The 72,089-nt window shown below is 43.0% G+C and overlaps 1 protein-coding gene and 2 long non-coding RNA genes across 5 annotated transcripts; 2 read left to right on the top strand and 1 right to left on the bottom strand.

Annotated features, from left to right (window-relative positions):
- Positions 1-228: 228 nt before the first annotated feature.
- On the bottom strand, positions 229-1,773 carry LOC130162702 (uncharacterized). Its single transcript, XR_008826300.1, has 2 exons — positions 1,455-1,773; positions 229-655 (listed from the first exon to the last, which is right to left on the bottom strand). It is a non-coding gene; the product is annotated as an uncharacterized LOC130162702 (long non-coding RNA).
- A 691-nt stretch (positions 1,774-2,464) lies between these two features.
- Positions 2,465-8,193, top strand: LOC130162045 (uncharacterized). Its single transcript, XR_008826217.1, has 3 exons — positions 2,465-2,598; positions 3,457-3,533; positions 7,936-8,193. It is a non-coding gene; the product is annotated as an uncharacterized LOC130162045 (long non-coding RNA).
- Positions 8,194-22,629: 14,436 nt separating this feature from the next.
- fam20cb (FAM20C golgi associated secretory pathway kinase b) lies at positions 22,630-70,874 on the top strand. Of its 3 annotated transcripts, none has more exons than XM_056366095.1 (12): positions 22,630-23,066; positions 23,215-24,232; positions 24,536-24,711; positions 28,774-28,852; positions 62,000-62,092; positions 65,640-65,755; positions 66,400-66,580; positions 66,988-67,097; positions 67,276-67,357; positions 67,981-68,040; positions 68,286-68,436; positions 69,021-70,874. In XM_056366095.1, the coding sequence occupies exons 2-12, from the start codon at positions 23,721-23,723 to the stop codon at positions 69,135-69,137; spliced, it is 1,677 nt and encodes a 558-aa protein (XP_056222070.1). In that variant the 5' UTR covers positions 22,630-23,066; positions 23,215-23,720; the 3' UTR covers positions 69,138-70,874. The 3 variants fall into 3 exon arrangements, with proteins under 3 accessions (XP_056222070.1, XP_056222069.1, XP_056222068.1); XM_056366094.1 differs by having other exon boundaries at positions 22,630-23,072; XM_056366093.1 differs by having other exon boundaries at positions 22,630-24,232.
- Positions 70,875-72,089: the final 1,215 nt, after the last annotated feature.

Below are 72,089 nucleotides of genomic sequence, written 5' to 3'. Positions count from 1 at the left end.
AATGGCAAAGGTTTCAGGAAGAGAGAAATTGGACATCAGGCACTCGTCCTTCTCCCCATTCTTTCCTTATCATCCTCTCCCCTATCACCCTATCCTTCTCCTTTATGTAAGACCTTGACAGCTGTCCTCATAGAGAGACCAGCAGCGCAGTCTGGGACAAATACAGATTCTGTCTCATCCCATGATGCCTTTTGTAGCTAAGACATACTACACAGGAGACCAGAGAAATTATCACTCTATTTGAGTTTATTTTCAGGCTCTTGTGTTGATTTGCTGCCTGTGTCTGCTTTGGAGATTTCAGCAAGAACTGGCTACCGGAGTTACTAGTAAAATTAACATATCCACCATTACGTTCATGCATAAAAGCTAATCCTTAGCAGTATAATCAATATTTTTATATTAGCAATGGATCACATGACTAATGGCATGTGAAAGGAGTCCCCTGTGGTGATGAATGCATACCTGAGAGAGTTATCACCTCATTGCAGCAGATCTCAGCAGCTCTCATAATGTTACTTTGGGGCTCTAAATGCTCTGTACACTACCTGCTCAGGTAGAGTTGGCCACTGACCCTCGGGATATGGTGGAGACCAAAAACAGAGCTAAAAGAGTGAATATTGGACTTATAGTCTTCAGGTGGACAGAAACATGACTCCTGTAAGTGGAAAAAGGCAATTGTTTACTTTAATTACACAATTATCAGCTTAAATAATGAAATATATAATGTGAGTGTTGTGGCAACAGCTTGTTTCTGTTGTCCAGAAATAGCCAAAAAGAAAAGAAGTTATACTACCTTTAAGGAAGTTTGAAATTGTGGGAAATGTTTATTTGCTGTTTTGCTGAGAGATTGATACCACTCTCATGTGTCTGCATTAACTGTGGAGCTAAAGCTGGCAGGCGATTAGCTTAGATTAACGTAAATCACTCAATTAGACCCCGATCATAGATATCAATATAACGTCTCTTCATCCTCAAGACGTTTTGATAATCTTTTTGGTTTTCTCTAGACAGCGTCACAGTCAAAAAAATACAAAAATAGACACCATGCAGACACAGTGTCAGAGCAAATGTGATCTGGGGGCATTATGGCAACCGCAGGGGGCCACAAACTGCTGTTCGAATACTCACTCTATGATGTAAATGCCTGATAATAAGAGCCATCAAGAACCAACCCAGTTCCACTTCAAAGCATGCTGCAAAGTCTCTCTTTCACACACACATACACCGTGCAATATATATCTTACATGCAAGCCACATCTCTCTCTCTCTCACACACACATACACACACACACACACACACACATTACACTGTCATTAGAAGATCATTTGAAATAGACCACATACTCCACTCTTACCGAATAAATTCAGGTAGACCCAAAAATCATTCAACATTTAGCGTAATCATCATGAAAGCCAAGGCTGGCATCATAAAGTTAATTAAACGCATGGCTCACCTTTAGAAGAGTAGCAAGCAGAGAGTGTTGGTGCTGAACCTGAAGAATGGTGTCCTCCCTCTCCCATGTGCATTTGCGGGTTAAGTCCCTCTCAAGCGCTCGCTGAACCAACAGAGCTTTTCTATTGTGGAGTATTGTGCTTGAGTGGAGAATGAATTCTCGCACATTGCTGTGGAGGCGCCAAATGTTAAGGCACGTTTGAAAGCTTTCAGTAACACTGGGCTTTGCGATCAGACCACTCCTATACACCCACAGTGTGTAGCAAGAGATATGCTCCTTTTGAAGATTTGTGTTTATGAAAACCCCATCTTTCTCCACAGCAATTTTTTCAGTTATGAAAGCACACACTCACAAAGGCATCCAGTGTCTGAGACCTCCGGCTGGTGCTAAACAGCCGACAGCAAAAACAAAATGCTGTGTCGGCCGGGACACTGTATTCAGGCAAGTCTCAGTCTCAGTGGTACCAAGTGGAGACGAATGAAACTTTCCTACCACTGAAAATGTTGGCAGGGTGCTGTTGTCACTCAGTTTGGTTGGGCTGGTCTGTCCCGAGGTCATCTATGAGTTGTCTTCCACAGCTGGCACGTAGGCTAGCAGGTGCATCATGGGTAATCACAGAAGGCTCTTCAGAGCAAGGTTTTCACTGTTAATATGATTAATTAATTAATAAAAACAAATGTTTGGCACAGAAGACTTGCCCTGTGAGTTGGTGGGGTGTGGGGTAACTCATTTGGGGGCAAGGCCCACGAATGTCTCCCCATAACGGCTGACCCTGATGACATGACAGCTCCCCAAAAGTTAAGCCACAATATTTTTGATTGAGCCTTGGTGTTAGTGGATGGGACATGGACCATACAAAAAAAAAAATCAAATATCTTCGAATTACGGGGAGGGGTTGACGCCCCGATTAAGACATTGACTCCCCCAAAAGGAGGTAAAAACAACACTTTTCCTACCTGTATTTACAACTATTACACTATATTTCCCATATTAATGCTTGGAAGAATCTTGTGATAGGATTTCAGACACCCCTAAAGTGGACCGTACCATTTCCTGACCCTGACGTTAAGTCTTGTTTACCTTCCTTACTCGCGTCAGTGGCTCGCGCTGCGTCTCTGCCCCCGATGCGACAATGATGGTAAATGTAAGTATCAGTAACAAACTATCCAGCTGGTTTAATACACTTTACTGTCTTACCCACACAGTTTCTGAATTAGATCGTGTGAAGTATCTACAGATGAACGCTGACGTTATCTTGTTTGTAACTTCTGCCTCAAGTTACAGTTTAGCTAATTAATGTTAGCTATCTGATAGCGCCCATTCATTTCCAATGTTAGCTTGTCATTTCATTACCAATATTTAATGTTGGCAAACACTGGTGCAGACATGAGCAGTGAGACAGTGGGGGATTAGTTGTTGTAGAGATAAGTTTTGACATCAATATAGAGTTTATTATTCATTTTAATAAGTCTTTTGTGTGGCTGTGGTGGCTTAGTTAGTCTTTTACATTTTTGGTATTAAGTTTTTAAGAAACACTTTCTTTGTTTTCACTCAGGAATTCAGGAGTTTTATCTGGTTTGGTAATTGAACAATATTAAAATGCATGTGTGATGAAGGCTAGGTAATTGTATTAGCAATGGTGGAAAGTAATCAAGCACATTTTCACTTTTTTGGTTTCTTACATCTTACAAAAAGCAAATTTAATCAGTGTCACATTTCAGATGTCTGAGTTGGTAACAGTTCACCAAATAATTTTTCCTTCTAAACGTCTGACAGGGTTTCATTCTCAAAAATGTTGAAATGATCAAATAAATTAAAAAATGTAATACTTTAACTACGTTTTGCTGCTAATACTCTTAATACGCTTACTTAAGTAGGATTTAGGATTTTTCATGCAGGACTTTTACTTGTTATCGATTATTTTCAAGACTAAATTGAAACTTGTAAGATTTAGGTCTTAGTGATGATAATGCAATGTGTATCATCTGTCATTGTAATGCAGGCTTTATACTGAGCAGGGAGCAGAGGGACGTCATACGCCCAGGAGGATCAACCCAAACCTCTGGTCAGTTTTTTAAGGTAAGACTAATTTGATAGAATTTGCATTATGCTCCTTTAAGGACAGAAACATTACCCTAGCTACTCCTTAAAGGCATAGATCACACAAAAATCTTAACTTTATTACACTAGTCAAATAGAAAAAATGAATTCATACTCTACAGAACCTTTTCCATAGAATTAATATGTTTCTCACTTATGAGCCAATAGACTGAGTCCTATCTGTCTGTACTGGTATCAGACTCTAGCTCCAGATGACGTCACTGGCACAAGATGGCGGTGCCCGTGTCCAGGACATTTTGGCTTCAGTTTCATACAGTGAGAGGAAGTGGAGAAACATGGTCCATCTTTATATACAGTCATTGGTTACAGTCAAAGGAGGTTTATAGGTCACAATATTTCTTAAATGGAATGCACCAGCAGTCAATCAATCAACAAATTAATCATTTATTGAATTAATGAACATATAAATTCCCTAATGTGTGAAGCAAATGAATCCAAAAAATGAGAAAACAAATGATTAATGTCAAAACAAATTAATGAATTAAATATTAGATCAACAAACCAATCATCCAAAAATGTGTAATTAGACGGTACTGATCACTAAAAAGCACAGGCCCTGGCTTCCGTAATTAGATTATGTAACAGCCCTCATTCCACCCACCCAGACCTGTCAATTTCCTTTACTGTATATTAGAAACACTTAGTGAAATGAGGATTAACTAATGAAACTAAAATTATGGAAAATCTGTAGCAGCAGCCTTCACAAAGTCAATTGTTTATCCACCAGGGCTGAGATTACATTTAAATGGGTAAAGTGGTTTAAATACAGCTAATGGAGGTACTTTTAGTGAAATTAAAAACAGCCCTTATTAGACTTTAATTTATAGTGAGTTTTTTTCCTCCCTCTACCCCTAGCGCTAATCCAGGCCCAGTGGTCCTCATCCTGACAGCCAATGAAATCAAGCCTGGCACACATGGCCCAACATCATTAGCAAATGCACAAGAAACTCTGCTTTTGCCTGCTGGGTCTGTCTCTCCCTCCATCTTAACTCTCACTCAACACACCAGGGCTACAATTCCCACTGACAGGTTGCCAGCGCCTCTGTGTGTGTGTGTGTGTGTGTGTGTGTGTGTGTGTGTGTGTGTGTGTGTGTGTGTGTGTGTCTGTGTGGAGGAGGGTCTGGGTGTCATGTGTGCCATGATAGTCTTGCTACAGAGCAGCTCTTTTGCTAATTGCAGCTATTAGGCCTCCAGAAACCGTCGCAGAGTCTAGCATGGTTAATGAGGAGAGCACAGTGAGATAAATGAGACATTGTGTATCTCATGTTGGAACAATGATTGAGTGATGTTAGATGTGCAGCAGAGGGTCACTTGGAGCAGTTATGTTCCTCATGACCCTCGTTCTGTGCTGCAGAGGTGTCACTTAAAAATGATTTTCGAATGGCAATAATTAAGGTTATTATTTCTTTTTTGGGTGCTGATTACATCTTTGTTCTAGATTGCTCATAGCCTACTATGATGTGTACTGTTTTCTTCTTCTTTCACTGCTGCATTTCCATCTAGACCTATGATTTCATGAGAAATGAAAAACTAAAAATAGTTCAGTTGACAGGGTTACACAAGCCAGGGGCTGTATGAAATTTTGAACCCACGGGTGTGGAGTCCTTCAATTAATGATATAATATTGTTGAGTGAAAAGAAATCCTGCAGCTCTAAAATTTTCTTATTCAAGCAGTAGAAATAATAGGTAATGAAATAGGTGAGACATTTTTTTTAATTCATTTGATCAAGTTTGAAGTAGTTGTTAATCCCATGATTTCAAAGAATTATGATCCATCCCGAATGATCCTTCGGCTTAATTGAAAACCTGCTGTACAGCGACTCAAGATTTTCACCCAGCAGCAATAATGAGCACCACTGAATGACTGCGAAAGGGATCTTCATTTATGAATTCATCTCAGTACAGTATATTATAAGCTCGGTGTAGCTCTACAGGACATGAATATACTTGGAGTGACAAGGTGACCATGTTGCTGACTGAGTGAACATGTGGTAGAACTATGTATAGGTGCATTGTGTTGGCGTAGTGTCGGTGTGGACGAGTATAGATCTAATAAGCAGGGACTGCGGCGGCTCTGGAGTAGCAGAATGTACAGTTGCACCCTCGGGGGCTCTTGTTGCTTTAATTCAATGTTACACGGTGCCAGTTTGAGACCTGTGACATGTCTACCTCATCCTTGAATCCAACATCCAAACCCTGTTTCTAAATACAGCAGGAGCACGTAAATAACCTGTGTCCTGTGTAGTGGTCTACACTGTGAAAGCTTAACATGTTTTTATAAAGTATAATGTACAATGATACCGCAGCTACATCAAAGGTTGATATGAGCAGATGTACAGTATGTACACAGAAACTCTACGACTAAATTTACAATAATTTAACTTACCATCAAATAAAGAATAAACTTTTTTTGTTCTTTTTATTTCTGAAAACATCATCACAACTCGTGAAGACGAAAAATTGTGAGGGCATCGCTCATACGGACTTCTCCCGTTAACACGGTAAACACAACCCCGTTTGAAGGCAGAATAAGCAACAGCTAACGAAAATACTATAATAATAATTTCAGATGGGAAAAATTCATTCTAAGAAGACCTTTTTTTTCATGTCAAGGAAAAAAACGTGTTTATGCCGTCGCCTTGCTATTTGATATTCTTTTAAATCCAAGGACAGATCGTGTAAACGGTGTTGTCCCTCTGTCACAGTAATTCATACATTCCTGTCAGCACAATATTTGCCATGGGTAAGATGGGAGGAGATGAGAGATTGTTTTTTAAAGGAGGCAGATGTGAGAGACCTAGTGATTCGCAGATGAAAAAGACACAACCTGTTAAGTGAAGGATGGCAGCATATACTGTAAAGCATGTGTATACATCAGGGACTGTAAATGAAACGCACTGTGCTTGAGGACATATATACATATATGTATACACATTGTTTGATCTATAGAAGATATACAAAATGCTTAAACAGGATTTCTCGAAATGTCTGACAAATTACTCCCAGGGGACCAATTTGCAATCAGCACTGGTGTTAACACTGTGTAATGGATGCTCTCAGTGATCGTTTCAGTGACGACGATAGCCACATAGTGAGACATGCTAGATCCATTCATCCCCGTCTCTTTGTCAGTCATAAAGATGTTACACTCTTCATTGTGAGCGCGGAGATTGAGAAACATCAAAGATCTGTTCTTTGTTCCTTTCTCAACTCCGGATGAATATATTCACTCCTTCCTTCTCGGTCTTCTCAGTCTCTTCCTTTTCTCTCTCTTGGCAGTTCCTCTCTGCTCTGCTTCTCTTTCAGGCTTAAATCTCTTTGCTGTCGCTCTCTGCTTCCCGATGATGCCAGTTTTCTTCTCTGAAACTCATCTCCATTTGGGATTTCTCATACAAATCCCTCTCCCCCCCTCAAAGACCTTCTTCTCCTTCTTCTGTCCTTCTTTTCAAGACTAAATCAATACCTGGATATAGCAGGAGGTGAGGAACCAACCATTGACAACTACAGACAGAATTATTTGTATCTCTTAATTCGAGTGGGAGGTCAGCGGACTGGAGGCTGGATTTTTCATCCTCTGGACAAACAAACCGAACAGTTTAAAGGCTAGCTTGACAGACAGGGGTGCTGTTGATCAAAAGGCCTCATTAACATTTCAATCTGCCACTGGCCAGATAACACAACAACAGCCATTTTGAGATGGGCCGTCTGTCAGATATGCTGGGTGGCCAATAATGATGGTGATATTTCATGTATGTTATCACAATCTCCATGTGTCTATCTTTGAAATGACAGATGCCACAGGCTTAATGTGTCTACCTTCCCTTTTAATGAAAACATTGTTTACCGCAGGTCTTGTGATTCACAAACATTTCATTCGCAAATCCAGAAGATAAATTGATGTATCGCTACTTTGATGGATTTGAGAAACATAAATAAATTTATCAATGGATGTCAGCTTTGTGGACTCTTAGTCTGAGGTTCAATAATTCACATCTTGAGGAAAACCGTCACACCGACTTCTTCAATGACGAAGCTTTTAAAAATCTACTTTACATCACCCAGAGAAAACACAACCTCAAAGTTTAATTCAAGTTTTATTCAAAACCACTGAAAAATTAATGATTTGATTATTTGAGTGTATGAAACCCTTGTTTTTCTATCTGGTTGGTCCTGTAAATGTCATTCATTGTCATTTACACAAGACATCACTTCAATTTCTTTTTATTCAGAGGCATACGAAAAGAAGGCACGTTCATGTACAGTATCTCTCCACCCACCCACCCACCCACCCAGCAGCTGGAAAACATGTTGACAGTCAGATGAAATAAGTTATTGAGTCTCTTTCCCTTTCAACATCAGATCACGCCCTCATAATAGCGGGGACGGAGAAGAGGCATGTCATAAACGGCAACCAGAGAGGGAGGGGCACGATGTGGAGGAGGAGAAGAGAGGACAGAAGATGTCAGGCAGAGACTGTGAGTAAAAACTGAAAGACAAAAGAGAAATAAAAGGAGAGGAGATTAAAAAAAGGACCCAAAAAACATCTGAATGTGCTGGGCTGGACTAAATAAATCCCAACAACCGAGCCCCGTGAGTAATATAGAAAGGATTTCAGCAACATGTCAACCAGGTGAATTATGATTGCTTTTTTTGTCAAGACCTGTGTGTGTGTGTGTGTGTGTGTGTGTGTGTGTGTGTGTGCGTGCGTGCGTGCGTGTGCCCAAGTTTGACTGGTGCTGCCTGGCTGTCGTTCAACTGAAGTGAACAAGACTGAGAGTCTGAGTCTCACTAAACACAACAAGAGCAGACTGAGGAGGCTGCACATGCACTGGGAATGTAATTGCAGCTGAACTGGGCCGACTGTTCAGTCTCACCTTCCCTGTACACAATACCGAACAGGAAATCGGGACTCTGGCAGCTCTGCTATGGTGTTGGATGTTTTCCCGGCATCATTTAGCTCTACTTAAAAGGACCAACAAGTAAGACTTCTATTGCCCTATAGAACAAAATGTTCAGATGGGGGTCGATAAGGGTTGTTGATCAATACCTGTGACTCAGTGACTGCTCAACCATGAAGGCTAAAAAGCTCTTTTCTCCAGCCAGAAAGCAAAGCCGAGCGATGTTAATGTGCCCGTATTGTGCATGGTGATATATCAGCCCCATAACTAAAGGTTTCTGTTGTATTTCAGCTCTAATAATCTCACCTCTGTCTTCTGTGAAGCCTCTGTCGATTTGGTTGTAATCCCTGCTGGTGACGGATAAAGTTTGCAGGGAACATGGCAATAAATGTATGTCGCATGTCTGTGGGTTGCCAGGGAAATGACAGCCATCCAACTATAATGGGTGTTAATGGGATGGTGCAGCCATTATGAGCCTTCAGACCAGTTTTGGCATCAATTCTACAATTATCTTGAACCTCACTGAAATGATTCTGGATTGTTCCTCCATATTACTGTAAATCCCATGGTGTCAGTCTGTTAACAGTTTTGATGACAGAGGAAAATACAGTCTTAGGCACCATTCAAGCTGTCCACTGTGATTATCCGTTCAGGTTGAATTCGATTCACTTTTGCCAACTTTCAGTGGATTCATTTCTGCCTTTGTCACGCACCTTTTTAAGGTGTCTGCTGCATATGTGTTATATCATCAAAGATGTTCGATGAAGAAGATTTAATTGGGTTAATTTGGATGGGTAAATTTTAAGTTATCGCAATTTTTTTTTTTTTTTAAAACATCTAACTGCAACCCAAATCCAGTAAACACATAAAACCTGGATTTGGTCTTGATTGCCCACCTCACTACACAATCACTGAAATCAGTCCAATCAGGCCAGTGTGCAGGAAAGCCTGCATTTAGTGGGTTTCTCTCATTTGAATTATAGGAGCTGCTGTTACTCTAGTGATGTGAAGTCTTTGCCATCAAATTCATTCAATATAAGTCATTTTCAGGTGTGTGTGCGTGTGTGTGTGGGGGTGCATTGCTGCAGCTTTCTAAAATTGCATCCGTGTATCATACTGCTATTTTCAGCAGACAAACTCGGTGAGATGCTAAGAAAACGACGCATATTTCAGAATGTGACTGGGGGTAAACTGGGTAGCGGAGTGGTGATATCCGTGTCTCACTAGAGACGGTGGTATCGGTAGGGAGCAGTAGTTACAGCTCAGGGGAACATCAGGATTATTTACCTTCCAATGTTCGTTAGATGTTCTATCGCTCACAAGTTCAGCTTTTTATTTTTAGCATGTTAACATTGTGAGCATTGTTATTTGATAATAACGTAATGATGCTATGTGTGTGTGTGTGTGTGTGTGTGTGTGTGTGTGTGTTTCGGGGGTGAATAAAGTGTTTGTAGAACTTTGAGGTGATTGGATGCATCAACTAAATCAGCTTCTGTCTGTCCCATTTTCCCAATCAATCCCACTTTGGATACTGCAGCAGCCCTTCAGATATTTCCTCTGGCTGGGGATCAATAATAGGATTGAATGATTGAAGACTACTAATCCAATTGACTACCCCCACCCCCACCCCACCCCCCCACCCTTCCCCATTTGACCGAGATCTAGTCAGAGGCCCTGAATTGTTTTCCCTTGCTTTCCTTAATTTAAAGTGGGCTAAATGATGGATAGAGACGGAGGGTATTCGTGTCTTTGGGCTTGATTGTGATCACCGGCCACAGAGTACATCTACGCTTGGTTTGAGTTTGTCATTGTCCACAGACTCGGCTTTTCAGTGGTAGTGAGTGGTATCCATTTAGGTGAGTGCTGTTACGAATCATCTGGCTTTCCACCGTATTTACCTTGGCACAGCAATCCATTGCTCTGAAATACACTGAACGCTGTAGACTCTTTCTTTGAATTCAAGCCCCTTTGAAAGCCTGAGACATACAACACAACAGGTCCCCGACTCTATTATGTTCAACAAACAAGCAGCAAATATGAGCCTTGTCGAGAACACCCCCCCCCCACTGATTGCTAGAGTCGTCCATATCTGTGCTAATGGAGAACAAGGAGCTCTGTGGCCATTGTTGTGTGCTACCATTCATATTTAGATGGATGCACAATCATCCAATCAGTCAGAAAGACCTTGGTCTCACTTTGCTGTCTTCCTCGAACACTTCGGGTTTAAAAGACCGTGTTACAACCTTTTTCAGACGCAGCACCGTGGCTTGCCACCAGCTAAAGCACAAACAAGTTTCCAACATAAAAATAAACAACAAAAATGTATATATATATATCTATATATAATATATCGTATCGTCACCCCTCCCCCCCCGTATCGCCAGATTCTTGCCAAATATACAGCCTATCCTTTTAGTGTTCAGGTCGGTCGGCAAAGGACCTTCAGTGGAAGGAAATGAGATGCGGCAGGAGGCCTGAAAGAAAGCCTTTTACCAGTTTAAGATCAGCCACAGGTATTAAGCTGCTCTCGGGGCCGAACAAAGCTCCAGCAAAAAGCCCAGGCAGACAAGTGGGAGCTCAGACAACAGGGAATCAGATAGAAGGAAATCACTGTGATACACCGAGGCGCAGTAATCTGGGGAAAATGGAAAACTGAGGCTTCAGTGTTTGTTTAGTGTTCAGAGGAAAATCAGCTCCGCAATATGTTACCATTTGATGTTGGAATAAAAGATCAGGAAATGCTGATACTGAATTCATTTTTATTTTTTTTATTTTTTCTTACCTTCATGTTCTGTCAAGCTCACACATACCTGACATCATGTTTATTGTAACTTCATCTGGCTCTATTCTCAGTCTGCGCCTTTAATTCCCTCCCTCATACCTTTCAGTATCTGATACACTTCAGAGTTTTTTTTCCCCTTTTTACTTATTTTTTTTGTGGTAAACCACTGGCAGGTGGCAAGAAACAGACCCGCTGCCTTTTTCCTCTCCTTTGGCGTTTCAAGTGCGTCATCAGTCTAATGCAATCAAGGCCAGCCACCTGCCGTGGCCACCGCAAACCACCACCTATTACAACAGAGCTGTTGTCTTTACGCACAAAGACACAAGGCCTCTTATTTCCTGGGATCAAGAGGTGAAATGAAGCAATGAGAGATGGAAGAAAAGGTGGAGAGAGAGAAACTGAATGAACAGCCTTTATATGTAATTAAATGGGATCAATATAACACACATTAAAAAAAACAATAAGCAAAACTAATTCACAAGTGTTTCATTTCAAAGCCCTTTTACATTTTATTGTTGTTATGTGAAAACCCTTCTTATGTTTTAAATTCTATTGAAGGATTACATGGGTCTTTAAGGGTTTAGAGGATTCAACACCCTCCAGCACATGAAACAATTTCAAAGAGCAAAGAATCATGCAGAGAAATATATATATATATCTTTTTTATATGTGAGAATTTCATCAGATAGATGACGTGTCCTGTGGGTTACAATGTTAAGTAGAGGAAGCTAAAGGTATGTTGCAGCGCGGTGTTGATCTATTAAGGGTAACAGTTCAATATCTACCAACATAGGCACAAGGGGCTTTAGTCACCACAGTCTTAAGGGAAATAAGACGAGAACGGTTTTGTGTAAAGCTAAATCAATATGTCCTTTGAATGGCAAACACACAGACGGCAGAGGTCTTGCATGCGCTGATATGTTTTATGAGGCACTAATGCTTCAAGGTTTGATCATCCTTTATTGCAGCAAGTATCGCCAAGTAAAATCCTGTAAGCCGAGGTGTAAAATCACAAAAACAATAAAAGTATGTATGCGCAAAGTGCAGACATAAAGGCATGCAGGTTTCAAGGCTCATATCACCCAGCATTAGGGAGTACACTGGCACATGTCCCTTACCCTGAATGGTTTCAATTTTTAATACACTTTCCGTCCCTAATGCATTTGCATGGTGAGAACTATTTCTGTAAAAGAGAAGAAAAAAAAAAATCGGTTTGCTCTCCAAGGTTGAGAAATGGATGAGGGTTAGACTTTATCGCAATTTTGCCTGACATTCGATAGGGAAAGTGGAGAAGAGACAGCCGCCCTCCCTTTTCTCTCGCTACCCCGTTCAATAAAGCTTCCATTGAGGGGAAGAAAACAGCAGACGCGCCTTTTCTTTTTACCCTGAGGGGAAAGTACCTCACATTGAGGCTATCACTGAAAGGTCAAGCTGCACCGAATCTCATGGAAACTTCATTCAGGATACACACTTCCTGTGCCATGCTGGGCTCCGTCCAACTATCATCTCTGTTACAATAACATTTCCACGACCCACGGGGGGGGGGGGGGTTATGAGCTCCAGAGGTGTAGAGAATGTCAGGACAACGCTTTGACCTTTTGATCGTCGTGAATATAGATGGGCATCTAACACTCTGTTGATATCAGAAATGCAACTTGTGTTCTTTCGCATTTACAATGCCCTTTCAATCTGCCACTGCTCTGTGTGTCTTTCTTTAACACACCCATTTTTAATACTTAAGTATTCTTTTATATTGCACCTACAAAAATGGGAATACAAAGTGCCTCACCAGACAAAAGGAGCCGGATGACCACAGCAATTGTTTCGTCCAGTGTTTAGCCATGACGCACTAGGGGTGGCATCAGTCAGTGCACCACTTTGGTCCAGACTGACATATTTCATCAACTATTGAATGGATTTCCTGATATTTTGGACAGGTGATTCATGGTCCCCAGTGGACATCTACTAATGACTTTGGTGAACCCCTGACTTTTCCTCAAGTGCCACCATGAAGTTGACATTTGTATCAACAATTTTGAGTGAAATATCGTGCCAACCATTGTACAGATTGCCACGAAGTTTGGTATGGACTTAAATGTTCCCTCAGGATCAATTGTAAAACTGTTGGTGATGACCACTGACTTTTCCTCTAGCGCCATCATTAGGTTAAAATTTGTATTTGTCCAAAACTTTGGCCCCAGGTCTACTTACTAATTAGCAAACGTTAGCATGCTGACACATTGAACTAAGAAGGTTAAGATGATAAACATTATACCTGCTGTCCCCTAGCATTGTCATCTTGAGCATACAGATGTGCGCTATGCCTCAGTGCAGCAACACAGAGCTGCTAGCATGACTGTAGTAACCAATGTGTAAAAATGTAACTTATTTAGATAGACAGAAGAGACAGAAGAGACACAGGCAACGACATAAGAGGAAAGCTAGCACATTCAAATACATATTGGGACAGACACACATTGCAGCTGTTCAAACTCAGAGCTGAAGGACCTGCAAATGCACACCCTCAGGGGCAAGTTACTCTTGAAAAGAATTAGTTTGTAGGATGTGTTGTCTGACATTGGAAGGCAAATGTATTTACACCTTATCCGTGAGGCCACACTCGGAGGCAGGGGTGAAAAACTGGTCGTCATAGAGAGAGAGAGAGAGAGAGAGAGAGAGAGAGAGAGAGAGAGAGAGAGAGAGAGAGAGAGAGAGAGAGAGAGAGAGAGAGAGAGAAGATCTGGTATCATTTAAATATGAGGATAACCTTGCACATTTTCAGACAGTCTTTCCTTGAAGGCATTTATAGTGTCTCTATAAACAATTGTGTTGAGAATTTAAAAAAAATAATAAAGAGAGCTAGAAAGACAAGTTCAAATGGCTCCTTTCTCACCTCCGCACAGCTGGCCGATCACGGTGTGAAGTAGTGAAGTAGGTATGAATGTCAGGTAGTCGGTATCACAAAGTTATTGCAATGGTTTTGACGCAGCCTCCCCCAATCTGACGTCGGGTAAATGTGTGTTGGGGAGGGGGTTTCTGAAGCTGCACTGGCAGTTTTACACCTGATTGTTGGACTGAAGTCAGATTTGTTGCTAGATCACTCCCCACTTACACCACTGGTCTGCTGGCCTTGTGTGAATTACTGTAACAGAGAAGGTAAATCTCCCTTTACTTACATACTAGACTTTTCCTGCAACAAGGTATTCTTAACACAAAGTTTGTGTTGATACAAATGCACGCCAGCCAGTACTCAGAGACAAATGTTGGCAGTAAAACAGACCCTTGAATGAATGGTGCGTTGTTGATCAATTCATCATTGATTATACACTCGCACAAGTAGGCCCATAAAACGGATCATAAAAGGGGCTAAGAATATAAAATTTTGTTAAGTGTTTTTGTATGGCTTCATGGCCGGGGAGCACAATAACTCCATGAAACAATATCCTCAAAATACATTTTATCCACCAAAATCCCCTTAACTGCAGTTTTGTGGCTTTGTGGTTCCACACTGTGTGTGTGAGTCTAAAGCCAGACTTGTACCTCCAGCAGAAAAACAAAGACAAGTGCCTTTTTCACTGTGTCACCATGAGTGGTTATCCTCCCACACAGCCATACACATGAGTGCGCGTGCACACACACACACACACACACACACACACACACACACACACACACACACACTCAGAAGCCAGGACAGCATTGCCAAGTAGAAGCTGCTACCTGTGATGGGACTTTGCTGACACGCCACAGCGGCAATGAAGAGACGAGTGAAAGGAAGAGAAAAGCAGGGATGAAGAAAAATATGAGGAAAAGGGAAAAGAAAAAATAAGATGCGCATTAATGAGAGGAGAGGAAGCGAGGCCCGTGACAGGTCCTGCAGTTGGGAGTGAGTTGAAATAAAAGGGAGGAAAAGACGAAGAGGTGGAGATACCAAGATACTAAAACTAAGAAGATGGAGGCGTGAGTTGCAAAGTCAGCAGTCAGTAGACAGGTGTGTGTGTGTGTGTGTGTGTGTGTGTGTGTGTGTGTGTGTATATGTGTGTGTGTGTGTGTGTGCGCCTGCGTTCCTGGGTGAGCTGCTGATGGTATTTGCGAGTTAGTTAGTTAACTCTGTGTGTGTGTGTGTGTGTGTGTGTGTGTGTGTGTGTATTGTCCACTATGAGTAAAGATCCCGGATGGAATAGGTTCATATATCATTCTCATAATGGTGTTGGCCCTGAGTCAAATCTTTGAGATATCTCTCCTTCTCTCTCATTATGACTTAACGACTTCAGGATCCGTCTCCCATTTAGCTCCATTTTAGCTCGGCTGTCATAACTGTTGAGATTTACCGGAGTGTGATTCCCCCACTCCCACTGCATTTAGCAACCCAAACATGTCTCTGCCGGGCAGACGGCTGGATTAATAGTAAGATTTCTGTGTTTTCAAGCCATCCGGGTGTTTATATCCTTTTCAGGTCCCAACATGAGGCAATGGCTCTTGCAGCACACACTCTCCTTGTGAAGGCGGTCTGCACTAAACCCATAAAATGTTCTAATATAAATGTTGATTTTGCGAGATGGTATCTGTAAAAGAGGTCACGTAAAAGCATAGAGGGAGCAAAAATTTGTTTAGCAAAAGGAGCATGTCAAAAGATAAGAATGTTTTTTTTACACAAATGGTGGTTACAGTGATTAATTCAAATATTTGCATGAAATTGAATATGTGGGCATGTGGGGAAAATAACATTCAGAATGAAAGGTACAGACTTTAGAGTGAGAGTAAAACAGTTTAGCAGGGAATGAAAAAGTACAATATTGAAGTGAAGAAATAGTAGAAATACTCATCAGTTTGTGAAACTTTAAATTAAATTTGAAATTAAACTTAGAAAAAATGGGGCAAAAATCTAAAAGTAAAAGTAAGAAAATCCTAATTTAAAATGTACGTATGTGAAACAATATGAGAAAATTCTATTCAAAGTAAATTAGAAGTAGATAAAGTGAAATACTTTCAATTAATGCAGTTTCATTAGTTCCAGTTCTTCAGTGAAACTGATTACTGAAAATCAGGCTACAACTAATGATTTCTTTTCATTAATAATTAATTGCTTATCATATAAAATGAGAAAAATTGTGAAATTGGCCCATTACATGACATACTCCATCAATTTGCTTGTTATTCCTAAATCCAAAATCCTCAAGGTATTCGGCTTACAATGACATTTTTGGAACTGGAACCAAGACATGTTTGCCGTTTTTTTGCTTAATAAACTGTTTTAACGATTAATCAATTATCAAAATTGTGAGTTTGTTTTTTGTCAATTAACATTGCTTGATCAACAAATTGTTTTTGCTATAATATGTAACTTTTCCACATTATAATTTCTAAAAATGACTAGACCTGTCACATTTATTCTTGAGTTGTGTACTTACATAATCCCAAAGTTTTGATTTTCCTGGAGTCTGAATTTACTCGAGTCTAGCTGAGCTGACCGACTCCTAACTAGCTTCATATTTAGCGTAGAGTGGTGCGGAGCTTCAAATGTGAACCTACGGGTCAAAGAGCATTTCAGGAAATAAGAGTAAAAGTTAAACAAACAAATTCACCACAAATGACAGGGACTGGGGAGGGTGCTGAGGGTGCTGAGGGTCGCTCCTATATCTGTGCCTGAGCAGTGAGCGCCATGCTGGGGAGGCCTGGCGGTCAACAGAGCCACACTCTAAAATAAACACACGCTTGTGCTGAAATGATCCAAACAGGAACACTCATCCATCCAAGCCAGCCTTCATTAAAGTGGTCCGCCCAAGCTCTAATTATAGGATTACAGGGCAGCCAGGAGGACAAACACAGCAAGGGCCTCTGGTTGGATGCAGCCGCCCCAAAACACACTGATCACTGTACCTAGTGACCCAGGTATCCACCCACAAACACACACACACACACACACTCCTGCACCAACCCCAAAACACTCATTTACACAGTGCTCGTCTTTCTCTCCCTCTCCGCGGGATGCTGTACACACTTCGCAGGGTTTGAACTAACACAGTGACACACACACACACACTCACACACACAAGCCAAACAAGACATATACCTGGGTAAGTATAGTGCAGACCGTGTGCCTCCCAAACAGACTTAAAAATAACCCCAAGGTGGAGCAGCAAGGAGAGTCAGTCCCACAGTCTGATAGCAGAAGGAGGCAGACAGGGTCAGGAGAACTTTTCTCAATAACATCTTATTATAGCTACAGACAGTCTGGGCTTTTAAGATGTTTTAAGAGATGACCCCGGGGAACCTGTATCACCACTTAAGAGTCCTGATACGAGGAGTAACATGTTTCCTTTCCTCCCTTTTCTTCTCTCTAGCTATCTGGTATACCGCAGGCAGCATCAGCGCACACAACCTCCTCCTCATTTAGTTCCTTCATTCTTTATAGTCCTTCATTCATTACCTCTGGGGTTAGATCAGTGGTTCACTAAAGGTCTGCAGAGCTGGAAGTCCAACTCCGAGGAACTGTTTCCTTCATTTGAATTCTGTGTGTTTTCAGCCGCACTAGCAGCAGAAATCTTCCACCAACTATTGAATGTCATTTTGTAGATATTTGTGGTCCCCAGAGAATAAATCCTACACACTTTGGTGATCCCCGCACTTTTAACAAAATCCAATAGAAATGACCGTATCACACCTGTTATAGCCTCCGTGCACTGACTCCCTGTATGTTTTAGAATTCATTTTAAGATCTTACTGATACCCTTACTGACTTTAAAGGGTTTTCATGGTCTCTCTCCATGATATATGTCTGACCTGTTATGTCGGTAACACTCTGCCTGCTTTTTGAGTGTGTGACGGCTGCTTCGCTGAACTGCTGCATCTCGCACGCGAGACAGCGGCTTCTTGTCTGCTGCTTCGTTTGTACATCCTGTTGTTGCCGGTCCTCCGCTGCTCTTGGTCCTTGTGGATTTCTGCAACACTAGTACTTTGTTGGACCTTTCCTCTCCTTCGCAGCAGGGAAGAAGCTTGATGGCCTTCTTCAGCAGAGTGACGTCTTCCTTCTGCAGTTTTACACTGAAAGTCTGGACCTTCTCGTGCTGCTCTTGTTCACCGTCCTCATTGTTCACGCTGGTCTGGAGTTTGGTCATTCACGAGTCCTCTGCAGCTGCAGAGTCAGCGCAGAGATATGCCTCTCTGTAGTCTGAGAAGTCTTTGTGTTGGCGTTTTTTGCTCTTTTGCCTTTCCCAGCTGGGTCGTCAGTTCAGTGATGGTTCTCTGAGCAGCCGCCAGTCTGCAGTGAAACAGGAGCTGCTTTAACTGAGAGTCCATCATTTTCTTTCATCAGCTCTCTTATTTCGTCCTCCTGCGTGGGCTCCACCCGACGACTGAAGTCTTCAGCGTTACTCATTGTGGCCTCCGGCCGTTTCTCCCGCTGGACGTCCATATTTGTTCTCTTCCTCGGTTCGTGCGTCCTCTTCAGAATTCAGATCAAATTCACTTTATTGGAAGTTTTTCAGCAAAGTCACAGTTTTACATCTTTGATATTAAATATTGATTTAAGATCAAAGTCAGTTCAAGATTTTTGGGTATTGATTTTCTGCAATCAAATAGCAAATTGTCTTCACCTTCAAAGTGGTGACCCAGAAGTTAAGACTTTTCATGTGAAGACTAGACTTGTGCTGCATGTTGAAATTTAAGTGTTAAATCCTCTGCATATGATCCATCCGGAGAGAGGTCACTGTAACGATGGATGAATCTCTGCAAAGTTACCTGTCATATATATATATAATATACATTATATGCCATTTACATTATCATAAAGTTAGCATACTAGCATAAAATGTGGTTACAGGTGGCTGCAGTCATCAACCTACTGATTGCAGTTACACTAATGAGGACAAAACAACACACTTTAATTTTCAGTTTTGTCTTAATTATTCATGAAGGAATACATCGCATATTTTGTAGATACACTAATACTGGTGTAGAGCCACTAATCTGTAACGAGCTGCCAAGATGTTTAAGCCTTCAGGCATCCTCAAAGAAACAATGAATTCTCTATGAATATTGGATTTTGTCTAATCGAGTTGCCAATTATTATTTTTTTATAAACAACTTGCATCCCTGTGTAAGTAAAAACAAAGTGATGATCACAAAGAGAACACACATCTCTCTTACACGTCCCCTAATATGCAATCAAGCAGAATGTCAACCTTGCTTTGTGCTGACACCCACAAGTGATAATTGTGTAAACAAAAGGCGCATCATTCATTCAAACATTATAAGGAAATAGATGAAAAGGGATGACAAAAGAATGCAAACGGCACCGAGAACGATGGTGAATTCAAAAATAAAAGGAGAGCAGCTTTTTCAGAAACAAGTCTGATGATTTCAAAAATGTCACCGGGTCTCCTGTGACTGTGGGTGTTTTTACAGAAGTGATTTTCATGACAGTTTAAATGTGTTTGGCTCCTGAACTGAGCAACTGTAAACAGAGGTGAGGAGGAGGATGAGGATGAGGAGGAGGAGGAAGAGGAGGAGGAGGGTCAAGGAGATGGAGGAGCAGCGTGAGGCTTATTGGGGCCAACAGAGGGCATTGTTATCTGTAATATCCATTCAAATGCGCCGTATCAGATGCAGTGAGTGTGGCGCTGCTCAGGGATGGAAATTAGTGTTGTTCCGCACTCAGCCCTGGTCACACCAAGGGCAAATTCAGACAAATGAATTTACTCAGACAATGCATGTGGAGCGCTGGCCATACAGGGGCATGTGTGAATGGCAGAAGGATGTGAAGCGAAGGCGTCCATGCCTCGGTTCGACTTCCAACCTGCTCTCGCTTTTATTTATTTATTTATTTATTCATTCATTTCATGGAATGATAAACAACTGTCAGCATTTTATTTCCACACATCTTCAGGGTGACATTTTATTTTAACATGGTACATTTGTAAAGCCTTGTGCGATTTACCCAGTGCTGCCATGGTTACACCTGCTGCTAAAATCGTACAATAAGTAATCTTTATACCAGCTGCATCTCGCATAAGAAATCAGATGAGCTGTGTATTGTTACTGTCATACAGTTACATGAAAAACAAAAAACAAAAAACATTTCCTTCTATATTTGACACACTCCTACCTGAGACAGGAAGTTAGTGAGAGATAAAATCCAACAAGGGGATTTTTTTTCAAAAGATTTTGCAACTTTTAAAATGCATCGCGCTGTCATAACTTCCTCATCCTTCATAATGAATAAACTAAGCCACTGGGATGCAACCAATCCTGTGTGTGTTCTTTGTGATTGTCTGGTGCGCCACAAAGCCTTGGTGAAAATAATCGCTACGAGACAAAATAATGATATTGTGATGTAGGAATATGATTTTTTTTCACATGGAATAGAGGTGTGTTTATGATGTGGAATATCAGCCAACAGAATGAAAATGTCATTTTTCATTTCAGCTTGGATCACCTCTGGCCTGAATGTGTTCGGAAGACTTTGTACAGTAGCGAACCTCACCCTTCACAGCGAGAGTGCAGATAGGAACACGGATAGTGCTATCTTGCCACCCCCCCCCTTGTGCTATCTCACTGAGAGACACTGTGAAGTGTAGAGGACATAAATCTTGTGTATTTACGACCTGTGCTGTAGTCAGCTATCTGTTAGGGTGCCCTGCCCTCCTCCTCCTCCTCCTCCTCCTCCTCCTCCTCCTCTTCTTCCTGATCCTGTCTGTGCAAGGTCTAGGTGCTTTTAACACTGTTGTCATACAGGATATTGGAGGATGTGTTTCTCAATCAGTTGCTTATGTCACAGATTGTAATCAAAAGGAAATCTGTCAGAGAGGCTTGCAGGCAAAAGGGGGAAATGTCACACAGGAAGTGTCAGAGTTTGGATCCTTGCGTCTGTGGATTTGTTGTTTTCTTGCGCCGTGCCTTTGTCATGATAGCTTGTATTTCTGCCCAGCAACAGAATGAGATTATTAATTTGGAGTTGCAAATTGTCATCTCACAACAGTCCGCTCCTATTACCACATCTGAAGTGCTAATGTCATTTGACAGCGGATAAAATGAGAGTAAAAAAAATAAAAAAAAATGTGTTGACATAACAGCCCGACGGCGAGAACGAGCGCAGGGAATCGAGCAGTCCTCAGCTACAATTGCACAAGACAGGCCTTGTGAGGAACCATTGACCCATCGACTGCTGAGATCCATGTCTGACTGACATCAATACACATTCATCTCTGCTTGTTTCACCTCAGGCTAGTAGGCCACAGGCTACAGCGGGCTGGCGTGAGATCTGGGGAGGCAACAAGCATCACTTTGTCTTCCACACTCGCGCTATCACTGACATCAAACACTAGAGGAGGCAATCTGATGGACCTTTTTTTGCTTTGTTGGGAATCGGTCACTGTTAAAAGGCCCCCGAAATGTCAATGGTCAGTGTGTCTTATGTTTGTAAACCCTCCATTACGCCGTAATTTAGGGGAAAAGATGACTACATCCTGTATGTCTGACACAAGGGACACAAGTTTAACACCTGACACTGGCTGTATCACCACAGACACACACACACACACACACAAACACACACACGCACTCGAACACACAATTTAAAGCCTGAGATTAGCAAAGTTCTCTACGCTGCTGTTGTTAATATCAACTTCTTTGAGACCATCTTAAACCATCTCCACTTCTCTCTTGTGGATGTGTTATGTTTAACACAACAGCCACCGCCATCTCCCTCCCTCCCTCCCTCCCTCCCTCTCTCTCTCTCTCTCTCTCTCTCTCTGGGCTCTTTTTAATTATAAACTAATCTAGGGAGGTAATCACGGACAGAGTGATCAGTTACTCATGTATATATGCCATACTAAGAAATGCAAGCAGTTTATTACCCTGAGCCTCCTGCCTATTTACAGCCACTGGGAAGCGTGGATGCAGCCACAACGCTGCTGCCAATTAGCCGTAAAAAAGAAACATTAGTCCACTGACTGCATATTGGAGAGAGCTGCTCTCCTGGTAATTTATCTGCTATATGTGCTTGATGTGGTTTATAGGTTAGAGGTCACAGAGCGGCAAAAAAAAGCATGGAGTCTGTTTAATTCCCTACAAGCGTGAGTCCGTTTTTTTTTTCTTCCCCCCTTTAGTGCTGAAAGGTGCTGTGTGGTTTTCATTTCATGCAGCCTTTAAACATTATTGAAGATGTGATTGCTGCTGAGTGGCAGCAGAGCAGGATGGAACTGGATCCTCAGACTGATGAGCGGTCTAATAGGCCTGTCTAATGTATCATCGATGGATTGACTCGTCCCGGAGGAGACATTTCAGAGGGATTCCAGCAGATGAATCCCCCCCCCCACCACCCCACCCCCCCAAAAAAGAGCTTTGCTGCTGCGTGTGAGCCACACTGAATATTGGCCAGTCGAAAGACGCCCTCTTCTTGCGCAGCCGGGATGTGCAGGGAGGATTTATTCCAAGAGGAATACAGACAAGCAGTTATATGCTTCACATGGTCGCAGTGACTCTCTCTGTCTCTCTCTCTCTCTCTCTCTCTCTCCCCCTCGCTCTCTCTTTCTCGCTCTCTCTCTCTCCTCTCAGCCAATCTGCGCACGGTGACGCTGCGCAAAGGCAGGATCTAGTCCTGGCTTCACCATCATATTTAACACACCCACCCAGATTCACACATGCTACAAGAGGTGCATTCTCTTATCCCGCTGCGCTCCCAGAGGCTGCCCGGCCCTGCGGGAGGATTCCTGTCTCCTGTTACCTGTGCAGTTTATTCCGATGGCTCGCCTCGGGTGGTTTTAGTCGGGACCAGATGTGACAGAATTACGCATCGCTGGATCGCTGAGGTGGATGTGAGCACACACGTCGACTACTTTTCGGGGACTTTCCCTTAAAAAAAAAAAAAAAACATTTAAATGTGAAGAGCTTTTTTTTCCGCTCCGACGTCCCAGCTGATCCTCGGCTGCTCTCTCTCTCTCTCTCCCCCTCTCACAGGATCGAGGCTGGACGGTTGAGACCGATGCGCGCACTCGGACCTCTTTGGACACACTCGTTTAATGGATCAGTTTCCCCGCGTGTCACAGCCTCTTTTGGATCCTACTCACTTGCCCGCTGTTCTGTAATCCTTCTGAAATATTTGGTGGTCGACGGGAGAGGGGGGGAAGCGGCAGCGTGAAGAGGATGTGGCTTGCGCAAATCGACCGCTGGTCTGAACCGACTCGACCTGTTTTACCTGGACACTTGCGGATGATTTTGCGCTTGTGAAATCTCGCCTGGACACCCCCGACACGAATAAAGCAGAAGTCTGATGTTGAAAATACAAAGGCTGAACACTGAATCCTTTACTCAAGACGGCAAGTGAAGATGGGTCATACGTGTTTAATGTATATTTCATTAGATTGGCGTCCAGTCTAATAAACATCATCAGCGATGTAGTCAGCTTGTTTATCTGCGTGCTGATCATTTGCAGTAAATACTCACATCTGCTCAAAAGGGAGACCATGAAGATGATCCTCCTGCGCAAATTCCGGGTTTTGATCCTTATGGTGTTCCTCATTGCATGTTCTATGCACATAATGATAGACTTGTTACCAAAGCTGGAGAGGCACGGCAACAGCGGCTGCTCCTGCTCCCACACGCCGAGCGAGGAGCCTCAGAGCTGGGGGAAGCAGGGCTGGCCTAACAAGCACACCCTGCGGATCCTCCAGGACTTCAGCAACGAGCCCAGCTCTAATGTCTCCTCGCACTCCCTGGAGAGGATCCCGGCTGCAGGCGACAAAACGCAGGCTGTCAGGAGGCTGGAGCACCACGGGCTGCGCGGTGACAGGAAGAGACAGTTCCTCCAAGACGCCGCGGTGACCAAACACATGCCGGTGAAGGGTTCAAGGTTGTTGGCTCTCTATGACCACCCCTTATATAAAAGATCCCCGCCACCTCTGACAGACGAGGACACGCTGTTCAACGTCAACACGGACATCAGATTTGACCCCAAAGCTGCAGAGGATCAGGCATGGTAAAGTGTTTTTTGCTCATACAGTCAGTTTTGAAAGCAAGCCTGAAGCGTTTCACAGTCAGCTCTAATGCAACAAAAGCCATGATTAAACATTTTATAATTTCTCTAAAGATCAAAACATCACATGAAAGGGCTTACAGTTTAATTCTGTGCAATCACATTAGTCTAATTCTGCATCTGTGCTCATGGGCTGTTGCACAACACGTCGCTGTACACAAAACCTGAAAATCCTCTCTTTCTCTCTCTCTCTCTCTCTCTCTCACATTCCCTCTCCCCTTTCTTCCTCTTCTTCCTCTCACCCAGGAATGCTGAAGGCAACATAGATGAGTTCAGCCCCACAGGGGAGCTGACGGCCGACTCCTACCCCAACTGGCTCCGCTTCCACATTGGGATTAATCGATACGAGCTGTACTCCAGACACAACCCGGTCATCGATGCTCTGCTGAAGGACCTGGTCACCCAGAGGATCACCAGTGTGGGTGAGTCATAAAAGGCAGCAGAGGGGGTGACTCAGTGGCGGCGGCAGCAGCAGCCAACAGGAGGGCTTCAGTGCACGGATGCAGGGTCAATATTACACTCTAACACACTTTGCACTTCTTTTTATCCTGCCACAAGTCAGGATGACAAACGTTTTTTGAGGTATGCGAAGGGTATAAAGTTGATCACATTTGTGGTTGTTTGACGTATGACACTCTCAGGACGTCAATGTTTATTACGGGTCACCGACATCATTGGTGACCCGTAATAAACAAGCCACTAGGGAGTCCGGTGTCTCGATCAAGGGCGCTTTGACGTGCCACTTGCCTGCAGATGGGTGCAGACTTTGGTCGTGCTCATGGATTGAACCTGCGCCAGTTTGACTGTCTAATCGCTGTGTGTCTGTGTGTGCTGTGGAGAGGTCAAAGTTCAGATTAAAGGGTCTCCTTGTATGAGAAATTGCAGCAGCAGGGTTTGCCAGTTTTGACAGATGCCAAAAAGACCAATCAGAGCTTCAAAAACTCACCCAAACGTCATAAAAGTAGCTTCATTTTTTATGTCTATATGGAAAAATACTTTCAGTATTATGTTTGTTTTAAGTCTGAAGTTGGTCGCAAACATCAGCCTTTAGACATCAGTAAACCTTTTACCTTAATAACAATGTATCACACTGATAATAGACATGATTAGGTTTGTCCTGCAGTGCTGAGAATGAGTTAGTTCTTCAGATTCTCCCTGATACAGAACGTTTTGTGCCTGAAAAGTGGACTGGACTTCTGTTTTTATAGTTTAATAAGGCAATCCCAAAACCCCTGTTACGGAAATAAAAATAAAAAAAATCTTTTTTTAACGTAAGAAGTCATCACTTGTAAGAAGAGACATAAGCTTTTACAAGGTTTCTATCACAGACTTTGTAGCGTAATAACTATTTAAATTGGGGGGAAAAAAAAAAAAAATCTGCCGTGTTGTAACCGAAAGGACATTTGGTTTTATTGGTTTTCAGTTACTGCGTATTGAGCTATTGAACTAGGTGCCAGTCTCACTCATAATAACTGGAGAGGAGGAGGTGCTGATTCTCTGGACTGGATCTGTAGGTTTTTGTTAGGCAGTCTAAACGGTTCAAAAGTTATCACAAGCTGCTCAATACTGATGTCACCTGCTCAAACACACAAGAAGTTGCCCAGTTGGGTGGAAAACAGCCCAATCTGGCAACACTGAGTGTCGGTCTAACAGTCAGCCAGAAGGGAATGTGCTCCTCCAACATGCAGGGACTGGGTATAGCGGTGAAGAGTGAGGGGAGGGGAGTGATAGACAAGTGTGCTCCTCGCTGCCACAGACACTGACGACATGAACACACTCTCTGAAACACAACACGCAAGTATGCAGGAAGATGGAAGTCAGCTGCGGGCTGTATGTACGACAGCGCTGAATCTGCACACAAGGAATAATCAAACAGCGAAGTCTTCTCATCGTGCCGTCCCCACAAAGCGTCACAGCAGAGAACGTCGAGCCTGAGAGAACACCTGGTCTTGATGCGGATCACACAGCTACTGTACGCTGCGGTTTGATTCAAATCAAACGCTGTGGCTTTTTTATTTATTTATTTATTTATTTATTTTGATTTGATTGACAAGCGCACGTTAAATCTAGCTTCCCACAGAAAGCCGCAAAGCCTTTGCTGCAAGTGCAGGTGGATGCCTGACAGAGGCGATAATCCATCCTGGGGCAGTTATATGGAATCTATTTCTGCTTTTTTTTCCCCTAGTTTTTCGGGGGGGGGGTTTGTCTTCCTTTTTGGCTCAGTCCAGCTCCCACATTCCAAGAGTGCTTGTCGACTCAAGGTCTCCCATCTCGCACTCGCTGTAAAAAGTGATTGCAGATTTCAGGTTTATCTGCCAAATGACAAAACTGTAACTGGCCTGTAGCAAAGATTAAATACTTATCTGGCAGTGGGATTAACTGTTTATAAAACTCACTCCTGTGCTGCCTGGTCACTGGAGTAAAAAAAAATTGTTTCTTCCTTTTCTGTCTTTCTGCTCAAGATGTTCTCTAATTTTCCCAGATTTTCTCCCTCTTGCTTTCTTGTCTTTCAGCCTGGGTGGATAGAGGAAGCAGTTCTCAGCGTCTCTAGCCAGCTAAATACATGGTGGCTCAATAATTACAGAGCCTTAACACAGGCCCGGGGCAGAATACCAATAAAGCCAACAGCAGTCGGTTATTATCTAAACTTAAGGGTAGGATTGCTTGGATGTATTATGCACTGCAACCTCTTTTGGGCAATGTTAATCAATCAGACACGGTGAACAAAAGCAGCAGATATGATAAGTGTTATTACAGATGATAGTAAAAGTCCTTAACGTTGATGGTTGCAGCGCAGGAGAGGCAAACAAACAAAGAGGTAAACATTTCTGCAGCATGTCTTGAGGAATACGGTTTGCTTACTGTGAGTGGAGCTTGAAATGAAACGTTATTTTCATGCTCCTTGTTTAGTCGCTCAGCATGCACGAGTTGACTAGCAATTACAGTGAGATTTGCCTTTATTTAAAGTGTCTCCAAACTTCCACATGAACACACACAACTTCACAGAGTAGCAGGTGAGGTCAGACAGGCATTGATCCTTCCACTTGTAATTTTTTTCTTTCTTCCTCTGTAAACATTTCGCTTGTCCGCATGATTCCCATATGTAGAAATAAATGAGAAAATTGATTGAGAAGGTTGTACTTTGGCAAAAGGCCACCAAAACACCATTTCCAATCGATCAGTGGAAGAAATAACAGACACAGTAGCAGCTCTGCTCTTTTCTTTTTTCTTTTTTTTGTTGTTGTGAATTTTCGAATTGTTTTAGCTCTGTGTAGTCCTCACCCCAGCACTGAGCTCAGTCCCACGAGGGCCTTTAGACTGCATTACAATGTTCACAAAGGGAGAAAACACGAAGGACAGAAGGATGAATAGAAACACAAAAAGAGAGAGAGAGAGAGAGAGAGAGAGAGACACAGAGCCTCCAGAGAATACACAGAGAGAGTAAACAACGGAGGAACAGAGAGCGTTGGGCGAGCACTGGCTGTCCTTCACCCTCTCTGTCTCTCCTCCCATCAAACAAACACTGTGACATCAGCAACTGGGTCTTTTTAGAGCGCAGACACACATACACATAGACACACAAACACACATCTACGCACATGTGCAGGCTTACATATGCACCGGTGCACTGCACTAACATGGCAGAGGAAATCGACGTGTCTTCAGGTGTGTCATGTCTCTAAAATAAAAATCAAGTCAAAATTACAGTAACATGAATATTAGTATAATATAAGTGGCATATAAACCCATCGTCAGTCTCTTACCTCTTATAGGCTACGACACTCGGATCAATCGATTTCAATGTGAAATAATTAGACACTTAAATTGATTAGTTCAACAGAAAATTGATTGACAACATTAATGTTCGATTAGCCCGATAGTTTAATTGTAGAATACTTGATAATTAACGTTAGGTTAATATGCAGAATAAGTTGTGCTTGTTTGTTGATGAAACTGTGGCGCCTCGTTAGCAGGTGTGTGACGTCGTTAGCGTGCTGCGAGTGAACAGATGAGCGAAAAGAATTTGGACTAGACTCTGATTCCAGCTGAAGACGCCGTCACAACAAATAGATGGAGCCACACTCACAATTAATCAATCAAGTCTTTAACCAGCGAGACGAAATGTCAAACGTGGTTCGTTTCCAGCTTGTCAGATGTTAAGATTTTGGAGGTTTTCTTTGTTTTAAATTATTGAACTGCTGGTTAGATAAAAATTAAAAATTAATTAGCTGACTATTATGAATTTCAAACGTCAGCTAAGCTAACTAGCTAATACCACTAGCTAATAACGAGCAAGTTAAACTGACCAGATTTTTGTGAGACTAAAACTAAACTCCAGTGGGTGAATTTTTACCAGAGCACATAAGACTGTAAGGCTACATTACCACGCCTCATTTCTTTGGTACAGCAGTGAAATATCTGAAGTTTTGTGCTAACAGTAAATGTATTGTTAATAACAGTGTTGTCTGTTTGACTCCCAACAGCAATGAAGTCTGGAGGCACTCAGCTGAAGCTCATCATGACCTTCCAGAACTACGGCCAGGCTCTGTTCAAACCTATGAAGTAAGTTATCTCGCTTTTCAGCAAAAACGCATTTTCATGCATCAAATGCGTTAAAGAATAGTTTCCTCCAGGCCTGCTGTTCCTCTGGTTAAACTGCCCTCTCATCTGGCCTGCTGTATCCGGCGGGGTGCTCTGTCTCAGGTCCACCCTCTTTTACGAAAAAGCAATCTCTTTCGTATCGTGTTAAACCTTGAGTGCCATTTCAGCATAAAACACCAACCATGCAGCTTTGTACCTCGACTGACTTCCTTTTCACATCCCACCACCTACTCATTCTCCTCACAGCATCAATCTCATTTCCTCATTCTCCTCTCTGGCTATATCAAATTGCTTTCATTTCAGCACAACCTTGATATTCGATTGAAGGCCGACATCATTCTGCTGTGTCAGAGCCAAATGTTGAATAGACATTTCACCTCACACGGCTTTCAGGTGACACATCACATCATTTAGCGGCCACGTCGGAGGTCCTCAGCCCTCGGGCAACATTGGCTGCGTCATTTTATGACTGATTCTTCTGATCAATTTTCGGTATTTTGATAACGTTAAACCTTCCGGTCGGCTAAATGTCACCATCTTCTTGTCACCGCTTGATTTAAAGAAGCAGACTCCTCATACTATGACTCGTGGTGGTTATAACCCAATGTGAGCCGAAGAACATTTGGTAACTTTAACCTTTTCAGACTATAAACTTCTGCTTGTATTGTTGCTGATGAATTTTTAAAGTGAATTAGTTAATTGTTTGTCACTGTGAGGGTTGACGTTTGTGGCTCTGAGTTAAATGCCTCAACATTTATTGTCTGGATTGACATGAAGTTTGATTCATGTCCCTTTCAGGATGACGCGGGGCTCTTCCAGCTCTCTATTGGTGTCACATATCTACTTCTGAATCCTATAACTGTGAGTTGTGATATGAGAACATCCAACCGGTGAATTAAAGCATATCATTAATGTCTCTCATAAAAAGGCTAGGAGTCACGATAAGCAACACTTTCTGTTCCTTTTCTGCCAAAGTAAGCTTACCTCTGCAAACCCCGTAACACACCTTGGCTTAATTTGTAGAGGAGATAAGTTTACCCAGTGGAAAAAAAGGACCCCACTGGAAGATACTGTGAAATATTTGATTAACTCACATTTTCTTTATCCACACTGTCATATTTAGAAGATAACGCATCCCTAATCCCTTCTCGATTGGTGGATTTAAATGTCATCCATCCTTTGTTATGGTGATTGTAATTTAATTGTGGGTTAATGGTTTTCTACACAGGCTGTTGTCTGGCCCCTGCATGTCAGCATGGAGAGCGGGGTTAAGCCTGTGGATGATAGGTAGCAAGGTTTTTCCGTGGGAAGGAAAAGCTATTCAGAGACTGTTGTAATTACTGTTTCAATCCTACCATACTAAGTCAGGCCAGATGCAACAAGCCTGAAATCATCCTGACAGTCCGGGAAGAGGAGAGATGAGAGCGAGGTGAGAGGGATGGGATGGGATGGGAGAGAGGAGAGGTGTGGAGTGCAACAGAGGAGGGAAGAGAGGTGAGGGGGCAAGGACTGGAGAAGATGGAGGGAGGAGGGGGGGGGTAGGGGTAAGGAAGAGAGACAGACGAGGAGATGCAGGCAGAGAGTGTTGTCAATACACGCACAGAGTCAAAATCCACAGATTATCTCGGTGTCTCGAATTTGAACCCAGACGGAAATGTGAAATGACATTTTCCAAGAAAAGCATGGGGTGATGGGGTTGGATGTAAATCTGTTGCTTGACAGTTGTGGTTGTCAGAGCCGCCGTGATGTTTGATAATCCTGAAAAACGGCAAGTGCGAAAGGGGTGGGGGGTTGGGTGGAGGGGGCTTTTTCATTCCCTCTTGCTTGAATGCACTTGACTTTAACAAAGTAGGGCAACCCATGCTGGCATGTGTGTGTGTGTGTGTGTGTGTGTGTGTGTGTGTGTGTGTGTGTGTGTGTGTGTGTGTGCTCATTTGGACTGCAATCAAGGTCTTGACAGATTTGCACAGTCATTCCTGCTATATAGATCATTTCCCGCGCAGAGATCACACATGCACACAAGCCAGCATCCACACACACACACACACACACACACACACACACACACACATGCACGCACACATCCACTTAACACCCAACATCATCTCTCCGTTCCCAAATCTGCTGGTGTGTTTCCACATGGTGCATCAAAGAGACAGAGGCTGAGAGATCAAAGCTTTCTCCGGCTGTGCTCTTCTGCTCGGCTCCTCTCAACTCTAATGCAAATGTGTGCCAGGCAATCAGGCAGCGAAGGCAGGCAGGCATGCGGTGTCTGGGTAACGATCGACCCTCCAACCATCCATATCTGCGGAAACCTGCACTCTCGTTCATCTGCTCTATCTGGTTATTGGCCCCTCTGTCTCTTTCTCATTCTTAGTATTCTCCATCATTCAACCTCCCTCTCTGCAACTCTGTTCTCTGTTTGTTTTTCTCTCCCACACGTTTTTTACTGGACGGCACAAATGCAGAAATCCATTAACAGGCTTGCGATATTGATTCTTTAGGTATTTTCTCTTCTTTTTTCTTTTCTTTTTTCCTCAGATAGAGAGAGAGAGAGAGAAGGCCAGTTGATACTGCGACTAGTGCCTGTGTTTTGTGGTGGCAGGGTTGCTCCTTATGTGTCTGTAAAGCAACACACAGCTTGGGATGATATCCCTGTTTATGTGACAGAGATTTAATCAGCCTCTGCTGTATTTAAACACCACAAAATGGCGTACAGTACCTGTCCACTATGGTGTAACACCGATGAATCAGCCCGTTGAACTGCCGTCTGCGGTACAGCTTTCCAGACATGGAATAAACCCAGTCTTAACTAGTCTAATCTAACTCAAGGATTGTTGTGCAACGTTTAAGACTACAGGCCTTGTGAGATCATGGGGTGCTGCTAAAAATCCCAGTTGAAGCCCAGCCCTGTGTTGCATAAGGAGACACATTGAAAACATTGTAACCTGAATAACAATAACACAGTTTGACACTCAGTTTGGTGACTAAGCTCAATTATCATCTTCGTCATCCTCTGCATCCTGTTATGCCTGTGGCCAGGACTGAAATAACCACAAATTGCGGCATTTCCATAATTTCTTCTTTTGTTCCCATAAACAAACGCTTTACGCCGTCAAGTTCGGAGTAAGTGGTTGGCTGAAATACTTTACTGAGCCCTGTACAGTAGTATGGAGAGGGAACATGCTTTTATTTGTCACAGAGTACCAAAAGTAAAAAGTTCTAACAATTTGAAAATGGCAAAATACAAAAACATTGGTAAGTCGAGTGCAGCATAAGTCTGAAATACAAGTGTGTAGCCCTGTAATCGCATCTGTGCGTGAGTGACTGACTGACTGAGTGATCGCATTTCCACCATTGGTCAGCACAATGCCACGTGACTGAGTCTGACAACAAAAACAGATAAAGGGTTGAAACTGTCTGACACTTAGTAGAATTACAGATGAGACACGTTGAGGTCAGTTGTTTACAGCAGGTTCCACGACTGTTTTCAACGACGTCCTCAATATTGCACATTGACCGTACGCGTTTCAGCCATAAACTAGGTTTTGACTTTGGCTTGCTTCTTCTTCTGCAAAACTTACTCACAGTTTTGTATGTTTTCAGCTTCCGTAAGTGAAGATGCAGCTTTCTGTTTAGAAACATATGTACATAAGTGACCGTGTCATCTGCATACATTTGGATATTAACATCTGGACAGATATGTGGTAGATTATTAGTATAGATACTAAAAAAATAGAAGGCCTGAAATACAAACTTGAGGCACATCGATAGAGTCGTCACAAAAAGCCTTTCCTTTTAATTCTTGTACTGTGTGCGCCAAGTAGAGCTTCCAGCTGTTTCTGTCAGGTTGTGTGTGCCCCCAGCAACCTCCACCAATCACAGGGATAAGGAAACTGCAATGTTGCCTGACAGGTGAAACTCTAGGGGGAAAAAAAGTCCCTCAAGGATTTCCCTGCTGCTAATGAAACTTAACATCGCTGTGAGTGCACAATGATTCCTTTTTTTATCTTCAGTCATGACTGAATGATTGGTTAACCAATTATGACCATTGTGGCCATCATCACTTGAGTTTGGTGCGGTTGCCCGTAGCCACACTCTGTAGCCCCGTAGAAAACAAGCTGTTCTCTTTGAAAAGGCACAGTCCCTTTGGGAGGAACCCTCCAGTAACAAAGCGTTTTGTACCTTCAAAAGCTTACCTTCAAGTTCAAATAATACATACACAATAATACAATACATGTAATGTGCCTTTTGCTGTCAGGGATGTCCATGTACCTTTTAGTGCAAATAAAAAGGTGTGCATGTAATACCTTAAGGACCACCAAGGACCTTTGTTACAAGTACCTTACAGAAAAAGACCTGCTGCTCGATATGTTTGAGTCCCGGCTGTAGCATTGTACAAGTGTCTTGGTAGTAAAAACAATTTTATTTTCTGTTTGTCTTTGTCTCTTCCTGCCTTTCCCTCCTTCTTTTTGTCTTTCTGCCACTGTGGCTTTGTGCTGGTGTGAAGTGGGGAATCATGATTCTAATATTTGTAGTGAAATTAGTGTCAGAGCAAACAAAGCTCCCCCCAGATGACGAGTGCGTATGACTGACGAAGGAAGGCGGGGGAAGGACTGATGATTGATATAATGATGGTCTTCCGTTTCTTCTTGCTTCCACTTAATTGTATTGCTTGTCAATCAGACGACTGTTGGCTCAGTCACATGCAAGTCAATCTGCGCATTCCCAAAGGAGATATCCGCTCTTTCCGCTGCCCCTTCCCCACTGAGCGATCTATATCGGTGCTGCGTCGGGTCCATGAGTAATTTCTGATTGACAGATTGGGGAGACAAGAGACGGGAGCCACATAATGTCACCTCGTTTGTGTCAATAACATATTGACAGAAGCACAAATAACAGCCTGGAGGAAATGTCTGTATTAAATGTGAAATATTAGCGGGGAATTGGCTGCACATAAGAGCTGATGTTGTATCATTAAGCTGCATCAGCCGTGGGAGGCAAAAGAATAAGATTGAGGGAGCTTTGTCTGAAGACAGGGTGGGCATGTCTTAACAAAAACCCTTATTATCCATGCTTAAAGCTGCCAAGATTTGGCTTTGAATGAGGCAAACACTAAACACTGCGAGACTGATAAAAAACTGGACAATCCAGCAATTGTTCCTGTATGGAGCCGAACAAAAGGCATGTCAAACAAACTAACTCCTCTGTGGACTCGCCTCTGTTTCCCCCATCATTTCTTATATATATATTATTCCAGTTTTGTTGGTTGTTTGTCAGCGCGTGTGCATGTGCGCTTGTTTACTGTGCGATATTGTATTCACAAGGTCTTCTGTGCCTGTGCTTTGACTTTGAGTCAGGAAATAAAGGGATGAACCGCCTCAGGACAAGTCATTCAGAGCACAGATGATGAGTGCAGCACTGTTTGGAAATAGAGGAAATTCACCGCGGCACAGTGGCAGAGCTGGGGGGTAGAAAAGCACCATGTTAACCCTCAAACTGCCAGCCCCACATGTCTGGAAATGGTGCAACACACACTTTGGCAGCTGAAATTAACTGTTATGTAAAGGATTTAAACACTATCACAAGAATAACTGGATAACTATGCGGTACATATAGTAATTATACCTTATAGTGTAAACGCTTGCGGCATACAATAGGAAGCACATCACTGAAATCCACACAGAATGTATTTGCATGCATTACATGCTTCAAGTGAAGGTTATATCTGATATAAGCAGTTTTAATACATGGTCTCATTACAATGACATGACATCCCTGTGTGCACAAATAAACATAATATTCAGGATGTAATAAAAAAAAAAAATGGGAACACATTAACTTCTAAGTATGTCAGCGTTTGTAGACATCTCCCAACTATCGCATTCAAGTTTCTCATAATCAGACTACGCGTCTACCTGGACTGTAAATGCAATACGTTGTGCACATGCTCCACACACAGGGATCGTGAATAATAGATTGAGAATATTATAATTGCTTCTAAAAGCACTGGCTGACCTCAGGAAATATCTCTGTTCTATTCACTTCTGCAGTAGCCCCAATAATTAATCTAAAATTACAACCGCTGTGAGATGTGCGATTTAGCAGCACTGCTGTCTGCTTAATGATTTGACTGTTTCCCCTGTGCTGTAATTGTTTCACCAGGGTATTATTGTCGGCCGTACAGTTTGTGCTGAAGCAGAAATTAAAGTGTTTACAGCAAAGGAAAATTTGTGTTCAAGTGCTCAGCTTAAGAGAAATACTCACACAAGCACACATACTCACACACACACTCACTTTTATCGGTTATCACATATACTGTAGATTAAATTTTATACGAGCTGAACATACATTTCAGTGAGCAGCGGAGAGATACATATGGAGCCCTCAGGCTTAGTAATCTGACCCGCTTACTGTCTTCTCTGCAGAGCCCGTGACACACTGCAGGCCACTGGTGCACGTGGATCATGTAGAGCACAGCTGCACTGTTTTCCCTTATATGTGTTAGCCTGCCTGTTCGTAGCACGTAGCGAGAGATAAAGACAAAAAAAAAATTGGTGAAATCACAGCCAAATGATACCAAACCTTTAATACTATTGGTGACGCCGGATACCAAGCTCATACACCTGTATTCATTCCTGGTGAATCGGCGCCAAGAGGAAAAGAGTGCACTAGCAGAGCAATGATGATAGGGTGACGCTGGAATGACTTCCTTGTCAGAAAAATGTCACAAAAATAGATGTAATCTACGAGACGTGGTTGAGTTTTACAAAGCTTCCCTTTAGCCAGATTCACATGTGAAATTGTTGTTATTAACACGGTTAAATCTGCTCTTTTTTTTATTTTCTTCAGTTTAAGCAGAAAGTAGTGAAACTGAAATGATCGATTCTAGTCAAGGTTGTCTGGCATCCAAAAAACGATGAGCCTTTTAGTCAAACAGAGGGTCAAAGCCCAAAACAAGGTTGTTTATGTTTACATCACCTTAGCTTACATCATTAGTTATTAAGACTTTTAAATTAAGACCTTGTGTGTACATGAGAAACAACAGAAAACGGCTGTAATCAAGAATAAAGGGTAAACTGGTTCACTGTGATAATAATCTCTTAATATGGCACAAAGGTTGTATGGACAATAAGCAGTGCAGACCAATGGCCCAACATACTATAGAAAAACATGCTATGAACAGAAGCTTATGCAACTAATCTATAGTCTAGTGGGGATAGAAGAAAAGAGCTGCACATGAGCAAGAAGCTCTCTGTAATAATCTGTTAATGTACTGTTGGCATTCTGCCATCCCCGGTAATCAGCCATCATGATTTATGTAGAATGTAGATATTAGTAAGCCAGTGATGTTTTCCCCACTAATATATTCTAACACACTGTGCCACTTTTAATCAATGTAGCTGATTAGCATAATCGGTAAGTTTGACATGTTTGTCTGCTGCTGCTTTTTCTCCAACACTTTTTTTTCTGCACTTTATAAAAACTCAACATCAGCATCCATTCATCTCACTACGTCCTCACTCTGCACCGCTGTCGCTGCAATTGAGATCTCAGTGTGTGCGAGTGTGTGTGTGTGTGTGTGTGTGTGTGTGTGTGTGTGTGTGTGTGTCTCAGTCTTACTGCTACCTCTGACGACTTGCGACATGCGGCGCTCCAAACTGTCACAGTATTCATACTGTAGTTGCCTAGGAGACAGAAAGTGGTCATATTTCTTGTCTTTGTGAGCTGATCTGTGTGTATTCGTGTGTGTGCGTGCCAGTGCATATGAGCGCCGCTCTGCAGTGATACTGTTACGGCAAATTCCCGCGCAGCCCATGCCCAGTTCCTTCCAGGAGCAGGAATGTCTTGACGATGTTATCAGTCAACTGCCCCCTTCAGGTAAATATTATTAGCTCTAATGTTGTGCTGAAGGAACGATAACACCATGTCGCAGCCAGCAGAAATGACAAGCCAGCATCCAATCTGCATATCAAAGCCTCGGCTAAATTCCTCTGCCATCTGTGTGTGTGCGTGCGTGTGTGTGTGTGTGTGTGTGCACATTTGTGTGTATGAGCCTGAGCAATTGCCAGAGCTGCACACACACACACACACACACACACACACACACTTGCACACACATGCATGCATTTTAAATGTGTGCTGTGCTGCCATTTCTCTGCAGTCTCAGAGGCAAGTTGTTCCTGGGCTGTCACAATCGCAGCTCATCCCAGATAAACTCATTCATTGTATCTTAGAAATGATAATAATAAAAAAAAAAAAAAAGAAGCTTAATTACTCACCCATAAACATTTCAGTAAATCTGATCCAGCTCCATGTTTCTGTGGAAATGTGGGCTTTGATACCATCTGTCATCTTGTCTCTTTGCTTTGAAGGAGCTGTCACTCAGAGGCACGCTTCACTCTCTGTCTCGACACAGTCCACCTCAACAGCTGATGTGACAATCGCAGCAGACATTGATTCATCTGGGCTGGGCCTGGCCCGCTGCTCTGCCATTCTTATTGAGGACCAGATGCTGGAAGCGGAGGCGCAGAGGGTGTTTCATGACTGGAAATGAGCCTTTTATGTCTTCCCAGAGTCGATGAAGAAAGGCAGAGTAGGACAGTGTCATGTGTCCTGTATTTGGTTTTACATACCGGAGCTAAGTGGAATCACCAGCACTTTTACACCCTCAGATTTCACTATGAATATTCATGGGGCTAAAAACGAGCGTCACAAAAAATATATGAAGCTTTTCGCGCTTGTAATTGTGTGATCACACCCTTCGCTGCCTTTTTTGGGGCCAATCCATGTTAACACTTTTTTATATGTGGTTCATTTACTCTCAGGATGCATGATACGAGCAAAGCAGGTCTTGTAAACAAAATTCACACTGACTCACAAGTTTAGTTTACTGGACAGAGTTTTGGAAACCTGTCATTTTATGAGGTTAGAGATTTTGGCAGCATGGTGAGTCAGAGTAAATCTAACTGCAGTCCCTTTAACTTTAGCCAAGAATCGTGGACTCATTTACTTTTTGTGCTGTTTATACCACTTTTAGAGCATGTGAAGAAATAACCAAGTCTTGACTGCAGTTTGTTTTGCTCGGCTGCCAGCTAGCAGATGTCAACATCTGTCTTCGTGTACCATTCAAACCTTGTGTTTTTGGGTTGTTTCCTGTAGTTGGCCTAGATGCATTCTTTCTCCTCTAAGAGACAGCACCATAATTCTCTTGGAAGAAGCATTTTCACCTGTCTTGGTTCGGTTATTTGATCCTGAATGTTCTGTCCATACGAACTTGTGTTTGATGAAACTGCTCCAAATAGATTCGGGGTGATTATAGGAAGGAGGAAGTGCTTTGATTCAGCAGTGAAGGAGAGATGTACGGGATGGGGCACCTACAAAAAAAACGTGAACCTAACGCTCTGTGCTTCAACGTTTTTTGATGTGAGAGCTGCGATGGCCTGGAGAAACAGCCGTGCTCTGTGGCTCATATAAAACTCACAGTATCTGTTATCCTGCCACAAGGAGACGTAGCTTTAGTTTTACAGAGGCATCAAGTGTTTTATAGTGCGGTGGAGCTTCAGTCTGGTCTGCAGAGCTTAAGGTTTCTCCTGTGATCTTCCTCCTTTCTTTCTGTCTTCACCTTCACTCACCATTAAAGCTTCCCGTGTCTTCTTACTGTCCCGGCGGCAGAAACTGATCCCTTTTTATAAGCTGTAGTTAGTGTCAGGGAAAACACCTTAGGGGGATCATTAGCCTGTAATGAAGCAGGAGGTAAAACACCATGTTCACCCATCGCTCTCCAACATTCCTGATTGTCAGGTTTAATTATAGCACTGCAAGGTTATGGGCGTTTTTTTTTTTTTTACTGCATTTATCTCATTTCTTCAACTCGCCCTCCACCTCTCCCTTTCAGCAGATGGACACTTGGTCTAATTAGGCTTTCTCTTCCCCGCTGAAGAGTCGCCCTCTCAGGGAGGCATTCAGGAACGTGGCATTATGAGGGCATGTTGTGATACGTAATTAGCAAACAGCAGAGCGGCGACTAAGGTTACGATGGGAAAGCGGTTGTGTGAACCACAGCTGTCAGCACTCTGGTTATGGTATAGATGCAGATTAAACAACATCTGCTCCACACTGCTGCGTACTGTATGAGCTTGATTAAAGTAGCTCTTACAATTCAATGCTGGGGCTGTGCTATCCATCAAGCCTCACCAGTGACGTCCTCTTCACAGATAAAGGAGGAGGTTGGATAGTCAAAACAAGTGATGCAACCAACCTCAGATGGGAAGATTTAAAAAGTGGCCCAAGTCTCAACATGAATTACTGCCTCGCGTGAAACAGGACGGAAAAATGTTGGCTGTGCTGTACCAGAGTCGGTCTCTCCACTCAAACAGCGGCGGTTGTCTTAGAAATTAACATAATTTAAAAGTAGTGTCGGCATGTAATTTGTTTCACCTGGGCTGTGCTGCTTAAGTGGCACAATAATATACCCAGACTGAGTTACCTATATTTTATTGGCGTACTTTAATTTTAACTGTGCATAACAATTCGGTTTTCATTACAGTTTATAGTTGCTTTATTGGCACCAAATGCACATGTACTCGCGGCTGAAACAAAAACATTACATAACAGATTATACATTGACTCAAATAGCACCATTATGGAATGTGACGAAAATGGCAATAAATGCAGTGATTATAGCCTATTGTTGGAGCCAGTTATTAAATAAATTGACTCCTGCAGAAGATAAAAATGTGCATATTTCTTCTTAATGAATGCCTTGTTTGTTCGACATAGTATCGGGGTGCCAGGAAAGATTATTACTAAGATACTTTATATTTGCTCAGACTGTTATTAAAGTGGTTTAAACTGATGTTTGGCCAGCACAACAAGCTGTGAACACAACATATATATACTGTATATATACAGCGGGTAGGGCTGACATGTGGCTTAATTAGATATCTGATGAATCTAAGTCCAAACTCCTGAGAGAATTATCTGCCTCTTTAGCTGCTAAATGTTCCACTGTGTTCACCAGCCAGTTGCTAATTTTGTGTTTCTACTTCTTAGTATGCCGTAGCTTTTTAGAGCTTTTTGCTGAAATCAGCTGCTGCTGGAAATTAGGCTGATGAGAGCTATAAAAGAGAATCACAGCAGTAAATCTGCCACAAAACCAAAACAATGAGCTCAGAGACACTAAAAAGCTCAGTGGAGTTAAAGAGGACCTGCGTAGATAATTCTTGGTTTGTTAAAATAAGCGACACCTTTCACATTATTATTCATTTATTTCACATTATTTAACCTATTGTTATTACAAAACAATGGATTAGTGCAGCTTTAAATATTCCTCAATTAATCCTGCAGTGTAATTATAATTTCCTCATCATTTATACTAAAATATTGTCACTTAAATGACATTTAAAATATTCCATTTCAACAGGAATGCCAGTCGCATCTTTAAAAAAAAAAAACAGCAACACAAAACGACAGTAAGATTATTTGAATGTTTTTTTGAGTGTTTTGGCCCAAACCATCTCCCCACTCCTACAGATTATTAATGTCAGTGGGGTGTGGATAAAGAAAGGATAAAGAAAAGACCATACGGTCGGGCTCACCAAGGGATTATGATTTGTTGTTGTTTGCAAAAAAAAAAAAAAAAAAGAGAGAGGGAGGAAAAGTGACTTCAGCATTGTTGGGAACGGCGAGGAGAAAGCAGCTTGGCAAAATGGCACGGATTAGTGTGCAGGGAGAGAGAGCACTTTCCTACCAACTGTGATGCTGTGGTGTGTGTTCAGTTAACTCAGCGCAGGGTAGGAGAGGGAGAGAGAGAGAGGGAGAGGGAGGGGAAGAGAGGGAGCATTTATGGTGTTTGTCCAGGGCTTATTCAAATATGAGCTTTGGAGTCTCAGTTCTTGTCCAAGCACGAGCTAACTTCAGAGGGGGCGTGGCTGTCTCATCATTCAAAGTAATGATCCGGTAAAATCATAGCCTAGAGTCTAATACACCTCTAATTCCACATGTCCTCCCCTAATTCAGTGTTCATGAACAACTCAAGCAGGCAGACCGCTTAAATATGCAGCACTCACTACCCAAAACACTCCCTCTCCTAAATATAAGAGTACAACTCATAATTTATTAGACAGACTGAAGAGGGGCTTTCACATCTGTCATACCATGTAAGGAAACATTTGAAGCAGTTTGTTTGAGCTCTCAGTGAATATTCACTGTGTTATTCTGCAGCGCCGTAATGGAGGAGCTACAGTTAAGTGCAACAGACTTAAGAAAACGCTGCGTATTAAATATGCAAATTTACACAGATCATCCCCCCCCCCCATGTTTTATTTTTACTTTTTGATTTAAATCTGTGTGCATCTGTTATGGTGTGTGCATCATTAGTAACTGTTGCTAGATGCATTTCAAGCCAGTTTTTCTCTCAAGGCAGAAGAGAAACTGGCATGTAGCAGTAGGATTTAATGCTTAGTTCTCTTGTCGGAAAACACGTGACAACACACGAGCAACTAGGCGACAGTTTGTGCCTCGCTGGCCAGTTGGCCGCTGCACTTTTCTCCCTCTTTACTTGCACAGTGTCTTTGCTAATGTGGTAGATACATTAAACTGCATGCCACTGATACTTTCTGCTTGCAGACCTGAAAAAAAAAACGATGAGCAGGAATAGATTTTACAATCTGTGTTCCTCGAACACCGATTTCCCCTCCATTATGTTTAAAGGATAGCTTCATATTTTTTCGATTCTGTCTTTGAAAGAAACAACACTCACATGCCCTCATGTACACTGAGACAGGTTTTCAGTCACTGTAATCATTCCTCCTGTCCATGCAGATCATGAAGAGATCTCTTGATATCTTTGGTGTGGTGTATCTGCGGGTAGGATCCTGTATATCCCACAGTCAAACGCCACCATCAGCTCATTCACTCAGCACCTTTTCCGTCACCCTTTGCTTCTCACTCTTACTTTTTTTTTAATCTTGCTTTTTACTGTTTCATTTCCTCATTCACCTCTCAGCTTCTTTTCTGACCCTCTCTAGGCCATTTCCTGTTTTTCTCTGTCCCTTTTCTTCTCCCCCTGTCACTCCTTTTCAACGTCACTCCTTTTTCCTCCAGCCACACCTCTCAATCTCTGGTCTTGGGAGAATAGAAAGCGAGAGGAGAGCGCTGCTCTCACTCGCTCCAACAACACCTTCATCCTCTCATTTTCTCCTGATATGATGTGAGGGATTCAACTGGGAGAAACAGGGTCACGGTACAGGACACTCCCCCTCTCTCCAGTGAGTTTCTCTCTTCCACTTACTCCCGCAGATCTCACATCCCTGGAAAATCTGAATCTGTCATTTATTGTTCCTCCTCTGGCAAAACTTGTTTTTCCCTGCTCATAAAGCCTCCCAGACAGTCCTTATAAATACTTAACAAGGTCAGTTTTGTATTGTTCTTTCCTGCAGCGTCCGTCCATTCGGCTTCCGCCCGTATTTGAGAAGTTATAATGGTGGTGCAATAAAAAAGAGGTTTGGTTCCTCTGAGGTCGGAGGAGTAAGATGCGCCCTTTCGCTTTATTTACTGGTCTTACATAACAGAAGAACTGACTCACGGTGTTAGTGAGATCTGATCAAGTATGCTGCTTGTATATTTTCTAGTTAAATTTCCTGGATACCTTCTGCATTCCATCTGATTTGTTTGTTTCTGTGTGTCATTCCTCTTTCTCTCTTTCCAGCTTGTTTCTACCTCTCTCCATCTCGCTCTCTTGTTTTTCACAGAGTATTTTTGCAGCAGCTCCAGTGAGGAGCTTTGCCTTCCTCCCTCTGTGTCCTTGCACTACTAGTTCCATGGCTACAGGGTTTCCCTATGTGTATTTATAGTGTATTTATAGGCGCTGAGCCCTGTTTTCTATCTGCTTATCAACAGCCACTGTGTACCCCACCCACCAATTTACCAGACACAGCCCTGGGATTTCAGGACACCACAGGCCCCGGCTGCAGTCACTCACAGCTCACCAGACCTTGATGCCTGTCCGCCCCCTCTCTCATCTGCTGCTTTTTACAAAAGGCTTACCAAGTCCCTTGATTTGTGTCCTGCTGATACATGTTTTGTTTTTTTTTTCTCACCACCCAGTTTTTATTATTGCTCTTTCTTTTACCATCACTCTGTGCTAACCCACTTTTTGGGGTTTCTCTCTCTCGTTCAGTCGGCGTTCTCACAAAGGGTTCGTAGCTGCGAGACTCGAGAGTCCCTCGCTGCCACTCAGTGGTTTTCTCCAGTAACAACAGAAGAATACCTGCTTATACACTCCTCGCCCCTGCTCCTGTCATGTGTGTATTACTTTAGCTGTGAGGTGTGATCTGTAATCCGCAGAGATCTGTGTGTCAGACATGCTAGTTGGTTGCCATGTTGCCAAATCACATCTGTGCACAATGTCTGTGTTCCTGCTTTTGTAATAGCATTTGAGTCTAGACTGGAGACACACAGACATGCGCAAGTTGGATCCTGTTACAGTAGCATGCCACCGCCTTCTTAGACATGCGGCAAACAGTATAATTAGACTAATTGTCTCAGCAATAAATTTCATTCCAGACATGAAAGAATTTTTTGGGGGGGTGGGGGGGGGTTAAATTACTAATTGTTCACATAGTTTGCAACCAATGCTCAGAGCGCCGGGACAAGACATAGGTTTAATGCCATAGACTGGCACAGTGGTAATTTAAAGCTAGAATTGATCAAAGAAACTTACAAGTTGAGGCAAAGTTAAATGAAATTAAGCACTGCAGCCACAGGATTAAAAAAAAAAAAAAAAAGAAAACCCACCTTGATTTGTTTGTAGTGTGCTGTATGACTCAGAGATGGAAAGACAGAGAGAAAGAGAGAGAGAGAGAGAGTGAGTGGGAGGCAGACAGGATGAAGCGCTGCCTGGCAGAATGAGCCACTTGAACTGGATTTAATGGAACGTTGCTAACGGATATATGAATGGTTTATCTTCTCATGTCTAATTCAGTCTTCTTTGTCAGACATTATGAATGAGGCGAGGCACTACAGGTGAATACGGAGAAAAGAAAAACCCTTTCATCCCATACTAATGACATTTTATAAGTTAAATATAGTTACATACTTGACATATTATTATAATCCCATAATCAGGTTAGTGAATACTTCATTAAAAATGCATGCATTTGTACTTGTGAGTGCATTTTTCTATTTCATTTTGATAGCAAAACAAGTATATCACAATACAAGGGTATTTGTGATAATATCAATGATGTCTATAATGATGCAGCAGGTGTTACACCAAACAAAGCAAAGGAATTGGCTTTCTTGCTGAGAGTTAGACGAGAAGATCAATACCACTTTCATAACTGTTTACTAAAGTTCAAGCTACAGCCAGGACACAATTAGCTTAGCCTAGCATAAATTGGCAGGGGGAAACAGCTAGCCTGGCCATAACAGTAAACTGTGATTTCAGGGGAGCTACTCGGTGTAACTGGTAGTTAGTAAGCTGCAGAAGTGTTGATAGGGGTATTTTCTTTCACCTTTTTATCCTACTTTGAGCTAATGCTTGCTGTTTCCCCCTGCTGCTTGTCTTTATGCTAAGCTAAACTAACCGTCTCGTGGCTAGCTTGTAGCGTCTCCTGGCTTCATCATTAGCATGCAGATGTGAGAGTGGTATCAATGTCCTCATCGAACTCTATATCAAACTATTGCTAACTAACTAAGTTTTTGATGAATTTTTATACCCTTTTTCATTTTTTAAATTTTATTTTACACGTGGTGTTTTACATTTATCATCCATGATAGAAATGTGTGAGGAGAAGATTATTTAACATCCGTCTCTGGTTCTAAACTTGGTCTCCAGCGTTAAAAAGCAGTCAGCTGTGGTCTAAGATGGCCTGATGCACTGCATTAAACATTTCCAACTTACTTTTTGCTGATTAAAAGATAGCAACCTTTGTCTCTAAATTATCTCAATTAACAAATCACTACTCTTACCATCTCCAGCATCTTAGTGATTTTTTTTTTTCTCTCTTTCTTTCAAGTCCAAAGCCACAGGAAATGAGGAAAATCCATTAGCTGGGTGGTTTGAGCTGCTTTTTTCCCCCCACTCTGTACTTCAGTCCAGTGGAAACGTAGTCCTGCCCCGTGGGCCTGCATGACAGAGGGCAGAGGAAATGGCCAGGCATTAACGGCAGCTTTGATTACTCTCCTGTCACTAATGTAGCCAACATGAAAGACAAGAAGAGGAGAGGGATGACTTCAGCCTCAATCAGAGGCAATCTGATGGCATCTACATGTAGCCAGGCCATACTTACTGTGCCATTTGGAGAACACACAAAGGCCCTGGGGGGCTATATTATTCAGTCTCCACATACCTCCAAGAACACAACTCTCATTCGTGTATCTGTTAATGATAAGTTACTAGATTGGATACAGCATCTTCGCTCTCATCTCTGTCCTTCCTCTGCCCTTTAAAGCCGAAGCGGGTTGCTTTTAAGAGTGAAGCTGGTACTTTTTGGATTAGAGAATTGCACCAAAAAGCGTTTTAGTCACATTAAAATTGGTTCCTCAAGGCTGGACTATTAGCCTGGGTAAACCCAAACTAGCAACGCTATCTTATAACTCAACCTCCTCAAATGTCACCATCCGCTGCTTTTTTCTTGGTCTCACAATTGCAGTAGATTGAATATTTTGGACAGTTAGTTGGACAAAAAAAAGGACGTTTTATGACACCACCTTGTTAGTTTCAGCCCTACACGAACACCATGTCATGAATGGGTAAGAATTGTCATTTCTTTGTTTCAGTTTGAGATGTAATTGATCAACTCGACAACAGTGGTGCTTTAGCTCTGCCCACTGATGCTAATCTCAGCCACTGAGATTAGATTTGCCTTCATAGAGGCTCTGGCCCCTTTGAAACGTCTGGATAACTACGTTTCCAATATGCACGTCCCCAAGGGCAATGGTGTGTCATATAGAACCTGATCATGTGCTCAAAGTGCAGACATGTCGTTATCCATCCAGTTCAGAGCTGGAGTCTGTGGCCAATGGAGCTATTTGTTTGTCAACCTGAGTAATGTAAGAGCGGTATAGCAGTCTGTACGTGGACTGTAGTGCTAAATGATTCAACTTAAAGGAAAATGACTAATCATTTCAGTCAGTCCAATTCAGAGAGAAAAAAATAATAATTTGCGTGTGAAAATGTACCCGTCATATCAGTTGCAAAACCCCCCCCCCCTTTAATTGAGATGCTGTAATTTTCTTTATTTGCCTAAATTATTGATGCTTGCGGGGAATCTTCTCAGCACACAGGCTGATGAATGAAAACTCCAGAGTAAAAAACACAATAATGTCTAATAAATCGCAGCAAGCAGGATCTTTGCAGGGAGGAAGCCGGTCTCGGCAAAGATGTCCGGACCTGCTGCGAAGAGAATTTTTCCCATATGAGATTGACTTTAATTTCTGTGCCAGCAGTCATTTTGTGACGAGCAGTTTTCGTGAGCTCCCATTTCACACTCAAATGATAATAACATATAAGTGATTTTTTTTTTTTTTCACCTGCAATCGCTTCTTAATTAGATTTTTTAATAATGAGACTTCTTTCTCGGTCTTCTGAATCAAAACACATTTAAGAAACAGATGTTATTTTAGCCGCGCACGCTCGGTGAATGCATTTTAAATGACCTCAAGAAGTCCATGACAAAGTTAATAACGTGAGACAGGACACCAGTGCATTATAAACTATTAAACAACCCCAGTGTGAGGTTCTGTGCCGTGTGCCGCTGCTGATCAGCCATGTCCAACTGTTTCTAGATAGTCAGCCTGCTCTGGCCTCAACCTTCCCTCCTGGGGGGAACACACACACACACACACTCTTCACTCGAATCACTGTACACTTTACAGCATTAAGACGTGTGTGTGTGTGTGTGTGTGTGTGGAAGACAGCTGGTAGTCAGTGTATGTGTGTTTGAAATTCTACTTTTCCACCTGCTCACTCAGCATCAAACCTCACTGGAGAGAGAATTGCCTGCAGTTCACATCTCCCTCGCTCGCTCTCTCTCTCTCTTTCTGTCTCTTGCCTGCTCTCCAATCACAGATGCGGATGTGACTCCCTTGGGTGCTCTTACTCTGTGCCTGGGAGTTCATTTAGTGTCAACCATGGCCTTATTGACTGGAGTCTGCACAATGGCTACAACATATGTCCACAAGACTGTCGCCTCGTCTTGGAAATGAAACGGCTCTCAACAGAAACATGGCAGCCATTCTCTTCTCCTTTCATTCGCTCCTCATAATTCTATTAGCGAGTCCTATTCAGGAACGGCCTGATAAGTCCGCGGCACAATGAGCGGCGCGATGGAGAGGTTCTTCTGGGGTTTGGATGGCGCTGGCCTGTATGGTGTTCCATAGAGCCTCGGCTTTGTTCTCGGTAGTGTAGCTTCTCGCACTGACTGCTGCTGGTACAGTAAGCTGCGGCCTATCAGCTCTGATAGGAGCTCGCTGAGCTTAGGAAAAGGCCTGTGTCTTTCATGCTCTATTTCTGATGCTACAAATGGCACGATAAAGCATCTTGTGTGTGTGTGTGTGTGTGTGTGTATATGTGTTTGTGTGTGTGTCACTAAAATGCACTTGCGTACACTTAAGTGAGCAAACCTAAAGACATATATGCAAATGCAACAGCATGCTCATACATTTGCACACATGTACATTCGGTGACACACTTAGCCACACGACTCGTCTCTGCTGCCTCAGGGAATACGTGCGTGTGTGTGTGTGTGTGTGTGTGTGTGTGTGTGTGTGTGTGAGTGTGTGACTGGGCCACTCTCTCAAAGGAAGATTAATAATGCCCAGGCCTGTCTGCACTGTGTGTTTGTGCCGTTAAGCTGTGTCAAACAGAGAGATAATCTGGAATGAACAGTCTCTGGCATAAAGATATTCTATTACTGCCCAACTTTCACTCTTGTGATGCAATGCGGTGACAAACGCAGCCAATAGGTGACTGCTCTCCTGAGGCTCCGGTGAGGAGAGCCAGGCCTGTTCACGAACAGTAAAGAAACTAAAACGAAGAGAGACTGATGCATTGAAGGTTTGATTGATGGATTTAATGTCAAAGAAAAAGAGAAGGCAGAACGGGTTCAGTGAAAGTCCAGTGAAGCTACACTGCATCATTAAAACATAACTGCGTCTTGTTCCTGGCACAGAATATAAAGAAAATGTATTTTTAAGGACACGCTCTTCTCCTCTTCTTTCCTGTCTTCTGTCTTGAGTGCTGCTTGTGTTTATTCCCCTCTTTGTCTCCTCGTCTCCTCGTCTCTCACCTCTCTCCTTCCTGCATTGTGTCCATCAGGATGTAAGCACATTAACATCAGGCCTTCTTGGTAATACCTTCTAATAAATCCATTGCACGCTGCGAGAGCAAAAGGGCGGGTGAGGGGATTGAGGGAAGAAAGAAAGAGGGAGACTGCGACGAGGAGGGCGGGCATGAATAATGAACAGCGCCAGAACTCACGCTGTCCCATCAGGCCCCAGCGACACCCTGGCATCCTCCTGTGCTGTTTTGGTTACAGGCAGATGAAGGCTGCGTGCGCAGAGGGAGAAGGAGATAGAAGCGGAGAAGAATGGCCTGAGAAGTGAGCGGATGGATATGTGCTACGTGCTCAGAGTGCTAAGGGCAGAATCTGAGGAGAGCAGAGCAGCTGATAATTAGCAGTAATTGTTGTTCAGTGAGGGGAAAAAAAAAAAAAAAAGGCACTTGGTTTGAGTTTCATCTCAGGCACTTATGTGTTTATGTTGGAGGGTTTCTCCTGTTCTCTGCCGCTTGCTTTAAACGGTTTTTATATTACATTTCATGTGGTCATGGCAAATATTTATTTTTGTGAGGCTGCAACTAATGATTACTTTCATTATCGAAACTGGTTTAAAATGTCCCTCACAGTTTTCTAGAGCCCAAGGTGAGATCTTCAGATTGTCTTGTTTTGTTTCGTCCCACCAACGATTCCAAAGTCCATTTTTATTTATATAGCGCCAATTCACAACAAAAGTTATTTCAAGGCACTTTGCAAAATAGAGCAGGTCTAGACTTTCTCTTTATAATATTATTTACAGAGGCCCAACAATTCCCACCAAGAGCAGCGCTAGGCGACAGTGGCAAGGAAAAACTTCCTTTTAAGAGGCAGAAACTTCAAGCAGAACCAGACTCGGGGTGGGCGGCCATCTGCCTCGTCCGGCTACAGTTTATTTTAATGAACTAAGAAAAGTAACAAATTCTGACATTAAAGCAGCTGAACCATCAAACGTTTGTTCCTTTTGCTCGGAAAATGACTCGTTTTCCAAATTGTTGCCAATTGATTTTCTGTCCACCTCCTTTATATTTTATTAGGTAGATAGGGAAGTATGAGTTGTGGCCATAATGTCAAAGACATGAGAATGTATTGTATTGATGCCAGTACTGTAGGTGCATCCATCAAATAGAGGGACTTTATGTCAGATTTCACCTGTGCTGCACAGGACTGAATTAGACCTCAGTAGTAATAAGGACATCAAGTTTTTCCAGACTGAGATCCACATACACAACTCTGACCCATGACATCGGGTATATCTGGACAGAAGTGATCAGCTTGTCACCGAAAATCACATTTGATTAGGTAAAATTATGTATATGATGAGTCATCAAAAATATTTAAAAAGAAAAAGAAAAAGAGGGATTTTTACTCAAACTCAACAACTCAAACTTATTTTTTGACATATTTTGCATAAAACAAGAGGCCGATGGGGCTCTACAGTGGCTCACCTGGTAGAGCGCATACCAATAGGGCTTAGTCATAAGCGCAGTGGCCAGGGTTCGAGTCTGGCCCAAGGCCCTTCCTGTTTCACTGCGACTATCAGAATAAAAGAAAAAAATAACTTAAAAAAAACAAGAGGTAGATGAGATATTAATGCAATGACATGGCATTAAAATTTGGGCAATTTTGGAAAAGATTGTCATGTTGGAGGCAGCTAGACTGTCAGACTGCAGCCAGTCTTCCTGCAATGCACAATAACCAGCTAATGAAAGGATTATGATCTCATGAAGGTTTGAATATTATTTACATTTTAATTACAGGCTAGATGGACATAATCAAAGCAGCCTTACAAAAAAACACACAGATATCATGTCATGTGAGGAAATAATGTTACCCGAGCGACAAAGCATCCAGTGAGGACACTGACACATCCGCACCGTCAATACCCAGCTATAAAAGCAGGCTTCCCTCTGCACACTTGACTGCCTGAGGGGATCAGAGGGACAGAGGGAGAGAGAAAAGCAAGAAGAGAAGGTGAAACACGGAAATAAAGCGAGAGAAAGAGCGGCCATGACAGAGCTGTAAAGGAGCAGCTCTGTATGTAGTTACATTGAGGCCAGGGCCATAAGCTTTTGTTGCTGCACACTGGAGAGGAAAGCTCAGTGTAGGAGTGTGAGCTTATAGATGATAGAGAAAATTGTGGTGGAGTGTTTATTTTGGAGGAAGCTCACTTATGCACAGTCAGGTCGGCTTGAAACTGAAGAGACTGACTTCTCTCTTTTTAGGATCACACTTTTTTCCAGTAATGAGAATCCCAATTCAATTATTCATCTTAAAAAATGTCATTATAAATATATTTAAAAGGGAAGAAATACATTTTCATAAAAAATATATCAATCATCAAATAGCATAAGCGTCTTGATATAATTTTGTTTTCTTCTCTTTGTTGGTTGACCTGACAGTGGCGTGCTAGGATTTTTTTTTTTTTCATGAATATGGTGATGCCTTCTGTAGCTGACCTTTAACCCCGAGGCATCAGCCTGCATCTCATTATAGCAGAAGATAGCAATCGCTTTCCGAACCCCACCCACCAAGCTGCGCAGTTACATGGATGAGCTGCTCAATTCCAATTACACTGTGGTGATTGCAATGCTGTCACAAAGGCCTACAAACACACACACACACACACACACACACACACACACACACACACACACACACACAATATCACACACCGGAGGGAAAGAATGGCTGGCTATTGTTGACGCAAGGAGAATTCACAGAGGCTACATCAATCTTGTCATCAAAAATCAACATGCTTGTTAGTCTGTGTCTGAGTGTTTGTGTGTGTGTGTGTGTGTGTGTGTGTGTTTGTGTGTGTGTGTGTGTGTGTGTGTGTATGCACGGGGCTTTCGGCTGTGACTGTGTGTGCGGCTGGATTGTTGTTTGCGTGTGTTTAGAAATGAGATTCACCTTTTGGTCTGAGCGAGGTTTTACTGGACCGTGGGTCGATAGATCAATGTTGAGTGGAAGGCACACACTCAGCAGAGCCAGAATAGCTCTGGAAAGGCCACAGCAATCAGTCTTAGCCAAGCCTGTCCCCTAATCATCCAGTGGAGATTCTCATTCTGAATAGAGGCTATTTATAAACGGCACTTGAAGCACTTCCAATGAAGTCAAATATGCAGCAATTACAGATATGGATAATTGAATGTGATGATGCATTCACCGTCTCTCTTAAACTGCGATTGTTTATTGTGTGTCGCTGTTGTTAGATACTAGAGTATGAATGTTATAGCAGCAGGTCAGACTTTAAGTCACTCTAACAATACTCAGAGGCAGAGGGCAGCAGATATAATCTCAGTGCTTGAGTTAAACCTAAATGGGCAGAGCCAAAACCACAGATTGCTAGCTGGCGAGGCTGAATAGCAAATAAATAACCCTGATCGGAAATGGCTAGCATTCATCAAGCCAGTGGGGCTTCATAATGATATTGTAGCTACTTTCTCTCCACCATTTTGGTTTGACTAAACCAATTAAAGTGTTTCTGCCTCAGAGCAAAGCTTGTTTAACAAAAAAGTCTTCTTTACTGTATTTCCTTTTCAACTGCTATAAAAATCAGTCATCTGTAATTGTTATTATTGCAGCTGTAAATGTAATAGAATTTCATTTTAGAACATTGAGGAAATGTTGGTCGGTGGTTAGTGTTACAAATTGCAGAAAAAACAACAAATCCCATTAACTTTGCTCCATTTCAGTCTCATCTACTAGTTCTGTAGCCAAGCTAGCGGTGAGGCTCTGTGGTTGGGCAATGTTGTTCTGTGTGTTGGTCCACCGCTTTGGTCCAGACTGAAATTAATATATGCTAATTAGTGCAAATTAGACAGTGAACATATTAAACACTGTACCTCCTTAACATCAGCATGTTGGCTTTGTTGTTGTGAGCATGTTAGCATTTAGCTCTAAGCAGTGCTGTGCTTGCAGAGGTGCTTGCATGGTTTTGACAGATGGCAGGGCTCAGAACATTTTTGTTCAATACAGTCGTTAAATTATTTTTTAAGAACATCTTTAAACTCTAAATGAAAAGTAAGTACAGTAGTAACTGTTTTCCTTAATAGAAATTGGTGGTTAAATTTGTCTTCAGTGCTAGCTACCAAGCTAGCGCTCGCAAATATCTAGGATTTATTCAAACTGTATTATCTAATCCTCAACATCCCTCAACACATTTTTAAGCCCTGACAAAAAAAGATTCAGTTGAAAATGTATGTATCACAATACTCATTACACATTTCAAAGGCACAATTTAGCTCTATACATTTATAGTGCACACATTTGTGCAGCATAATGTGATTATTTGGTCAATATGCGGCCCTGCGTGCTGCAATCCTGAGAAGCTTCGTGTGAGCCGACTGACGGTGGCACCGCTTCATTGATGTCGTTCGTTTGAAAGCTGAATGAATGGTGCAGATTAAGGATCATCTTTTATGCCGTATGGGGGAAATTCATCATCTCTCCTTCCCACTCACCGAGACACACACATGTGTAATCCACCTCTTCTTTAGAAATGGAGATTAGAAAACAGTTCAGTTGTCCTGTTTATATGGGAATTCAACGATGCGTGTTTACATTTCCGTTACGAGATTGAGTTCAAATCTTCCGCACGTTTTTATCATGTCTTCATGTTTTATTTCTTGTTTGGTGCATGGAGAATGTGATTCTCCTCGTCGGAAACTTGAAATGAAAAAACTTGAAATATTTGAATTGCTAAGCAAAGACTTTTTCATCTCGCTATCCATTATCTATCAGAAACCTATCCTCCATCCATCTGCACCGCATGGTACTTGACTCTGAGGCATCATCCATCCATCCATCCATCCATGTTTCATTCTGTCCATCCCTTTCACTTCACCTTCAAGGTGGAATGAATGGCGTTAGGCGTTTCGCAATACTTAATTGTGTCCCCAAACTCAATTTTTAATCAAAGGCAGTTTAATTAACTTGGAGCCCTTCCTGATTTCCTGCTGGCTTTGATGCATTTGAAACAAAATAAGAAGTTATTGCATATTTCCTATGAATATTTTCCAGCACTTGAAAGACGACTCGCTGGTCGTCTTCTGGTCCAGTCAAACCGCAAAAATCATCTTCCCCCCAAAAAAGCATCAGGCCTGCAATGACTCAATTTTTTCTGAGTGGGAGATCCAAATAGAGAGGGAGGGGGGGGGGGGGGGGGGGGGCTGACGGACAGAGGGAGTGGGGCTGCTGGTTTTTTTTCTAATAAAGAAAGACTTACGGAGACAGTAAGGAAGATAGAGGTGCGGAGATGAGAGGCAGTGCTGTATTAGGACATGTACTGTTGGGAAGAGGCATCCTGTACAGATAAGGAGATCGAGCTGGCTGTCAGAGGCAGCGGTATATCTGTCTCAGATTATGTTGAGATGATGGCTTCATCTTTATGGCCTGTTTATCTGCCCGGGAAATTTACAGGATGACATGACAACAGCTCAGGCGGGAGGAGAGGAAGAGCAGGCTGCATGGAGCATTGTAGCTGCTGGGGATATTACTGTGTGCTCTGCCTGTGTGTGTGTGTGTGTGTGTGTGTGTGTGTGTGTGTGTGTGTGTGTGTGTGTGTGTGTGTGTGCGTGCGTGCGTGCGTGCGTGCGTGCGTGCGTGCGTGCGTGCGTGTGTGGTTTACATGCTCGTGCCGTTCCATGTTTAATGCACAGAAAATAACAATGCAAATCCCTGCAGACTTAAACTAATCGTACACACATTTCACCTCTCTGTCCCTCGTCTCTTGGCCGTCATCTAAAATGCCTCTCAATAACAATCTCGCTGAACATCTGTCTTCTAGCATCTCCCTCCTCCTCTTCCTCCACCAGCTAACACTCTTCATGGTGTCTTGCCACACGCTAAACCTCTAATAGCTGTGTTTTGCTCAGTGATTTTCATTTAGGACTATTCTTTGCTAAAGCGCAGGCCTCTTTGAAGTGGCTCCAGTCTGTTGTGTTCTGAAGGCATTGGCTATTTATTCAGGATGGCTGCATTTACATGGTGCTGGCCCCGAGGACACTGAGGCTAAACTTAAAACAGGATGTAGTTTCTTTTTTCTTATTTTATATTTTTAAAATCATCTCTATTGCATAATTCAGTATATGGACATTGTTTTTATTCATCCACATTGTGATGCATGTGAATCATGGATATGTATGAATTGGTCTCAGGAGGAGGGTGCATTTAACATGAATACATAGCTGTTCCTCGTGGAGAATAGCTCATTTCTAGATAAGAGTCAGGCTGTAACGGTGGTTTTTGCAGTGTTGGGGTGTGTGTGTGTGTGTGTGTGTGTGTGTGTGTGTGTGTGTGTGTGTGAGAGAGTGTTTATACTTTCATCACTTGCCAGTATGTGTGTGTCTCTTCTTTTCTGTGTTGCCTACATATGCATATTTGTGGCTCTCTCCTCCTCACTCCATGTGTCTATCCTCATCTGTCTCTCCCAAAAATGTGTGTGTGCATGCACCTACCTATATGTGAGTGTGTGTGTGAGTATCAGTGTTGTCAAAGACAGAGAGAGAGTGAGGCAGGGAGAGAGAGCTTTGCTGGAAGGAAACAGCTGTCTCTCTGTATGTCAGGCCTGCGATCTGAAGAGGTAAGGGAGTAAAGGAGGAGGAGGAGGAGGAGGAAGAGCGGCGCACTGCCTGGGGAGCTATGACAGCCATCACACTTAAGAATAAAAAATAATAAAAAATTTCCAACAACATACATAACACAAGCCACACACAAAGTGACGACACACACACACACACAGCTGGATCACGGTGTGAAGGTTATTTAAAGAGCCCTTGGGTGTTTGTGGTGCGCTAGTTAAAAACTTTTACTACCTGACGCATTATGTCTGCACACAACACACTCTGACCTAGTGGAGACCTGAAAGCTGAAGCTGATATTTTCAGCAGTTGGAGTCTTTGACTCTTTTCTTTTTGTTTTCTGTCATTCACTTCTTTCCTTTCTTCTGACCTTCTTTCCATCTCTCCTTCTTTCTCTCCTTCTTTATGTTTCCTTCCTTGTCCTTTCTTCTTTCCTTCAGTCTGTTTTTCTGTCATGTGCTTGTCCTCTCATTCTTTGTTTTCTTACATCATTCTTTCCTTCCTCCCTTCATCCCTTCTTCCTTTACTTATTTGCTTCTTTCCTTTGTTCCTGCCTTCCCGTGTTCTTCCTTTCTCTCTTTCTTTCTCTTTCTTTCTCTTTCTTTCTCTCTTCCTGTCGTCATCTGTACGTCGCCTCACTCACACTTACAAAATGTCATCCCCGTGTTCGCCCGCTGACACTCTCTCAAACAGAATAACCTGTCACACTTTCCCATTCGGGCGTCAGATCGCGGTCGCAGACATCAGATTACAGCAGAGGGTCGTAGCGGCAAACACCAGTAAACACGGTCACGTATCGTGAGAGGGGAAACTCGCAGGTACGCCCGTCTCACATGCTTGCAAAAAGGCTTTTTTTCTTTCTCTCAATTTATCAAATGTCATTGCTCTAAAGGTCAGCCTTCACCCGCGTTATGCTTGAGATAAAACAGTGTACTGCCTCCTCTCATCTCCAGTTCCCCTATGGTGGAGATGATGGGGGTGTTTTTGACCCATAGGTGATATTCACTACTTACCCTCTCACGCATTTAAAGCTTACCTGCCTCCTCACAGCTCAACACCTCCCTCTTGAGGTTTAAAAAAACCTCTTTCAAGCTGTTACATCTCCTCTCTCTTTGTGTGTGTGTGTGTGTGTGTGTGTGTGTGTGTGTATGTGTGTGTGTGCACGGTACACTTTGATACTATGGGATTATGTATGGGTGTATAGATATGTGTGTACATAGGTTGTGTTTGAGCGTGCACACGCTTTGCCATGCCCGTGGGTTTGACAGATGATGTGTGACAAGTGTGTGGAGTCAGCCCTTTGGTGGGCACCCGCTGGGGATGGAAGATGCCCTTGTCCTTTTATATTTTACAGCATATCTTTTTACTCCTCCGCTCCGCTTCCTCTCTTCTCTGCGGCCTACGACCATAGCTAAAGGCTTATGGTGATCGATTGGCAGTTTGACTTTGAAACTAGATAAAACATCCTCTCCGTACTACGCCCAAACGCACAGTGACACAGTGACACTTTGGGTTATTAAACATCACCTTGGATAAGATATTCACGCTTATTGTGAAGTCGAGGGAAACAGCATTTTAACGATGTTTCATTTCCGTAATTCAGCTCGGTTCTGGATGAAACAGAAGATACGAGAGCACGAGCGAGCGGCGTTCAGAAGTGGGAGAAAATAAAGCCCACACCCACAGTATGTTCATCTGTGTGGAAGGAATTCACAGTGAAATGCTTTGTGCATAATGTTGAGCTGTCACAACTTCTGGGTTCCTCGTGATGAATGACTTGGAGCCACTGGGATGCAACTTTGATGTCTTAAAAAAGGGAAACAAGGATTTGGGCTGCGAGCACCCAGAAATGCTCAAGTGAAATTTTATATCCAGGATAAGTCAGTGGAGGAGATACTAAAAAAGAGACAAAGGTTTTATGTGTCACAGCTGGCCAGTTGAACGAGACACCTCAATGTTCACGTAGAATTTAGTTTACACATCATGAGGAGTACTTCTCATTCTGTGAAAAGAATTAAATCATTTCTCCCGTGACTTGGAAGGGAGCCATTAAAATCTGTCAAAGTCACAGTTTTGGATTGGAGACTAAACATTTATAAGAGAAAGTTTGCCTCTCCAGCTGGGGCGTGGAGTTCAAAAGAAGAGGGTATTTACCAGGCGGTGGAAGCGTAATAAAAACATGCTATCAAATTGCGTTATGGGAGATGTAGGACCCAGGAAGGTTGAGCTTTGTAAGCGACTAAAAAGTTGTCATATCTCGGCCTCTGCTGCTTCGAGCACTTTGAGCCTCCCAGCTTTGTGAAAGAGCAGCGCTCCCGTTCACTGTGAAAACGTCTGCGGCGGCGCGGCCGCTCCGTGATGGTTTCAGTGCCGTCGCAGGGACGTGACATCTAATGTGCAGCTTTTACTGTACTGAACTGCTGCTGCTGTGTAGGAGTGTGCATGGCAGTTTCGACCGATCACCGAAAGCAAAGAGAAGTGAGCGGATCCTGCTTGAACAAACACAGTAAATCTGATCAGTGTGTTTTATTTTGTAGCTTCAGGTAAAATATCTTTTTTCCCCACTTGATGTCAATACCAGGGCGAAAGGAAATGCCTCAAACTTATTTTCCCCTCCTTCCTCTCTCTCTCTCTCCCGCTGGCGTTGCAGACGTCAGCTATGTGCTGTATGTGCACAGGTAGATTTTCCAGATGCAGTTCTCTCATTCACCTATATATTCTCACACTGCTGTGTGTTTGCCGCTGTAGACCTCCGCTGCCCCGGTGGTTGCCGGGGGCCCCTCGGAGCGGAGCCAAGAAACTGTCTGGCCACCCCAGTGTAAACTATGTGTTTACAGCAGGGGCCAGGGTCGCTGTGGGCACGCTCGGCTCAGTACATCTCACCTGCTGCCGATGATAAAGGATCTGATGTCGGTGCAGACAGACGGCTGTAGTGGCGCCGCCGAATCTCCTTAAAAAAAAAATATATCTATATATATATATATATATATATACTGTTTCTTCTGTACTTACAGGACAGCATTTGGCAGTTCCACTGTGTCTCGCAGAGGAGGAAAAGAAATGTATGCTTCTTCTGGCGGCTTGCTCTACTTATCATTCAGCATAAATCCGCTGTGGATTTGTAAATATTTTAAAGGTTAAGCTCAACCAGGCAGTCCAAAGTGAAAGGGACGAGAAGCTGTTGAGCAACCAGCATCTCTGCCCTCCCCTCTGTTTTCTCTGAGCTTAGTGCGTACTGTGTACTCAAACATTTATAGACTTTATTATGTGGTCATGCATTTATGTATGCTCCCTCTGCCTTACATTGACAGCGCAGCTTCCTCGTAACAACATGCCCCTAATGTTTTGCTTGATCACAACATGCTCAGATTTGCCTGAACACAGGTGCTGCTGTTGGAGGATTCAAACATAATGTAGTGTAATGCCTAACAGCTGCATGATCGTTTCGTTCAAAGAACACAAAGAGACATCTACTGTGGTTTGTCGCCGGTCCTTCCCTCGGTTTCACTGCAGTGCAGTGCCTTTGTCACATTGATCTCCTCTCCTTACCTTGCTTCTTCCTCTCTTCCCTCCTTTTACTTGTTCTCTCTCTCGGTCAGCGTCGGGGTGAGGGAGGCAGGAGGAGGGGTGGGGGGGTGGTGGTGTGGGGGGGCGCGTCATGCCATGCTCTAAATAACTTTATTGACATTTCAATTGGATGTGGATCACGGTAATTATCCAGCCTTCCTGCTTCCTGGCTGGCATTCAGTGAGAGGAGAGCCACATCTCAAGTCGGGCCACGGCCGCAGAAATTTCCCTCGGATGCAAAACACAAGCTTTTTATTCACATGGTCACGTCATCATTCACCTTCTTATGGAGGAGCGGTGGCTCGTGCACATGTAACACTTTTCACTGATGTGTTTCGGTGTGTGTCGAAGCTCAGGAAAAAGCTTGTGAATAGAAGCAGCTTATTGTGGTATTTTCCCCTATAGAGACAGCGATGTAGTAGGGCTGTGCGAGGTATGCTTGTGGATTTCTTTAAGGCTGAATGACCATGAATCATTGCACCAGAATGTTTGCTCATGCTCATCCCTCGAGAAGCCTCCGTGGCTCCTGTACGGTCAGGGAATACCTGCGAGTAGAGACCTCACTATCAGACATTTGGTCTGCACAGTTTTTTCTCCTGTGAACTTAATTAGATTTTGTCTTTCTTTACAATATTAGATCATCTCAGGAATGTTGAAAATCCACTTTCTTGCTCAGATGTCGAGGGATGGGTTTCACAAGAACGTACTAAATCGTTTGTTGACGCCGAAGTGTCTCCTAAATGTGTTTTTTGCTCGATGGCAGTTCATCTGTTACATCATCCTCTGCGTTTGAGCTGTTTTTTTCTCCCATGCAATCCTATTGTCAAACGAATAATCTGACATTTTGAGGAATATCCTTATGCACTTTCTTGCTGAGAGTTAGATGAGAGGGTTGATACCACTCTTGTTGTCTGTCTGTTAAATCTGAAGCTGAAGCCAGTAACAGGCAGTTATGGCTCCGTCTGATGGTGATGAAATATCAGCGCCCTAAAGATACCACCACCTAACACGACGTAGGTCAAGTAAAATCAAGTGCATCAGAAGTGCACGGGAAGTGCAAGTTTGGCATGTTAGGGTGGAAGATCACCCACAGGTGTTTTTACTCTTCAGAGTTTGTATGTTTTAAACAGACAGGATAAAAGCTATTCATCAGTGAGCTTCAGGGATGCCGGTGAACAGATTTCAGATTTTGTTACCTTTGGCCAGAGCTATGCTAGCTGTTTCCCGCTGTTTCCTATCCTGATGCTAAGCTAAGCTAACCAGCTGCAAGAATTTACTTTCTATTTATCCTGGAGACATGAGAGTGGTATCGATCTTCTCCTCTCATCCTTGGCAAATAAGTGCATGTTTGTACTTGCCGTCACTCAGCCATTGTTGGACAGAGAAACACAAACTTTTTTTTTAGTCTTTCACACTGTTCCGCCATCATTGAATTTCAGCTTTAATCCTTCCACCTCTCCCTCACTTCACTTCCCCGAAGTTCACCCCGAACTTTTATATATCACGGTCTCTAAAAGACATCACTGATTTATTCATCCGAGACTAATTTTCCTGACATTTGGCGGGAAATAAATTCAGGGCCTGACTTTGCACAACTGTCCCCATCAATAAGACAGTCGTAGTCACTTCGTACGCCGGACTGAATGATATTGTCTTGTTGTGGTGCTGAGCAGCGCCGGTGTAAATAGACACCGCTCTCCGCTTTCAAAGTCAGTATCATTTTTCCTTGATGTAGAGCGAGAGCTGTGTCCCTGAAGCGAGGCTATCCAGGAGAAGAGAGCGATACAATCAACAGACAGCGCGCGGCCTTTACTGGCAGAGCCTCGACAGCCGCTCGGGAGTGAGGGATGAGCAGGAGAGAGGAGAGGAGAGGAAAGAGGCTGAGAGACATAAAAAGAAGGAATAGTTTATGTCCCAAGTTCAAGTCTGTGACATCCTGGATATGTTAATTTTTGATGCTGATCATTGCAGCCTGCAGCAGAAACGGGAACTAAATACCTTTTTGATGAGCTCTTAACCGTTTTCAAAGCTGTTTTTAATACAGAATTGATCACCCTTATCATACTTTTCCGCGTACTTTGGTCAAACTTGGCCGCCCATTTGTACGTGGCTGTCTGTCAAGAGCTTGCAGCGAGATGGAGGATAGAGAAAAAGATTTGGGGAAAGAGAGAGTGATAAAGAGAGGAGGAAATAGAGGAATTTTTAGTGGATGAGTGTGTTTCTGGGCTCCGTGTTGGGTTAGTTAATGACTGGTGCAAATGTCAGCCACACAGCTGTGGAGTTACAATCAGCCAGCCAGCTGAGGAAGGGAGTGAAGGATGGAAAGGAGAGAGAGAGAGAGAAAGAGAGAGTGAGGCAGACAGATATAAAGTATTAAGCTGTGGACGCACAGAGAGAGAGAAGAGAAAAAACAGTTCTGCGCGAGGGAAGAGGGAGAAGCAGAGGAGGTGAGATAGAGGATTTGAGCGAAATAAACAGTGAGAGGCATCCGGAGGGAATAGAGAGAGAAGTAGAGACAGAGAAGTTGCCAAGATAGTTTCCATTCTTCTCATCCTCCCTCAACTAGCTGAAACAGAAATGGCAGAGGCTGCAGTCCAAATCATTACACGCCGCCTTCCTGGAAAGTATTTGCTGTTGTCGATAAAAAAAAAAAAAAAAAAGCAAGAAAGGCAGCGAGGATAAAAGGAAAAATGACTAAAATATGCAGCTCTTCTGTAGAAAAGATTGCAAGTTGATGACGGACTGCTCGTACTTCTCAGAGACATTTACATATTTTGAAAATGCGCAGCACCTTCTGAGGGAGTCTTTTCACCTCCCGCTTCCTTTGACTTTGCCTTATTTTTTATTTTTTACCCCGGCCGTCCTGTCTGTGCTGCCCCGTCCTGGCCCATGTTCCATCAGCTCTGGGATTTAAGCCTTTAAGAGCCTCTTTTCCCTCCAGTAAGAGCTTTAAGGCAGAATGTGTGTGAAAAGCAGTTTTTTTTGGGGGGAAGGATCAGAGCCGGACAGAAATAGGTGCAGATCGGGGAACAGGAGCGGATGCTTGAGGAGGAGGAAGTCTCTGACCTTGAATTGTCCCTCGCTCTCTCCATGTTTGCCCCACAAAAACACCCACAGTAACTCTCACCAAGGCCTTTTTTCTTTTTTGCGAGGCAAGGACACAAGTTTATTGTGTCTTGGCTATTGCTCACAACTGCTGTTCACAGTATCAGGTACACAGGCGTAGAGCTGCGGTGTTTTATCGCTGCCTGGGCTGCTGTGGTTTGGAGACTTCCTTGGAAATGTGAAGTTGCGCTGATTTGAGTCACAGTGCAGCAAATATCAGTGTGTGTTTACAGGATTAATGAATTCCTGTTAGTGTGAATGTTGCTGCTCTATGTTTTACATTAAGTCAGTTTTTAAGTAACTACAGATGAAATGACAAACGCTCACTCTTGTCAGGTGAAATGTTTCTGGTTTACTTCGTCTTTTTTATGAAAGTTTAATGTTCTGTAGCCCAAATAATCAATAATGAAAACAATCATTTTAAATGTGTGGTGTTGTGAGGTTAACACTGTGCCTTTTAGCCTATTGCTAACCGTCTAAACCTTGGCTTTGCGCTGTAGTTATACGTGACCTTTGTCCTTGTGTCCACGCAGGCAGACGCGGGAGCAGGAGACGCCTCCGGACTTCTTCTATTTCTCTGACTTTGAGAGACACAACGCTGAGATCGCTGCCTTCCACCTGGACAGGTAGGTGTTCAGGCGATGCGTGTGAGAGAGCGTGTAGTGCAACACCGAGGGTCTAATGATGAGGATTTGACACAAGCCGGAAGCTGAATAATAGTTGAACCAAACTAAAGTAGTAATTTTAGTTCAACTAAAGTATTATTAAATTACAGGTTATGAAAAGATTAATACCCTCAGGCAGAAAGTGGAGGTCACAAACATTTTCAATTCAATGAGAAAAAAAAGAAAGAAAAAGCTGATGAATCAACTCTATGACTCCTTCATGTCCAAATACTTCTTTCCCTCCTTGGGGGGTGGCAGCATCCTGCAGGTTTTCGTTCCTCCCTGATTGCTAATTTGCCTTCCTAGTGTCAGCTCATTAACCGCCCAGGCGGACCAAACACCCGGGAGAACAGCAGACCTGAGGGGCCTCTGTTTTTACCATAAAGCTTGTCTGTGACTGTAAGGTCCCCTCAAGTCCAGCATTACTGATCCAGTGTACGTGTGCAGGCATTATCATTTCTCTTCAATGCCCAGACGCCCTCCGTGTGCTCTGCGTGTTTACCTGTACATTTCCTTTCCTTTTCACCGCTGCCGTCCTTCAGAAGCTCATCTTTCTTTCGAGCACAGTGAGTGGTGTGAGCCGGGGCCCCGTACAGTAGAGGCTGCGAGCTCTCAGAGGCCATGAGAGGCCATGAGTCATAGAGAATGAATGCTTCCCTCCCGCATCCAGCATCTGACTGAACAATGACTGCAGCCTCCTTGCTTAGCTAACCACCGTGCTCTCTGACTTCACTGCCTTTACAAGGCTAACACTTCATGGCCAGCCTGCCGGGCCTGCCTGCTGGAGAGACTTTAATGAAAAGAGAAAACCTCGTGAGGCTCTCTGATCGACGAGAGAGAGAGAGAGAGAGAGAGAGAGAGAGAGACAGAGAGAGAGAGAGAGAGAGAGTTTCAGCGGCGGTGTTGCTTTGAAGTCAAGCTGATGTCACTGTGACTGTACGTAATTATGAGCAAGGGGATCGTGTTGTGCTGTGAATGCTGGTGACACAAGATGATACTGAGGTCAAACACACACACACTCATGTCCACTCACATTCAGTATACACACACACACACACACACACACACACACACACACACACACACATGGGCCCACAGAGGTTAGTGATGTTGAATCTGCTTTGCCTTCAGGCACAATGACACAGTTCAGCAGCAATTGCATTAGCAGCAGCCTTCTACACCAGTCTGCTACACATCTGGGCCTCCTCTACATACACACACACACACACACACACACACACACACACATGAAAATACGCTCACACACTCCCGGCATATGTGTGGGTTAAGGGGAAGAGGAGGAAACCAAAGGCATGAAAGGCCCTGTGCCCATTCTAAATATAAGCCAGGCAGGGTTTGCCAAAAGCAGCGCTTTATTTTTTTCCCTTATTTTGTCTGTTCTAAATTAGAGCCTGGCTACAGAGCTGCTGCTGCCGCTGCTGCTGCTGCTGGTCCACAGGCTACACTGCCTCCCAGGGGGCCCACAAACACTCAGGCTCTTTTTAAAGCAGCACTTGCACAGGCGTGTGCACACGTACCCACACAGAGACGCTGTATTTTATTATATAGGCTACATCGCTTTAAGCTTCATTAATTATATGATTAGATTTAGATGGGAAGTGCACTTGGCATCGCTGCATTAGGTAGTCAGCAGATATAAAGACAATACAAGGCACAATATGACCTTAAAATATTAAACCATATAGCTCCATATTCATGAGAGCCACTGGGATCTTTTACATTTTTCAGCTGGGAATATGTGAATGTGATGATTCCCACTTTTGTTTGATGCACAGGCATTTCAATCCCACCCTGAATATAACCCAAGCGTAACATGGGCATCATGGGAATAAGGTTTATCAAGGGGGTAAAACTAGAAGAAGAAGAAAAAAAAAAGAAAAAAGCATGAGTGCTGAAGGAAACTGAAGCCAGCTCTAGCTGTTCCCTTTAGCATGGCACCGGGCCCAGGCCCAGCAGGCCCAACATTGCTGTACGGCGCTTCTTCCTGTGTCCTTCTGTCTGTTTGACAGCTAGGAGGACTCAGACATGACTGTGTGCGTCTGTCTCACTCCACCCACCAGCACGCTACTTGATGGCATCATTTGTACAAGGGGCTCTCGATTAATGGCTCTCTCTCTCTCTCTCTATTTTTTTTTTTTTTTTTCTTTTCTCTTTCTACTTGTTTCCACCTGGTTTTCCCACGTCTCGCTTCCTCTTTTCCTGCCCCCCATCTTTAATCTCAGCCTCTCTTCCTGTGTCTCTCTGCCCTCAGGCCTTGGCCATTAGATGCTGTCAGGGGCATCAATTTTTAAAGAGCCTGTGCTGAAGTTGTAGCTGGATGGTATTGACGGCAGAAGGCTACACATGCATAAAATAGGTGTGTGGCACGCACACAGGGAGACAGACACACCATCTTTCCTTAACCTTTTTCTATCTGTCAACACTCACGCACACGTAAACATTAAAATAATGCAATGACGCAAAATGACAGAAGAGGTGCAGTGTTGATATGAATTTCCAGGTTGAGTGGGAATTTACATGGTGAAGGGGCATTAAACCAGTGTGGAAGTTAAAATGTGTCACAGCCACATACAAACCGCTGCAAGGTTTACCACCATGTGGTGTGACTGTCGGGTCATTATTTATGTCACAGTGCCCCCTGTTGTCAGTGACATTCAATTACATGACTACATTATTTCTGCTTCGACGTCGGTGCTTTGCCCCGGTGGCCTGATGGATGAGGCGGGATTGTGGGATTGAGTCTGACTTCAGGTCACATCTTGTTTTCCTACTCAACAAAAAGCTCATTGACAGTTGTTCAGGACGTGCGACGCTCTTAAAAACTTTCTAACATTCTCCTGAAGTGTAAAACAAAGAAACCTTCATAGTTATTTTTAGCCAATAATTATAAAACCACATTTGGCATTATGGCCTGTTTTCTTTGTGTTGTGGAAAATTGTCCCCATTAAAAATTTGCCAAATTAGCTATGAGCAGTTCCTGTTTGCAAAGCACTCAAAGGGAGTAAAGACACTGGATCACTTCAATACTCACAAAAACTTGACGTGATGATTCTTGGGCAGGTTCTTGATCGTCTATTTCTGTGATGGACGGGGGGGGAGCGGTTTCCTGGGTCGGTGTGAGTCACGCTGAATGTAAAAATATGTGTATCATGTCTGTTTAGTTCAGACTTGACCAAGATATGACTCCCAAGAAAAGAGTGTGTATTTTTCATTGGGTTAAAGTCGCTTCATTTCCCCCGTGAGCTGTGTGTCGCAGATACTCCTGCAACAGCTGGCGTTGCTGGCGAGCGGCCCAAATCAGCAGGCCGTACTACTATAACTAACTTCCCGTGGTTGAGAGTATCTTTGCCTCACGTCTCTCTCTCCGAGCTCCCCCTTCAGTTCAAACTGTGAGACACGCCTCCCCAAAGGAGCCTCGCAGTGTGAAAACATCTGCTGTGTTGTGAAGGCAGAGCTTAACCCCTCAGTATTTGTCTCTGTCCTGCAGGATCCTGGACTTCCGTCGCGTACCTCCCGTGGCCGGCAGGCTGGTCAACATGACAAAGGAGATCAGAGACGTAACACGAGACAAAAAGCTCTGGAGGACCTTCTTCATTTCGCCAGGTACACCACGGGCAAGTTCCAGGTTTTCAGAGAAAACTTTCACCAAGACGCCCTGACACTGGTTTTGCTGCACAAATTTATACCAGATCTTTGTGCAGCACAACGCAGGGGGAAACACACCGTTCTACAACCATCAACTGAATGTGACAATCTCAGAAGGAAAACAATAATAAAACGACCTCGGCACAATTTCTTCAACACGCAGAAAGTTACAGCCCCGTGAAACTGAAGGGTTCCCTCCATAATGTGGAGCAAAGCGAGTTCTGTGCCCTGAATTACTGGGTTATTCATTTGCATGGGATTAGTATTATCAGGGGACTTTAGCTCGCACCAAAGCACGACAGTTAATTAGCGATGCAACTTTTTACTTTATATATTATACACATGGAGAATTCTCTTAGGATTAAAATTACTGACAATCTCAGCAATTAATACGAGTCCCCTGAACGTCCCCAGGTAATTTTAATCTTGTACAAAGTGGGCATTAAATATATGTAGTGTGCATCCCTAAAGGGCAGAAAGAGTGTAGGCACATTTGAAATATTTAACACTGAGTAGCATAATAGAATATATATATATATTGTATATTCCCAATGGTTCAACAAAACAAAAACGACAGTGTGTGTTCTTTCTTTGCATCTCAGCCAACAACGTGTGTTTCTACGGAGAGTGTTCATACTACTGCTCCACTGAGCACGCTCTGTGTGGTAAACCAGACCAGATAGAAGGATCCCTGGCCGCCTTCCTCCCGGACCTGGCCCTCGCCAAGCGCAAGACCTGGAGGAACCCGTGGCGACGCTCCTACCACAAACGCAAGAAGGCAGAGTAAGAGATCTTTCCCGCACTCAGACAGCGCCGCGTTCACTGACGCTCAGTAGGAGCACAGCTATCTGAGGGTTTTTATGACACTCACTGTCAGTTCGCAGTGGCAATAACTCATGAGAGCTGAGCGAGAGATCTGTGATGTGTAAGATTTTCTCTACACCATGTGTCGCAGCTGACCTACATCCAAATACAGAACAACAGGCTGTGCACATCTTTCCACGCAAGGAAGCACTTCATTGTCACGATTTTATAAAAAACTTGTTTCCCCAAATTCATCACAGCACAAAAATAATTAGGAAGAAACAAGCGGAAACAGATTGGATTGTGTTGATGTCTTTGCAGAGCAGATGCATAAATTCCAGCAGATTTAAAAATATAAATAAGATGTTTGTGTGATAAATCCTCAGATGGGAGGTGGACCCGGACTACTGCGAGGAGGTCAAACAGACTCCACCGTATGACAGCGGGACGCGACTGCTGGACATCATGGACATGACCATCTTTGACTTCCTCATGGGTGAGTCCGCTTTTCTCACACTGTTGAACTACAGATGGATGCATGCTGGGATTTTCCTCTCTTACTGAGCAGCTGGTGTATCCAGGATGTAGTCGTATAAGTATCCACACTACACACACATTAACACATATTTGCTTTTTTACTCTCCCCTGAATTGTTTACATCTATTCCAACACAGGGAACATGGATCGTCACCATTATGAGACGTTTGAAAAGTTTGGAAATGAGACCTTCATCATCCATCTGGACAACGGCAGAGGGTGAGCCGCAGCTCGTCGTGCCGTTTGTCGTTCAGGATTCTGCAGCTTTCGTGCTTTTACTTTACGGTTTAGCTTCAGTGTATTTGCACATCTGCATTAATAACAACATAGAAGTGCATTACAGAAACAAGCAGTTGTCATGAACATAATGAGCTAATTGAATGAGTATCTCCTGAAGAGTGATGCTGACTGGCATAAAAACTCAATAACCTTAATGTGTTGGGTTGAGTTATAGATGCAGTGGGAATGAATGGAGGCTTTAAAGCACTTTAGCATTGACCTTTAATGCATTACATATATAACTCATAAACTGTAATCATAATGAGCTTATGTACAGTGGATCAGTGTGTAATACTGTTTTTTTTTTAAGTATTTCATTAAATTGCAATTTTTTTAATGATTTTACAAGCATAAGATTATGCATGTATGAATGCATGAACAATATATGTAGTACACAGGTGAGCATCAAGACAACAGACGTGTGTAAGCTGCTGCAGAACGTTCACACTAATCAAAAACCCGACGCCATAAAAGCTGCAGACAAACAGAGGCTTGTACGACAGCGCAGGGAAAATGAAACACTCGTCTGTGATCACAATTGATGTTTCTGTTTTTCATTCCAGCTTTGGAAAGCACTCCCACGACGAGATGTCCATCCTGGTGCCACTGACTCAGTGCTGCAGGTGAGGCTTTCATGCAGCTCGATTAGAACGGTGTGATGGCATTTTTGATCCCTAGGGACAAAAAGGAGATAAAGATAATCTTTGTGAGGCTACTAAACTTTCTAATTGCCCAAAACATTATCTTGCTACAGTTACACAAGCAGGATTCTGATGTGATTTGTTGCATTCACACCATCAGTTTTGGATATAGCTGCACGTGAGGCAGCGCTGACGCTCCTCTCGCCCCCGCTGCTTTCTTTCTGCAGGGTCAGGAAGTCGACCCACTTGCGTCTGCAGCTGCTGGCTAAGGAAGAATACAAGCTGTCCATGCTCATGGCAGAATCGCTGGTGAGGGACCGCCTCAGTCCCATCCTCATCCAGCCACACCTGGACGCCATGGACCGACGGCTACGCCAGGTCACTACTTCATTTTATCGTGGTGCTTGTGCAATGCGCAATGTTTTGCTTTTCTATCTTTTTTACTTAAAACGTTAAATTAGAGATGAAACAATAAGTCAGTCAACCAATTAATCAATCTGCAGAAGATCAATTGGCCGGTATCTGATCTTCTTAGTCCTCTCTGACAGTAAACTGAATATCTTTGTGCTCTGTGTGAATTGGCATTTTTAAGATTAAACAATCAATCAATTTATCAGGAAACATGAACATAATTGGCAGATAAATTGATTATTTATTTTTTATATTTTTGACAAAATTCACCTACCAGCACCTCCAAACACAAACTGACCTTTTTACTCTCCAGTTTTTATACAAACTAAACAAACAAGATCTAATGTGTTAATTAGTGAGATGGTTTTTGTTGGACAGAGCTAAGCTAGCCATTTCCCCTGTTTCCAGTCTAAGCTAAGCTAACTGCTAACTGTAATATCAGTCTTCTCAGTGAAACTGCCGCTCAGTGTGTCTCTTTAAGAGGCCGTTAAAGGCTTGGACTCGACCTCTGATGTTGACAAACAATTAAATCTCTCGTCTTGTGTCACCAGGTGCTGAATGTGCTGTCAGAATGCGTTGAAAAGGAGGGCTACAGTTATGTGGTGGAGGACGACCTCCAGGCGGACCGAGGGACAGACCACGTTCACACCGGCCCACAACGGAGGTAGCTGTCTGGGGGCGCTGGCAGCTGGATTGGACTGAATCCCTGGTGATAAGAGGCTGGACTGAGCAGATCCAGTCTTTCTTTTAAAACTGAACTGGCACAGATGAGCTCCATCTGTAGCGAATTCCCCAGAGGGCTTGATTTTTCGCTGAACTTACAGGGAAGCCCACCTGCCTGAGGTAAATATAAGCTGTCTGGAAATGGAAGCCTGCTGGATAGGGCTGGACTTTGACAAACAGTGCAGTGACTTTAGCTGCGCTGACGCTCCAGATGCAGGTGATGTCGAAGACTTCTGGCCCAGACAGAACTGAACCACCCCCGCATCACCTAGACTCCTTAAAATATCCAACCCTGACTCTAGTGTAGGATAGTATCACCACAGCTGACCCAAACACCCACCGACCCACCGCAGCATTACCAAACCATGAAAGTCTTGCAAGAGACGCCTTCTCTCTGTCTCGTTCAGGACCCTTTTTTGAATTCAGTGAATTCTGAGGGACTTGTAAAGAATCTCCCGACCCTCCCCCTCCGCTCTCTTCACAAGCTGAATTATGTGTTTCTACGTATTGTTGGTATTCCAAGTGTTTCGGTTGAACATTCACAGTGGAGGAGGAGGTGGAGGCTGATTTCCTGTTGTCTTAATTATCGAAATAATGTTCTGAGTTTTGCTGCAAAATGTTTTATTGCATTGTGTCTTTTTTTTTTTTTTTTTTTTTAAATAAATTTTATTTCTGCTGAGCTGTTTCAGCTTCTACCATCGGTATTCAGAATGGAAATATGTGATTGGAGTGCAGGTTTACTCCTGGATTTGTCCATTAATTTTGCCCATAAATGTCCTTGAGAGAGTATTTATTAAAATTCATATTTATTGTTTGAGATGAATACTAACACAGCACCATTTTTTTTTCTGTTAAAAACAACTATGGAAATTCACATCACAGAGGTGTACTTCTTCATTTGTCCAAAAGAGGGCAAACTGAGCATGTGCAAAAGTAGCTGCCAGGTCCGTGCCTCTCAGTAAAACCAACCATCTCCATATTTCACCCCTTTTTAAGCTTTTAATTGGTTTACAGCCACCACAAGTATTGGTAAGATTCAGATGAGCAACTCTGTGCCTCTGTTTACAACATTTAACCAACTACTGTTTTTATTTCAGTCTTTCAATGCAACGGATATGAGGTTTAAGTTTATGGTACCAAGAACCAAATGTGACACTAATAGTTTTATATTATTGTTTCTTTGTAATATATTTGATGTCCAGATGTTGCTGTTGTGGAAAGATTATTTTTCAGGATGTATATTTCATTCATCACCAACAGCTGTTAGCTTAAACTGTTGGTGTCAGCGATTCAGTCACTGGCTGAAAGTTAATATATACAGTAGGAAAAATCTAGTGCCTGTGCAATGATAGAAATACTTGAATGTCTGGTTTCATAGCAGAAAGGTTTGAACTTCTCCCAGGTACGAGCTATAAATAAGATGCGGAGGTCTACATATATATGTGTGTGCTGACTCCATCTGTTTCCATAAGGGTTTTATTATGCAGTCTAAGTTTCCATAGTCCTGTATCAGGTCAGTACAGTGTGTATGGACGTATGGGTGGATCCATGGAGAAACATTAGATGATGTGTTCTTGAGGTGAAAATGCTTCTTTTTTTATATCAACTCATTGTTTCTGTGGATTTTATTGTTCATTTCTTTGCATCATGGTTAAAAGTGCAATAAAACAAAATGAGCAGAATATTATAGAGCCTCTGTGTTTTCTTTAGGAGGTGAAGAACTTATAATGTAAGTACTGATAATGTATATCCATATAGTTCAACAACATCCTAGAGTTTTATAAAACCCATCCTGTTTGTTTGGGTGCTGTTTTAATGTGGAACCTGCAATTTTCTAGAAACCACTGCAGTAACTACTTTGACCTTATTCGACCTTCGTCTGTAGACCAGAAAGAATTACAAGAGTTTCCTCCTTCATTCAACAGTTCAACTACTACTCCAGTCTAATTGAGTCCAGTCTGTTTCAAGCTTTAATACAGCGCACACTTCCAGGGCTGTAGTAAAATATAGTACTACTGCACAGACCTGCAGTTCTGGATTTAATTAGCAACCCTGGGACAGTGGGTGTGGAAATGCTGGTGGTGGTAAAGAATAAGATGGAGCAACTTTCTGATTCCTTATGAGTTTGTGAAAAGTGTTTTTTTTTTATAGCATTGTACGGAGCATTTTCTGAAAGCTTAGAGTAAATACACAAAATCATCCTGTTGTGAAAAATGCAGCACAGCTACTGCGGGCTATTACCTCCAATCAAGATAAACACAACAGACCCAATAAGGCAGAATTGTTGGTACTGGTGCAGGAAAAATACGCAGGTGAACACAGGCGTGTTCAGGAGCTCTTATCTGTGGCACTGCACATAACCAGGTGTAATTTGACAGTGAATGTTTGCAGTGAGGATGGCTGCACAGTACAGTGCAAAGGAAAATGGCCCTCAGCCTCAACTCTGTGCACATGCATGTTTACAGTTCCCACTGCACTGTTGTGTTTTGATAACCTTTCCTCACAGAACAGCCCCCGGAAAAGCTACTTGGTTGGTTTACATAAATGCATGTACACACACACACACACACACACACACACACACACACACACACACGGGCAGACAGAGCTATGAATGGAGGAAGCGGCGTCTGAGACAACCATCTAAGGGACAGAGAGTGACCAGAGGAGAACTAAGGGCTGTAATCACTGCGGCCGGCCGCAGACAGGACGCCAGAGGAAGCCTCGTCATGGGAGTGAGCCATGAGGTGCTTATCAGATCTCAGTTCAAACCAACCTGATACGATGACCTCCTCTTCTCCTCTACACTGCTTCTCTCTGTGTTTACAGTTTTGTGTGAATCTGTTTTTCTTGTCTGGAGCGAACAAGCCCAGACAGCTCCTGACAGCTGAATGAGC

The sequence above is a fragment of the Seriola aureovittata genome, chromosome 21, assembly GCF_021018895.1.
Source record: "Seriola aureovittata isolate HTS-2021-v1 ecotype China chromosome 21, ASM2101889v1, whole genome shotgun sequence".
NCBI classification, from domain to species: Eukaryota; Metazoa; Chordata; class Actinopteri; order Carangiformes; family Carangidae; genus Seriola; species Seriola aureovittata.
The sequence above is the reverse complement of the archived record's forward strand: the minus strand, read 5'-3'. Positions and strand labels throughout refer to the sequence as shown.

Excerpts from the sequence above, each read along its gene's own strand:
- fam20cb (XM_056366095.1), top strand. The coding sequence starts at position 23,721 with ATGAAGATGATCCTCCTGCGCAAATTCCGGGTTTTGATCCTTATGGTG. Across the intron at positions 24,712-28,773 it reads CCAGAGGATCACCAGTGTGG|CAATGAAGTCTGGAGGCACT; the intron begins GTGAGTCATAAA and ends GACTCCCAACAG. Across the intron at positions 67,358-67,980 it reads CATCTGGACAACGGCAGAGG|CTTTGGAAAGCACTCCCACG; the intron begins GTGAGCCGCAGC and ends TTTTCATTCCAG.